Source organism: Hyaena hyaena, unplaced genomic scaffold, assembly GCF_003009895.1.
Source record: "Hyaena hyaena isolate Hyena2069 unplaced genomic scaffold, ASM300989v1 scaffold_184, whole genome shotgun sequence".
Lineage (NCBI taxonomy): Eukaryota > Metazoa > Chordata > Mammalia > Carnivora > Hyaenidae > Hyaena > Hyaena hyaena.
Window position 1 is genome coordinate 1494372 of NW_024080817.1, and position 72089 is coordinate 1566460.

Here is a 72089-nt window from a genome sequence, read left to right on the forward strand (position 1 = left end):
CCAAACTCTTTTGTAATAAGACTTTCTCAAAGAAGAGAACAATGTGTTGATTACATCATTCTGAGCACAAACTCCTTGAGTAGAGCTGTCTCAGAAGACTTCGAGTCTGTCAAAGCTCAGTGGAAGCTTTATGTTTTCTGTGGATCCTGTCCTGTCTCAGGCTGAATGAAGGCCCCTGAGTGCACATCTATCACAGCACTCATCTGACAGTATTGTAATGGTCTTTCCAGGACATCACAGAGTATTTATGTAGTATCGATTTGGTATCTATTTTTTAGTTATAAAAAATAGCACATCTAAGCTGTAAAAAGGAATGAAATTCTGATACATGTTAACTCATGGATGCAACTTGAACCTTATGCTAAGTGAAAGAATCAGTTACAAAAGGACAAATGTTGTTGATTCTACTGGTACCAGGTCTAGAGTAGTCAGAATCACAGAGACCAGAAGCAGAGAAGAGGTGCCCAGGGGTGGGGGAGGGGAAATTGGGAGATTATTGCTTAATTGTTTCTATTTGGGATGATGAACTAGTTTTGGAAATAGTAGTGATGGGTGTACCACATTAATAGTGTACTTGATGCTACTGAATTGTACAGGTTAAAAAAAACCTAAAGTTGGGGCATCTGGGTGGTTCAGTGGGTTGAGCGTCCAACTCTTGATTTTGGCTCAGGTCATAATCTCAAGGATTCAAACCCCGCATCAGGCTCTGTGTTGACTGTGTGGAGCTTGCTTGGGATTCTCCCTCTGACCCTCTCTTCCTCACTCTCTCTCTCTCTCTCTCAAAATAAACAAATAAACTTTTTAAAAAGACGAAAATAGTACATTTTATGTTACTACATTTTATCAAGTGCTTTGCAAGAAATTCAAATAATGTGCACATATATAAGGCAGTCAATGAGAGGCTGGAGAGAGGTAATTCTGCCTCCAGTCTCCCAGACTACAGGGGAATATCCTAGGAGATTTTGGAACTACTTGAAAGGGCAGGTGATTCATTGAGAATGGTCCAATTAGAAGGGCCCTGTGATCTGGGCTTGGAAGAGAGGACAGGAATAGGGATGTAGGGTGTTTCATGTGGAGGCTGCCTGTTGCCTGAGTCTGTACCTTTTGGTGAAACCCAGGGAGAAAGGGGCCCACATCTAGGCTTAGATGCCTCTTCTCCTTATCAGGACACACTGAGGGAAAGGGAAAGGCAAGAGACATTTCTAACTGTCTCCATTTTTAAATAGTATTGGTTGAATTGTCTTGATAGCAAAATGAAGTTTTCTGCCACTCCGTGGAAATGAAGCAATTAAACAGACAATGAATCTGAAGTGAGTAATAAAAAATCATCATCATAAATGGTGGAAAGTGTCTCATACCGTCCTGCATGGCATCTTCCCTCAGCACTCATTCCCTGCTCCTAACTTGATAAGGCTAAGAGTTGGGACAACAATTATCCCAAGATGCTTTGGGACTACTCAAAGTAGAGTGGGGTACTGGGCACCCCCCAAAATCAACAACATGGCATGTCTGTCTACCAACACCACAAGCTTTGTTTCTCAAGTTAAACTGATTTGAAACTATGATATTATCAGAAGCCTTTACTATAAAGCTTGGTGGTGACTATGGAGAATCTTACTGTCCTGACTTTATTATGAGTGGGAAGCCTAGTCACGGGATTGTGTTTGTTGTAGAGAGCTGTGAGGACCCACTCTGCCCGGTTCAGGTGAGTATGGTAGGGATTCACATGAAGTGAAAGGGCATAGTCACACAGAAATCTAAGAACAAGAGCCTTAGGGAGGCCACCCTTCACTGAGACCAGAACCGTGAGGTGTTTTGGGATAAAAGGTGGCTTGGGTACTAACTCTTGGGAGCTGTGTGCCTGCCCTCCAGACATCACCTTTCACTGCCTCAGCTCCTCGACACTGTTTCTTCTTCTCACCCTTTACCTGAAAACTGCCGCTAAATTCCTTTATTCTGTCCTGGACATATTTTTAAACCTCTTGTCTATGTTCCCCCTAAACTAAGCATAAACTGTGGGAAGCCATTGTTTAGTCAGCTCAAGCTGCTATAAAAAAAATACCACAGACTGAGTGACTTAAACAATAAACATATATTTCTCACAGTTCTGGAGACTGAGAAGTCCAAGATCAAGGAGCTAGTAGGTTTGGTGTCTGGTGGGGACCTGCGTCCTGGTTCAAAGGCAGCCATGCTCTGTTCTCACACGGTGGAGACAGCTAACTAGCTCTGTGGTCTCTTCTCCTAAGAGCACTAATCTCATGATGAGAGCTCTAACCTCATGACCTCATTACTTCCTAAAGGTCCCATCTCCAAATACCATCACATTGGAATCAGGATTTCAGCATATGAATTTGAGGGGAACGCAAACATTCAGTTCACAAAATCCCACTGTCCCTTCCCCAGTCAAACCTGTTTGACTCCAGTACATTTTGAGTTAATGGTCCTAGCTTGCTATGGAAAAGGCAATGACATGGAGAGGTTTTAAGCTAACACACAGGGGTTATTTCTGGCGCATTTATATAACACTGACCTTACTTAGGCATATTACTTGACCTCCTCATGCTTCATTTTCTTTGTATAATGGGATCTATTGTACAGGTTGTGGTGAAGCATATGTGAGTTAATACATATAAAGGGCTAAGAGGACCTGATAAGCACTCAGTAGTGTCAGCTGTTACTGACTTGTCACCCCCTTTCCCATTCCATTTAGGGTAAAGAAAATAGTCTGTTTAAATGACTCAAGGAACCCAGCATCATCTAGTACCTACTTCTTGATATCAGCTGGCTCCCTGCATCCCCTGTGTCCACCGCCATTTCAATCTCCAGAGGTGCTGGCTCCTTCCAAAACATGGGCCTTGCCTAGACCTGCCCCTCTGTCTACAAGCTTCTTTGCTCCTCTTGCTACTTAATCGATTCCCAGTCATGGTTCCAACCTCAACTCAATTGTTCCTTCCTCTGGGAAACCTCCAACCTCACTGACTTAGCCAAACCACACTTTATTCTTTTCCCTGATAGTTCTTATGGAAGTTGAAATGTGACATTAGTTTGTGACATTTGAACCTGCCTATCTTTCCCTTAGCCATTGCTCCACCCATGGCATGTACTATCTGTTCTGCCCACCATTTTACGGCTAGCACATAATGCAATATCTTTCATGTTGATCCTCAAAAATATGTTGAATGAATGAGTGAGTGGATGACTAAGGGAACAAATTATCACCCTACTTTTCTTCTCTGCCTTTAGCCAAACCATCCAGTGGGTAAGGGTCTTCTTTTCCCACTGAGGGTTGCCAAACATGGCTGTCCTTACATTTTTTTTTTTTATCCTTTAGGTTATTGATGGTTTCATATTTCTCCTAAAGACTTGTTTTCCTGGGCACATGGCCTGAAACCAAAGAGGTTTAAGCAACACCTTAATGAGCCAAGCGGCCTCTGTACCTCATTTGCTATTGGTGTTCCATCCTGAGATGGGGGTGGGGTGAGGACTGCCCCTGACTTGTGCCTACCAGCGTGCTATAATAAATTCTCACCACCCCTTCATTTCCTTGGCTTCATCTTGGCCTGGCACTGAAATGAGTTGGGCTCTGTGGTTACTGAAAAAGCGGATCACTCCTATCCTTTAAAGATAAGAAGCCATGCGGCCTGAACCAAAGCTAGACTTGGGACCTGCCAGGGACTGAGGCATTCACCACTAGTGGCCCCTCCCCGTGTCTTTCCACTTGACCTGGATGGTGCGTCTTACTTCCAGGTTTTGCCTCTCTCTGCATGTTTGATCTTCTCCTCTCTTGCTACTGAGTGGCTTATTTATTCTATACTTTTGGTGGGATGAAAAGATGTGCTGGCCACAGCATGGCTGCCATGCATCACATGGACCAGCTGCCTTGGGTCAGGTGTGGAGTTGAATCAAACTGGACTACACATGGCCACCCCTGATGTCCTTTCAGAGGAGCTCGGGAGGGGACTTCCCTTAAAAGAGCCGTGGGCATGGCAGGCAGGACCACCCCCGCTACAATGTCTCCTATGGAGTCCAGTTTTTCCATCGGAAATGGTGTCCACAATCTTACACAGTTCTCTGGAGTTAGAACTGGTATAACATACATCAAAAGAATAGTTATCTACTGCAAAAAGAAATATTAAACTATATGATAAAATTAAACAAAACATAAAAAGACTACTAAAATAACATTTATTAAAATTTTTTGAATAGGAAAAAAAAATTTTTTTTGAATAGGTAATATAATCACAATGGTTAAAAATTCAAAAATTATGGAGTAGTGTACAATAACAATTCTCTCTCCCATGCTTGTACCCCATCCGTCCACTACCACCCCCCATCCACAAGAAGTAGCCACAGTTGTTTCTTATCCTTTTTAAAAAAAAATAAATATAGACTCCAAAGAAATTGCAAAATGAGTACAGAGAACTCCCAATATAACCACTGTTTTAAATTTATAGTATAAGCCTTTGTAAAATGTTATGAATATACAAGCACATATACATATGTAGTATTTTCTGCTGTTTTTATTCCAATGGTTCATATCATACGTAATTGCGTATCTTGCTGCTATAGACTGGAGAATGGGATGGTGTGAGGAGGAGGGGCCTTTGGGGGTTACTTAGGTCTCTGTGAGGTCACGAGGGTGGTACCCTTATAAAAAAAAAGACATGAGAGAGAAGGTCTCCCTTTTCTGCCATGTGAGGGCACAGTAAGAAAGCACCCACCTTCAAATCAGGGAAGTACACTCACCAGGAATCAAACGGGCCCCTACCTTGATCTTGGACTTCCCAGCCTCAAGAATGGTGAGAGAGAGAAAAAAAATTCTGTTTAAGCCACCTCGCCTATGGTATTTTTGTTACAGCGATCCAAACCCACATTTGCTAAACAAATGCTAAGACATTTGCTTAAAAACAAAAACAAACAAACAAACCCTACAGTAAGTTACACAGTTAACCAAGCTGTCATTGTAGGGTTTTTTTTAGATCACTTTTCCTGGATTAAAGTTTTTCTCCAATGCAAAATACAATCATTTCCCTGCTCTATCTGTTGTCTTAGGCTTTGTAAAAGAAATAAATATCAAAACCCCAGGGCAGTGTTTCACAAATATGCTGTTTTTAAAATGCAGACTATCAGGACTTTTTCTTGGAAAATTTCTTTTGCTAGACCTGAGTTGATGCCTGGAAATTTCACCTTTTAAAATCAAGCTCCCCAGGGAATTCCTAGCTTCAGGGAAGTTGAAGACCCATTGCTCTCAGAGAAAAGTTACGCAGGAGGAAGATTAAACACCTCCTACCACTGTTGGCAAGATCTAGTGCATTCAAGTGTTTACTCACATTCTGGAACGTGTGGTCTATGCTTATACTGGTTGGGCACGCAAGTTTAAAAAGCAAATGCACCTTGGCATTACCAAAGCCACGACACAAACCCCCGCGCACACGCCGTGATCTTTGCTCCTTTGCAAAGTCCTCAGAGACTCACAGAGTTCACCCTGTCCCTCCCACACCTCTCCCTTCCTTCATTCCTCATTCCTGTCTGTTTGTTTAAATACAGTGTGGGAAGTGTGTGCCCTGTTCAGAGTCCGAGTCAGTCTCATGACCATGTTTTTCCTGACTCCAGTCCTGGTAGCTGTGGTCTGCATTTTGGTCGTGTGGATCTTTAAGAATGCCGATGGAAGCATCGAGAGACGGAAGGGGGAGACTAGAGCCAGGGCCGATGCTCGTCCCTGGGTGGACGAGGACCTAAAAGACAACACTGACCTCCACCAAGGAGAAGAAGGTAAGGACGCTGGCAAGACTACTGAGCTTGCGCCGTTTGCGTTTTTATGCTGAGCGCCAAGTGATAGCAGGGCTTGTGGGGAGGAGGAAACACGTGCAGGTCAGGTTCAGCATCAGCCTCTACTCTGTAAATTAGCGTGTGACAGAGACAGATCATCTCTCTCGGGTGGTCAGCTTGGCACCTGTGGCACCATCCCACCCTTGATTTCTGGGTCAAGAGTCAGTAAAGAGCTATTGAGAGCTGACATTTTCCCTGGTTCCACTCCTGTTCTTTGTGAAGGGGCACATCACAGGCTGGTGGTGGCCTTGGGGAAAGTTCTCACTTTAAAAAAAAAAAGTTTGGGGCGCCTGGGTGGCTTAGTCGGTTAAGCGTCCGACTTTCGCTTAGGCCATGATCTCGCGGTTCGTGGGTTCGAGCCCCACATCGGGCTCTGTGCTGACTGCCAGCTCAGAGCCTGGAGCCTGTTTCGGTCTGTGACTCCCTCTCTCTCTGACCCTCCCCTGCTCACACTGTCTCTCTCTCTCTCTCCTAGAAATAAAATAAAACATTTTAAAAAAAGTTTATTTATTTATTTTGAGAGGAGGGGGATGCAGAGAGAGGGAGACAGAGAATCCCAAGTAGGTTCTACGCTATCAGCACAGAGCCCAATGCAGAGCTCGGTCTCACAAACCATGAGATCATGACCTGAGCTGAAATCAAGAGTCAGATGATTAACTGACTAAGCCACCCAGGTACCCCCCAATGTGGCCAGGTTTTAATTAAGGACTTGGAAATGTAAAAAGTGGCATCGATCTAGGAGCTCACTACCCTTCCTTATGCCAGGCCCTGTGGGTTGGAGACAAGTCACCCTGTGTCCTCAAAGCTGGGTGTTCAATTTAGTGGACAAGGCAAGAAACAGGTAACAATTAGGGAGTAATGAGGGGCCAAAATGATCATCGGGGCGTCAAGGAGGTGTGGGGAGTGTGGGGGTGCAATGGGGAAAGGACGAATCAGGCCTGGCCAATTAATAGGACATGAAGAGCAATGGTTAGGAGCATCTCAGATAAGAGGAGCAGAAAGAGCATGAAAGCAGGGATGGACCCCCTGAGAAAGATGTGGAGGAGATGGGAAGACCTCACTGGTAAAGGCAGTAGGGGAAGACGGTCAAGTGAAATGGGGTGGTGACCACGGGCGCAGCCATGGTTGACCTGAGGATGGAGAGGTGGTAAGGGAGCAGGCAGCGAGAGGTTCTTGGGGAGCCTAGAGTGACGATCAGTGTTTGATGTTCATCTGAGGTGGGTTCATGGGATGGACTTGACCTGGAAGAGGCTCAGTGATCCTCAGCTGGACTAGTGATACCCCTGCCTCAGAAGAGGCACCTGGACATGTGTGTGTGTGTGTGTTCCTGTATGAGCATGTACGTGTGCACATGTTCTGAGTTGCCCGAATCTCAGGATTGGGGGGTGGGGCAGACAGCTGGCCCTCAGTGCTGGGAGCCAGCAATGCTGAATGTGCTGCACAAAATTCAAGCCCAGGCAGCCTCTCAGCAGGGCTGTCTCTCACTCTTTCCCTGAAGGACATCCCACCCGGATTCCAATCCTGCCCAGTTGAGAAGCACTTTTCTTGAACAAGGGGACATCCGTTACGAAGCCATGTGGTGGTTTGCCCTAGTAAGGATGGCCTGGATGGTGGTGGCAGTGGGAACGCAGGGGAAGGAGTGAGTCAGGGCGAAGTTCAAGGAAGAACGACAGGGTTTGGTAATAAATTAAATATGGGGAGAAGGAGAGGGTAAGAGCTAGAGGCTGGCGGAAGCAGGACACTATCATAAATGGGGGCGGGAAGAAGATCTATACTAGAGATGTTGAACATAGGCAAAGACGTGTTGGATTTGAGAAGATGACACATCTAAGCAGAAAGGGAGAGGGGGCCCAGGCGAGGAATCCAGGCTGCAGACACTGATTGGAGAGTCACAGCGCAGGGTGATACTTGGAACTTCTAAAACTGATGAATTCCCTGGTGGGGTATTTGCTGGTGATAAGAATAGAACTGGGGGCACGTGCAGGTAAGAGGGTCTGTGGTGGGAGAAGGGGGTCCCAGAGGAGACCACCTGGGGAAGGAGCTTCAAGATAATGACAACAACAGGCTCTTACAGTACACTGGCTGTGTCCACTTAGCATCGCCTTTTATGTACAGTAAACCACCCAGTCATCATGCCAATACAGCAAGGTAGGCACATTATTATCCCCCTTTTAAAGATAAGGAAACTGAGGCTCAAATCCGCTAAGCCACCTGCCCGAGCAGGTGGTGGTAGAGCCAGGACCCAGGCAGTCTGGCTCTGGAGTCCAGGCACATAGCCAGCTGTTAGGCTGTGTTTCTCATAGGAGAAAAGCCTAGAATAGAGAGCGCAGGAGATGACCAACAGGCTTAAAAATTCCCTGAGAGACCAGAGGTAGTGTGCCTTGAGGAAAGGCCACTCAGTTTGAAGAGTTTGGGGGTACAAGCGGGATTGATAAGGCTGGTGGGGAACCAGGGACCTGGCCCTGGGCCTGAATGTTGGGAACACAGAGCAAAGCTGTATGGCCCTGTCTCACTCTGCTTGCTCATTTTTGCAAAATCCTCTGCCTCTTTCTTCTTTGCTCCTCACGTGGAAGAATAAATTGAACATTTAGTGGCCTCTTCAGCAGCCATGGGCACCTCTGCCCTGAATGTAGAGTTCAGTCTCTCGCTGGAATTTTTGTTGTTCACTTAAATGATACCTGCTGAGGTCTCACAGGTGGTCAGTGAGAAACGACATTTTAACCCAGGTTTCTCGGCCACCTGAGTCCCTGCTCCTAACCCCTGGAGGGGTAGACATGGGCTAGGAGAGGATTCAGTGCTGGTACTGCATGTTCAGACAAGACTGAGTAGGGGTGTAACTGGAGAATAAAAAGGATTCCATTATTGAAGAAAGACGGAGATGCTTTTGATGACAGCAAATGGATACCAGATTCAGACCATGTTGAAAATTGATTACAAGAGACAAAACAATAAAATAAGCATTATAGGCCATTGTAGTGTGAGTTTGGGAAAATGTGGGTACCAATCCAACCTCCTCCAGCTTTGGCTCACAAAGAATTCTGACTCCACAGAATCAGCAAGTGTGTGGGCGGCTTTGAGAATGGGGAGGGGTGTGGGGTGGTGGCCATACAGACTAGACATTTGGCACAGACCTTTGGGGAACAGTCAAACATGTGACTTGTCAATATTTTCAGTTTGCTGTTTAACTGTAGCAGAGGTCTAAGGAAGAGAAATGACAAAGAGGAAACCTCAGACTGTCTCCTAAAAGTGAGCCAAAAATCCTGCACAAACATACTCTAGTCAGGCCCAGATTCTTGGAAGTTCATGGAAATGGAGCAAGGAGGAAAAGATATAGGGAACACTTCTCAATAGGATGTGTTTGTTTTAATGTTGGTGAGGATTTGTCTTCACTTAGCTTTACTGCCCATCCAAAAACTACTGTCCCAGTTGAAACTTGGTCTCAGATTTTCTAGTCACTACTAAGAAAAGCTAGTGTTAGGGGTCCCTGGGTGGCTCAGTTGGTTAAACGCCGGACTTCGGCTCAGGTCATGATCTCACAGCTTGTGAGTTCAAGCCCCACAATGGATTCTGCTGACAACTCAGAGTTTGGATCCTGTTTCAGATTCTGTGTCTCCCTCTCTTTCTGCCCCTCTCCTGCTCTCTCTCTCTCTTTTAAAAATAAACATTAAATTTTTTTTAAAAAAAGAAAGTCTTGTTTTAGCAATTTTATATGGTTCGACTAATATGGTTTCCCCTAATGGGGAAAACTCAGTCATACCAGTGGAAAGCAAGAAAGGTAGTGGAGGACAGAAGCAAGTAAAAACCGTGTGTTAGAGAAGTGAGCTCAGTGGTGAGGGTAGATATGTGTACATAGATGTGCATGTATAAGTATGCATGTGATTTTATAAATTTCACACTCAAATTGATACATCTCTACATGCATATGTACAGGATATATTTGTATGTAGAGAATGGTAATAAACAACTTCAGGGTTTGTGGCCATTAAAAAAATGCTTATGTTAAAATTATCTAGTGTGGGTAACACGTGAGAATTAAAATGTTCCCACAGACTTGGGGAAGGATAGTTTGTTTGTTTTTTTAATGTACCCATGATAATAGGCAGCTGTTGGAACAGGTTTTGAACCTGTTCAATGGATGGATGACAACTCCCCTCAGTAAAAGCTTAGCAAAGCCACCAATCAGTGGCAGCCTCTTGCTCCTGAAAGCCAGTCAGTCAGGGATGGGTTCACTTCCATACCAGCCCGTCTGAGCGCCAACCAATCAACAACAGTTTCAAACAAGTAACACTATTCCTACAGATGATATCAATCCTTTCACATTCCTGGGAATCCACTAGTCCCTGAACTTCAAGCTTCCCAACCAAGTGGTGTGCTAGAGGTAGGCAACGGGATGAGCAAGAAGAAACTGTTAAATGTTCAGGAACATTGTGAGCCATTTTCCCTCATCAGCTTGAAGTCGGGCCGTGATGGGAGTATTTACACAATGAAAATTGGCAAGTGCGATGAATCAGGCCCCCTCACCCCTCTCCTAGGGCTGGTTTACCAGCACACCACTGCCAAAAATACTATACAAGGTCAGTACACTACTGTGTTCACAGAGATTCTCCTTTGATATAGGAAGCAATAAATCTGGCTTTGTCTTTTCATTTCATCATCCTTTGACACATACACCCACTAATACTTTTACATGGCTCATTTTAAAAGCTTAGTTTACTAAGACTCCTGTAAGACTTTAAGGTTTAAGGGCAAAAGACAGGTAAATTCAGATGAGAGATTAGCAAAGGGAAAGGACTTGAATGGAGTCATTGTCTTTCAGATGAATTCTGTGGGAGTATCAAAGGGGGAGGGCAGACAAACATGGGGGCGGGGGCTGCACTGGGATGAGATGATGGGGCTCAGAAGGAAGTTCTGTCAAATTCACTCAGGATAGCTCTGGGGAGGAAAAATTTCTCTCTACCTGTCAAGATTCTTACATCTGGTCTACGAATGAAATTGACATGAGACAGATTAACAGGAGGAAGCAAACAAGTACATGTGCATAGAGTTTCAGTAATCAAACTGAGACCCAAAGAAATGATCAAGGCAGGCAGATTTTACATATTTTAGAGAGAGACAATAAATGTGTGAGGAATCGCCAGGACAAAGAAAACAAATATTTGAGAGCTTCAACATTTGTTGAATTTGGGCTGAGATAGTAGATTTTGGGCTCAGAATTTGGGCTGAGGTAGTAGATTGGTAAAAAGTAACGAGCTTTGCTTCTAAAGCTTTCTTGGCTCTAAAGTTCATGTCTCTGGTGATAAGGATATCTCTCTACTTCCTAGTACAGGAAGAGTGCCTTTCATATGAGAGGTTTATCCCTGCTTTCAGCGGGATAGAGGAGGGTCAGAGTGTCCTTCCTCCACTGGCTATTTCCCAAGTAGCTTCAGTTCAAAATAATCAATATGTCATTGCGGCACATCTCGGGGCAGCCAGCCCTGAGTTCCTAAATAGCATGGCTCTATTCAAGGACCTTCCATCTAAACACCCCCTGGACTCCCCAGGCCCCACACACCTCGGGAGCTGCTAGTAAACATACTTCAGGGAGCTGAGCAACTGACAGGCCCACGTGGAAACAGAGTGATGGCTGAGGCAGCCGGGAAGGAGGTGTTCTCAGGGCAGGTGTGGGGCTCTAACCTTGCTCCATCCTCACCTTCAGAATTTGTCTTCTGCAAGAGCTGCCTCACCTTCAGCCTTATTAATAACGCTTTTCAACGTTCCCCAAAATTCTGAGGAGGGACAAACTGGCCTTCTAGCTTCATAGTTAGAAAAGTTGGTTCATTGGCAAAGATTTTGAAGTAGAACTCCAAAAACACAAAAGAAGTTTGTGTAGAGATGCAGCCAAAAACAAACAAACAAGAAAAACCACCCCACCTCTGTGTTAAGCATTAGAGAATACACACGACCTAGAGCTTCTTGGCTGTTGAATCTAGTTATGGTGCAGTCTGGTGATCTTTGGCATTAGAGCAATGATAAAAAGTGAATTGTCCTTGGTGTTGATAGCAAACCCCAAGTGTGACAGCACAGGTTTAGGTCAAAAAGGAGACCATAATGGCATGCATTTGTTTTGAAATATGTGGGCTTCATGCTCGAATGAACCCTCCACAGCCGCTTGGCCGATCTAACATGCAGGCAGAAAGACTAGAGTTTACACAGGCTGTTCTCTTTCCTCGTGCAGCAAGGAGGTTGGGGGAAGGGAAAAGGTGGTACCATTGCTATTGGCTGACTGCCTGCGGTTCCCGGGGTGCTTTCCCTCCAAGGCTGCCCCCTTCCCCCGGGCAAGATGTAGACCATCTGCCCTGGGACAGGATCCAGGAACAGCAAGCCTTTCAGGGCAACCTAACCTGGCATTGACTTGTCTGCCCTGCTCACTGATAACATCCAGGCAGCCACTGCTTCATTCGGTTACAGCGGGAACACTTACCTTCAACTTTAGAAGCTGTGGAAACTGCAAAGTCATAAACCTGGGCTGCCTTTAGTTTATACAAATGCTGAATGGATATTAAGAGTTGGCAACTTACCTCTCACACGTTAATGAGGCACTTCCATGCATTTACTCACTAACCACTTACTAAGGACAGAAGTTGTCAGACTTCATAACATATGACACGAAAGGTATCATGGGTGTTAAAAGCCTTTATTGACACATTTGATAAGTTCAGGGTTGGTACTGATGACACCTGGGTTTGGTTCAGAATCAATTGCTAGAAAGCGGATAGGTGTTTGCTGCCCCTCCCCCATCATACCCACTTCATTTTAACTGAGCAATTCGTCCTTCTCATTAAATGTGTAAACTGCCCTGGCTACTAAACGGATAAAGAAGTTTCTCAGTGATGAGGAAACACAGTACTTGCTGTTTTGTCATTGTTGTTTTCAGTGTCTTTGAAGTCATTTCTTCTTGCCTTCCCCTCCCGGGTCAGTCTTCAGAGTCCTAAGAGTGAAGTACAGTATATGTATGTGAGTGCAGGAGAAAAATAATCATCAACCTGAACTCCCCCTGAAACATCCCAGACCCTCAGGGCCAGGGGCTGGATTCTCTTGCTCTCTTTTCTTCTGTTCCTGTTGTCATTCTCATCTTTATGTGAAGGTTCCCAAAGTGACACCCTGCCTTCTGGACTCAGACTTTTATTTTCACACTTGACATCTTTGCTTGAAAAACTCACAGGCATCTCTAATGTGACAGACTGATGATTCATGTCCCCCTAATTCCCCCAGATGGCTCATTACTCATTCTCTGTCTCAGTAGATGGTCCCACTGTCTCCTCAGGCTCTAAAGCCCGCCACCTGGGACTCATCTCTAGGCCCTCTCTCCCTCTACTCCTGACCACACACCTGGACAGGTCTTCCCATTTGTATCTCCAAGATTTTCTAAGAATTTGTCATTCCTTTGTTGCCCAACTAGTCCTGGCCAGGATTCTCCTGCCCTGGCTATTCAGTGGTCTCTCGATGGTTCTTCCTCTTTCACTTTTGTCTTCCTCCAATATATGCTTCACTCCGCTTTGTTTGTTCTCACTTATGTCTCTTGGTTTCTCCTTGCTCCATTCGAGATATTTTCTTCTGAGTTATCTTCCAGTTCATTAATTTTTTCCTTTAGGTATGTATATTCTGCTTTAAATCCATCCATTAAGTTCTTAATTCTGTTACTTTATTTTTCAGTTCTAGAAGTTTAAGTTTTCATATTTTCTTTGTCACTTTTTATCTTTTCATGTACCCTATAGGTTTATATAAGTTTGTGTGCTTTCCCCTCTAAGTGTAGTAATCGTAGTTGCTTTATCTTTTGAGTCTGATATAGTTGCTTTATCTTTTGAGTCTGATAATTCCAATATTTGGAGAGGTTGGAAGTCTGATTCTGTTTTTAAATATCAATTCTGTTGTTTCTTGCTCAAAATGTTTTGTTTCTTTTTATGCTTGATTGCATTTGGTGCATCGCTGGTAATTGTACTTAAAATTACTTGTGTATTGACATTTGCTTTTGCGAGGCAATGGAGGTATTTTCAGACAAGACCACCTAATTCCAAGTTAAAGTTTGAGACAGGATGTACCAAATGGCAATAGCCCTTGTGGGCTGATTTACTGATGATTCATGCTTTCTTTAAGGATGTAATCTTGGGGTCCCAGCCTATTAGTCTTCCCATTGTGTGTAGGCCTGGGCTTTGATTCCTGCTCCTTCAGTTCCTGAAAGTATAAAAATAAAAATTTAAATATGTAGAGATTGGCAAGTACTATCAGAAGAAATGTGGCTTCTGTGCTTACCCACCTCTGCAGATTCATGTTTCCCTTCAGTTTTGGCTTGGGAATTTCTTGCTATATTGTCAGCAATTTACTGATTTTTTAAAAGACTTTAAAAGTTTTTATTTCATGGTCGTAGTGGTTTTCAGCTAATTGGAGATTGTTTCAAATAAACTAGTTCACCATTAATAGAAATTTTCATTTCTCATCTTTGTGTAGGTAAAACTTTCTTTTTCTTGATTTATAACCAGTGGAATTTGGATAGTCAAAGTCAGGATCAGAGTTCAGAATTCTGTAGACCAATTCTTTTCATTTTTTATTGACTCTTTTGAGCTGATAATCTTGCAAACATTTTTAAGAACTGTATTTCTTTCTTTCCATTGGCCACCTTATGACTGTAGGAGAGGAGAAATTATTTTCCTTCTATCTTTCTAGCCTCTTGCTTGAGACTCCTCCCCCCATAATAAAAGACAGATTAAGAATAGAAAAAGAAATAGGAGCTTAATAACATGTATACCTCCTGTATACATGGGACAGACCCAGGAAAATTGAGTAAGTCCCTGAAATGGGCCAAGTCACTACTTAAATCCCATTTTCAACTAAAGACAAAAGAAGGATGTTAGGGGAGGGGGATCTAGTTATGGGAGGTTATCAAGAAAATCACAGTGTTTTGGGTGCCTGGGTGGCTTAGTCAGTTGAGCGTCCGACTTTCGCTTAGGTCATGATCTCGCGTTCGTGGGTTCGAGCCCCGCATCGGGCTCTGTGCTGACTGCCAGCTCAGAGCCTGGAGCCTGCTTCGGATTCTGTGTCCCCCCCTCTCTCTGGCCTTCCCCTGCTCACGCTGTCTCTCTCTCTCTCTCCTAGAAATAAATAAAACATTAAAAAAAAATCACAGTGTTTGAAACTAGGGGAAGGTTGTTGTGCAGATTTAAGTCCACCTTCTCCATTGATAAGAATTTCTTATGAGAGTCATCCTTTTCTTCTCAGTACAGAGAAGGCTTGTGGATGGAGATACCCTTTACAAAAGCACATACCCCTTACAAAAAGGTAACTTTTACTCTGGTTTTCAGAACTTCTCATGTGTCTTTTGTTTCTTAAAACTAATCAGCCCCAAATAATTCTTATGCCAAAGAAGCATACTATGGGGTGGCATATTCTGCTCCCTTTTATGACCAAGAAATAGAATTTAATGTGTTGCCTTTTTTGTTCTTATTTGTAGATGCCAACGACTGGCAAGAGTCAGAGGAAGATGTTGAACATATTCCATTCTCCCACACCCGGTATCCTGAGGAGGAAATGGTGAAGAGATCTCAGGAATTTTATGAACTTCTCAATAAAAGACGGTCTGTCAGATTCATAAGTAATGAGCAAATCCCCATGGAAGTCATTGATAATGTCATCAAAACAGCAGGTCTGTAACTGCACATTGTGTCTTTGAGGATGTCAGCTGCAAGTGACAATATTGAAGCATTGCTGAAGTTCAAATACAGTGAATAAAGCTTAGAGTGATAAGTTTATTTATAAAATCTTACCCCAGTGTTGACTGAGTGCCAGAAACATAATAATTTCCACTTTCTACAAACCTTTGACTATTACAAACTTCCTGGGACTAGATGTGATAACAGTTTAAAACTTCTGAAATTATTGAATACTATGATCTTTCATTAAAAATAAAAATTCTGAACATACTATTATGCTCTGTAAGAGAAACACCCCCTTACTTTCTCTTCCTCTTAATATACATGCACTCACACACACACACACACACACACAGACTCACTTACATTTGTGCATTTCTCTTTTTGGAACAAAATTTTTTTTTGGAACTAATTTTTGTAGATTACACACCACAATGCTCTAGCACTGTTTTCTAATAAACTAGCAAAGTTTACCTATATGAATTTGCCATGTAAACCACAGCAAGGCCAACCCATTTTCAACATATATTGATATTTCCACAGAGGAAGATAAAAGAATTACAGAAAAAGGTGGGGAGGAGATGTCAGAGCAAGTCCCCTATTTGAAAGTCTCTGATTGGAGTGTTACTCCTATGTAAATCACATTTAACTTCATTTCCAAAGATTATTACATGGCCATTGTGAATCCATTGATCAAATTAAAAGGAAGCAAGAATAGAGCATTTCATTTCAGTTAAGAATCCAAATGCAACAGCTAGCTGTTTGTCTAACAACTGTAGTCACTAAGTTCCTTCTGTATATCTATCTGTACTCTATGTGTGTACACATATGATGTTCAGATACATTTGGCACAATTGAAAAATTAGAGAACAAAGTATTTTTTATGTGTAGTGACACAAATATTTAGGGAACAAACAACATGGGTACAAAGGGAACCTGACTCACTCTGTTCAGAAATTTGGGCTTTATGTTTACCTCTTGACTTACATTTCACAATCAATCATACCCTCTTGACCATAGCGAGTGGTGGGTGGCAAACAAGAGCCCCATCAAGCAGGCGGTCCTGACCCTCCTGGTGTAGAGTTTATACCAATAAATTACTCACTAAGAAGAATGGAATAGTTGCTTCTGAAATAACCTATTCGGGGGTCGCTGTGGACTCTCTGGGAACAGCGGGCCATCTCTAGGACAGCAGAATGATACCGAGATCAGAATCTGGCCCTGGTTGGAGTCTGAAAGGGAATTCAGGCTCCTTGGGTGCTGAGATACACTACAAAGCTCTCCCAGGATCCAGGGGATGATCCAAGTATGGGCTGAGGCTTCCCATAGCCCATGAGAGCTAGGAGACAGACACTTGCGTACTGAGTGCCCAGGGCCAAGTGTTCTCACGTGTTGCCAGTGGGACCACAAAACCCACAAAGTCTCATTCAGCATTCTGATACAGGTACCAAACAATTTGTAGTTGAGTTGCCTCTTGTAAATGTTGTTTTTTTCTTTTTACTTAAGGTTTATTTATTTTGAGAGAGAGAGAGAGTGAACACTAGCAGGGGAGGGGCAGAGAGAAAGAGAGAGAGAGAACCCCAAGCAGGTTCCATCAGTGCAGAGCTCACCTCCATGCAACCATGCAATTCAGGAACCCCTGAACCTCCAGATCATGACCCCAGGCGAAGTCAAGAGTCAGACACCCAACCGACTGACCTACCCAGGTGCCCCTCTCATGAGTGTTTTAAAAGCCATTTTAGCATTTCAATTTTACCATTTTCAATAAGGCTTCATAACTTTATCCTTTTCCAATAATATCACGGAGCACTTGGGTGGCTCAGTTGGTTAAGCACTTGACTCTTGGTATCGGTGCAGATTCGTGAGTTCAAGCCCCACGTCGGTTCTCTCTCCCTACCCCTGTCTCTGCCCCTCTCCCTGTCATGCTTTCTCTCAAAATAAATCAGCTTAAAAAAAAGAATATTAAAAAAAAAACACAAAATTTTGGAGAATTTGGGCTGTCAGAATTTCCTTTCTGGATACCCTTAGTGGTCGTGGTACAGTTACATAGGAATGTTTTCCCCCGCATAATTAGAGAAGCAATAATAAATTCCCAGTTGACCTCAGTTAGTTGGTTTGTGGCCCCTAAAGTGATGCAGAATGAAACATAGAGGACAGCCACATGCCAGAGTCTGTGGCCAAGCACTTCATTCACCAGGGGATTGAACTTCATTTTCAGCAAGTGTGAGTTATTACATTTATTCTTAATGAATATTCTCACACTTTCCTGTGTTTGCACGGCTGATTTTAATTTTATGGATGATAGGAACAGCCCCAAGTGGGGCCCACACTGAGCCCTGGACCTTTGTGGTTGTGAAGGACCTGGACGTGAAACACAAGATTCGGGAGATCATTGAGGAAGAGGAGGAAATAAACTACTTGAAAAGGATGGGACACCAATGGGTTACAGACCTGAAGAAACTGAGGTACGAAAGTTGATGGAATGATTAAACTCTCTGTGCCTTACTTTCCTCATCTGGAAAATGAGGCTGCCTGGGATTTACTTCATTATGAAAATTAAATGTGTAAGCATGTTTGTAAGCACGTAGAATGGTGACAGGTAGTAAGCACCATGCGCATCATTGGTAAGTAAATAGGCTTCGACTCACGTAGTGGTAAATATACCTTTGAGGACCTCACTTTTCTTCCATCTGGAATGTAAGACTGTGAAAGAAATATTTCTCAGGACCTTGACTGAAGTAAATTACATTTGCTAAAGTGATAACATCTTCCAAGTAATCTTAGCGCATGGTTAGTAAGAGTAAAGATTTAGTACAAGTATAATATCTATCAGGCATCGGTAACTGTGTGGGCTTCCTTATCTCTAGGAAAGAAGTGTGGTGGAACTGATTGTGACTAGATTTAAGGCAGAGCCTCCGTGCGCTAGGGGAGGCCCTGTAAGTGTTCATTTTCTCTTGTAGCTGCCACGACCAGTGACTTGTGGAGTCCTTGTTTGCCCGTTGAGAGGCAGTCAGCCTTCATAATGTCTCAGATGCGTTCCATAACTCCTCTGTCACTTTTGTCATTACAGCAGTCACTTTCCATTGTTTAGACTCAGCTTTGTCACTCAGAGAGTCCTCTTTATGAACACTGCCTTCCGCACAAGGGCCACTTCCTTTCCCCTCCAGTGTGCTCTGAGGCCGAGTGTGAGAAGGGACAGTGGGCAGAGTGGCTCTTCCTTCCAAGAAGGGAAGCTTGCTCTAGGCTTTGGCATTTAGAATGCGAGGGCGCTCACGCCGCTGGCTCCCAGCTGTGGGCCTTCAGTGGCCAGTCCTGGGGTGTTATCCAACACTCCAGAGTGACACAAGCTTGTGATATAAGAAAAGCAAGAAAAGGTGATGAGATGGCATCCCTGGAGGCAAAGGGGGGACCTGTCATCCAGTAGTCAGGGCTGGGTGATCGAAGAGGGTCTCCTGGCTCTGCTCCCACTTTACTTATTTGGCCCCAGAGGTCATTTTGTAACTGGAAGACATTTAAACCCTATTAAACTGATGCCTTTTGGAATTGTAACTTGTTACCGTGCTCTGGAACCAGTGCAGAATATTAATAATACATACAAAAATCATATTGCATATTTATGGGAAAAATGTGATGGGTCAAAGTTAAGTTGAGTTCCTACCCTTAGAGAGATGCCCTGCTCTGTGCATGCACAGCGTCTGCAAGATGCTGCTAGCCCCTGACCTTTTCCCCAGTGAAGGCAGATTAGTCGCTTTCTCGTCTCTGTGCTCAGAGCACCTAATCTATAACTTCTGTGCATCTAAAAATGGCCATTTTATCACATAGCGTTTTACTTATTGGCTTACTATTCTTCTCATTTCATAGGCCATATTTTAGAAACCTTATAGACTTTCTTTGCAGGCAATATATACACACACATATATACATAAAACTCTAGGGGTCCAGGTTTCAAAATGTCTCACAGCATCTAGCATAGTGCTGTTGCATAGTAGGTAATTGAATAAAAGTTAAATTGAATCGCAAATGAACATATGTCCTGACATCCTGTTTGAGTGAACTCTGAAGCCCGTAGCTGACATTAAGGACTCAATATACAATCTGGGTCCAACCTGCCTGTCAAACCTTATGTTTTTCTGTTTGCTGGTGTCAGCCCTCCACCCCAGGCAGAAGGTGCTTGTTGTCCTTCTATCAATAAGTCTTGTTGCTGTGTTTTTATTAGTTGCAATGTGATGTCACAATAAATTCTTGTAAAGCTGAACACGTCAGAAATATTAGATACCAAGGTACCTCTAGACAAAACCAAATAAGTACAAAAATCATTAAAACTTACTAATCTGCCTTTGAACCAAGGCAAACTGCTTCATCTTCATCTTGCATTAAAATTTTTTGAATTATTCACTGTAAAATAATATTAGTAGTTATGATAAGACTAACACACACATAGTTTGACTGTATATATGTGGTTGATATCTCCCTCACAATAGCTGAATGAGGTGAGTGTGTAATAGTGCCTTGTTACAGGGGCTCCTGGGTGGCCCAGCGGTTTAAGCGTCACGATCTTGCAGTTTGTGAGTTCGAGTCCCACATCAGGCTCTGTGCTGACAGCTCAGAGCCTGGAGCCTCCTTCAGATTCTGTGTCTCCCTCTCTCTCTGCCCCTCCCTCACTCACGCTCTGTCTCTCTCTCAAAAATAAATAAATATTTTTAAAATGAAAAAAAAAATAGTGTCTTTTACATAAGAGGGAACTGAGCCATGGGAAGTCAAGTAGGTTACCCAACATGACAAAACCCATCAACTCCAGAATTTATCTTCTTCCTGAAATACAAACATTCTTCCTCTTTGTAAGGAGAAAAAAAATAATAATAGCCCAAAGTGACTAAACTGGTTCAAGCATGACAAGGTAGCTTTGAAAACATGACCTGTAGAAATTAATAGCATAAGAGGAACCGTAGACAGCTGCCCAAGTGAGATTAGTATGTTTGAAAACAGTGAAGCACAACTAGGCTTAAAATGAAATCATCTCTTGTTATTTAATGACATAATGTACCCTAAGAAAAATTCTAATGTATGTCATTGCACGAGTAGCACTTTGAGTATCTGTGCTAGAAGAAAGCTTTTGCCAAATATATGGATTAAGGGAATGGAATATAGAAAGATATGCTCCTTAGCTGGAAAGCAAAAATTTTAATTTCATATTTATATCTCACACGAATTATCTCCCACTCTCACAAAGTTCCCTTCCTTTTCTCCACAACTGGGCTGACAGCATTACCGCCTTTACACCTGTAATTTTGGTTAAACTTGACTATCATCTTTTTTCTTCTCCTTTGCTCCTGTACCAGACCTGTCAGCTCCAGCTTCTATACCTTCCCAAATTCTCTTGGCCCATTGCCATTGTCTCCTGTCTGGTCCCCCTTGACCTTGCGCCTTGGCCACCCCAATCTGTCTCTTTCTAAAAAAACAGATCTGATCACGTGATGCTTCTGCTCAGAAGCTCATGGTCCCGTCTCATTACCCACCAAACGAAGTCCAGGACTCTGCAAAATCTGTATGTAACCTGCCAGACCACCCGTGCTCCACCGTGCAGCCCCTCCTCCAGCCTATCAGGCTTCTGGAAACTTCTTGACCTGCCAAGCAGCCTCTGTCCTGATCTGCATTTACTCATTGCCTCACTAAGATGTCCTTCCCAGTGACTCCTCTCCATCCAGTCTTCAGCACTCCATCTCAAGGGAAATTTTGGAAATGTTCTCCTAACATTCATATCCAAAATTATCAACCTTCATTTGGAGGGCTCCTAATGCAATCAACTTATATTTCTTTGATATCACTTACCAGGTTTTAGTTTGCTAAATTTTACATGTTGCCCTCTGGGTTATAGGACCCTCATTTGTGTCTTTCTGCATTTCATGTCCCCTGCCACGCTAGGCCCTCATTATCACGTGTTTATTGAATTGAATAACCTTGGACAGAAAAATATGAATAAGACACAAGTAAACAAACAAAAATTCTTTTTTCAATGTAAATGTAAATAAGGTGTAAATAAGGTAAGGTTGTAGAATGAAAACAAAGGACAAAAATCAGTAAGAGCAAAGAGTCTCTGGAATATCTTTTTTTTTCCCCCCTCCAGGACCAACTGGATTAAGGAGTATTTGGACACAGCGCCCGTTTTGATTCTGATTTTCAAACAAGTACATGGTCTCGCAGCAAGTGGCAAAAGGAAGGTCCACTACTACAATGAGATCAGTGTTTCCATTGCCTGCGGCATCCTGCTGGCTGCTCTTCAGGTGTGTTACCCGCCCATCCCGCCCTGAAGAGAGGAGTGACACTTGAAAGCCAAACAGCGGCCTTATTCACAAATTTCAGCCGAGTTTCGAGTTGAGAGACATTTGGAAGTTGTTTATCTAACGTTGAATTCCTAGGAAAGGTAGCTTGACGTGAGAAACGACCCTGGTAAGTATCCTGGTGCCGCACACCGGGATCCTTCTGGAAAAGGACTTAGAATGTCACTTGAGGCTCAGAAAAAAAGGGTCATTGTGTTTGCCTTCATCTATAACGACACGAAGCTTCAAGAGTTTCGGCAGACACTCTGTGCTCACTGTGGTCTGAGCCAACGGAATGGCTGAAAAGCTAGAAAGAGAACTCTCTCATAGAACTCCTTTCCTGTAAAGTTGAGCTTCCTTTGCATGGTCCTGGAAAGATGTCCATGTGCTTTAAAAAAGTCCATCTGTGAGGTAGCTAGAGCAATGCTAAGCATGCAATAGAGCAGGATTGAGGCACACGTTTTACATGATTCAGTTCACTCACTCAACTTCTGCGTGGCAGGTCCCAGCCGGTGGGGAGGCAGGGGGTAGGGGGTGGGGGGGCGCCAGGGATCGCTGTGTGTGCATTCTGGTGGGGACTGGGATCCTGGGGTAGAGAGAGACAGCAAGCACATAAAATAAATGAAGCAAACAAGATGATAAGTGTGAATGGTCATACTTGCATGAGCCAATCAATTCCAAAAAACTACAGTCAGTTCCAAAAAACTAAATGCTTCTTCACTAACTCAGCAAAATTGGGTGAGAACCCATTGCAAAATACAATCATTATTACACAAAAGAGAAATGTGCTTTTAGATTCCTTGAAAAGTTTGCTTAGGGGAAGTGGCATCTTACTTCCTTTTTAATTCTGTGAGCACATAAATAAAAGAAGTGATGGGCAACTATGGGCCACACCATTCATCTGTGGTTAGGAGCAAATAGTTGACAAAAAGATTTTTGAGCTCTGAGTCAGCGGCCTCGCCACGTTAGTGTTGAGTTTGCTGCCCTCTAGCGTCACCTCAGGCATAATTCTAAGGTTGGATTTGTGAGGGAGGAAAGAGGAATCTTCCTGAAGCTCCCCATCTACACAGATGGCATAGTGACCAGACCAAACAGCCTGTCCTGTAGGACTCTCAAAGGCAGTTCTAGAACTTCTGTCTGGCTCAGGCTTAGCGGTGACCCTCTGACTGGGAAATCAGAGGGGATAGAGATGGATTGGGAAGTACCTTCAAGCTGCATGTGATTTTTATTAGGTGTTTATTATCTGAAGGGGTTTGTAGAGAGGTCAATGGAGTAATTCTTCTACTTCCAACGGATCCCTAGGCAACTGGGCCTCTGTCATTGGACGTAGGTATTCTCAGCTGGGAATGATGTTCTGCCTGCATTGCTCGTTATAAAGGCATAGGAACTCCCTGTCGTCTGGGCCATTCCTTGGGTGTATTTGAACCCCCCAAATTTCCTTCCAAGAAATAACCATTCCTATTTCTTAACCATCAGTGACAAATAAGACGAGTATTTTTCTTCTTCAAGAAGCTTCTCACTGTTTGGTTCAAGGAATGTGGACACTGGGGAGGTTGAGGAAAACAGGTGAGGTTTAAAGTACACTTGCTCGAGTTGGCGGACTCTTGGCTGGGCAGCTTCGGGGAAACGATGGGACAAGCAGAGTGTCCCCAGGTGACAAGCAAAGCCGTGCCTTCGCTCACTGACTTGACAACGTATTGTCTCCCTGTCTGTTGTAGAACGCAGGACTGGTGACTGTCACTACCACCCCGCTCAACTGTGGTCCCCGTCTGAGGGTGCTCCTGGGCCGCCCCACGAATGAAAAGCTGCTGATGCTGCTCCCCGTGGGGTACCCCAGCAAGGAAGCCACGGTGCCCGACCTAACTCGGAAACCTCTGGATCAGATCATGGTGACCGTGTAGGCAGGAGCCCGTCTGGGATGCTGGCAGACGATGACTTGGTCCTCTCTTGTTCCTCTTGGCTCCGCAGGCTGCTCTTTCCATGGGTGTTAGGTCTTCCTGGCCCTTCGCTCCACTCAAGAAACCTTTCCACAGGAGTCTGAGGAGCTCCTGTGTGATTAGGGGAACATATATAGTAAGAGAACAATGGGCACTTCTCTCCTATTTCCCGTCCGCTTTGGACATACATAAAAATTTTACTAAGAACAATTTTAAAATTTAGAAATTTTAAGATTTTTAAATTGTTCCAGAAAAAACCCTGATTTTTTTTCTCTTACACTTTAAAAGCTCGTATACAGAAAAGATTCATCATAAAGTTTGATGTAGCCCCAAGAACTCAGCTACATGATCATTCTTGAATTTACATTTAGACTAACCAAATAGCCTCTGCCGTCAGATTTCTGGTGGCTCTTAGGCCATGGATGTGCTTTTGAGATAAACTCTCTTACTGACCTGCATGGATACCCTGCCTGCCATTAATAAGTAACTAGCAAACTAATGAAAGTGTCACAGTCTGAGAACAGACAGTGCATGCTGAGCGGGTCATTGGCAACCGGGTGACCATGTAAAGGGTCAGTTGTATCATCCGGTGGTGCATTGGAGCTGGCTCACACCAGCCTGTGGAAGCAGATTGTTAAATATTCAGCAATTTGGTGAGCCAGTTACTAAACTATCTGCTGCTTGAAATCACCGATTGTGGGAGTATTTGCAACACCGCGATTGGCTGTTCTTGAAGAGAACTCTTTTCACGCCCAACACTAAACCGTGTCTCTCTTATTTTCTACTCCAGTCCACAGAAGATGCATCCCTTTTGTCCAGATGGAACTCAAGAGGTTTGGGACTGATGGGGTGCGAGGTGTTAGCTGGGGTCGCCAGACGCTATCTGTCACTGCTCACTCTGGCTCCCCTTACCAGGACACCGCACACACAGGCACACTCGTAGCTCAGACCAGCGTTCGTCAAGCAACTGCACACAGCTCTTTCTCCTTTCTACTACCCTCTTCCTCTTCTTTATACTCAGCTTCCTCAAGAAAAATCTCTTCTGCCTCTTTTCATTCCACTTGTGAGTCACACAATTTAGTAAAAGCCCTTAGTATTTTTTTATGAGTCAAAGCTGGTGGCAAATCTGTATCAGAGAAAAAAGGACTTTTTTTTTTTCCTTTAAAATATCATTAGATGGGGCGTCTGGGTGGCTCAGTTGGTTAACTGTCTGACTTCGGCAAAGGTCATGATCTCACAGTCTGTGGGTTCGAGTCCCACATCGGGCTCTGTGCTGATAGATCAGAGCCTGGAGCCTGCTTCGATTCTGTGTCTCCCTCTCTCTCTGCCCCTCCTCTGCTCACTCTCTGTCTCTCTCTGTCTCAAAATAAAATAAAGACATAAAAAAATAAAATAAAATAAAATAAAATAAAATAAAATAAAATAAAATAAAATATCATTAGATATTACAAGAACCTATGCCCTCAACCTCCCAAGTCCTTTGAAGGATCTAGCAGTCTCCTTTATAAAGAATCTACAAAATCTTTCATCTGTATTTTCATTTTTCTCTAAACATGCTTTACCTCAAGGCTACACATTTTAATAAATGAAAACTTTCTTACAGCTTGTTTCTATTATTTTAAATTAGTGTTGTGACAGGTGTTTGTCCTGTACTCTTTATTGTAAGTGAGCATTGTTTTAACTAATTATGGCCTCACTAGTCTTATGTGGGCTGGGAGCCTATGGGAACCTAACCACTGTATTTCAGATTGTCTTAAATAGGAAAAAGATACTCTGAATTCCAAGTTTCAGAATAATAAACACACTGTGGTGTTTCAATGCAAAGAAATTGGGGTCGCCTAGGTGGCTCAGTCAGTTAAGCAGCTGACTTCAGCTCAGCTCATGATCTCACTGTTTGTGAGTTCAAGCCCCGCATCGGGCTCTGTGCTGACAGCTCAGAGCCTCGAGCCTGCTTCTGATTCTGTATCTCCCCCTCTCTTTGCCTCCAAGCCCCTCCTTGAGCTCTTTTCTCTTCCTCTCTCTCAAAAAATAAACAAACATTAAAAATTTTTAAAACAATAATATTTAAAAAACAACATCAACAAAAAGAAGAGTGCAAAGAAATTTTAACTTAAGTTATATTTGTAAACTTCTGCTTCTCATGTTTTGAAACTGTTTGAGCCCAGAGAGCCGTGCGCTAGCTTTAGCTCACCCTCCTGATGAGGGCTGAGATGTACAAGGGATTCAGGTCAGTGGTGGGAGTCTGAGTACAAGTTCAAGTACAGAGCCACTTGAGGGGGAAGAGAAAGCCCAGCCACACCAATTAGGAAGCCCTTTGGCTACAGACTGCAAAGGCGTGGTCACCTTCCAGATCATTGTGCACAGAAACCCAGCCCTGGTGTTCATAGACGCTGAACTAATGTGCAAAGCCACACATTTGGGAAGCGCTACAGCCAGCTTTCCCTTTGGGGTGGGGTAGGGATGGAATTACAGTCAACGTTTGAACAACACAGATTTTTTTAGATAAATACACTGTACTATAAATATATTTTTTCCTCCTTATAATTTTGTTTAGATGATTAAGAAAAAAATTTGTAATGTTATTTTTAAGAGAGAGACAGAGCGTAAGTGGGGAGGGGCAGAGAGAGAGGGAGACACAGAATCCGAAGCAGGCTCCAGGCTCTGAGCTGTCAGCACAGAACCCAGTTCGGGGCTCGAACCCACAAACCACGAGATCATGACCTAAGCCGATATCAGGAGTCGGACACTTAACTGACTGAGCCACCCAGGTGTCCCCTCTATGATCTTCTGAATAACATGTGCTTTTCTCTAGCTTGCTTTACTGTAAGAATACAGGATATAAAACATATAACATACAAAATACGTGTTAATTGACTATGCTATCGGTAAGGCTTCCCGTAAACAGGCTATCTGCAGTAAAGATTTGGGGGAGTCCAAAGTTATATGTGGACTTTGGGCTGTGCAGTGGCAGGGAGCAGCACGTGGTCAGTGTCCCTAACCCCTGTGCTATTTGAGAGTCAACTGTAACAGTAATTCTTAGTCTAGACAGCATAGCATCGATGACCCGGTTTCTCTTCTGGTACTCAGCAGCTGGGTGGCCATGAAAAACTGGATCTTTCCAAGCCTCATTCTCTTCATTTGTAAAATGATAGTAAATGTGGCATTGACCTTGAGATATGGTGGTGACTGCGTGTGATAACTCACACGAAGTTCTAGCACATGGGAGGGAACACTGAGTGCTAGCTTTTATTGGTGGCTCCTGATGGCATTAGAAGCAGCAGTACTAGTAGTCTTACAATTATTCATCCTAGGTGCTGTGAGGGTTTAGCAAGAAAATAAAAGGACACCCTTTAAGAATCTTGTCTTTGATGCACTAACTAGTCTGTAGAAGGAACGTATCTGCTGTCTTAGCTTGAGTTGGGCTGTTTTAAGAATTTAATCTTGGAGCGCCGGGGTGGTTCAGTCGGTTAAGTGCCCGACTTCAGCTCAGGTCATGATCTCGTGGTTCGTGGGTTTGAGCCCTGAGCCGGGCTCTGTGCTGACAGCTCAGAAACTGGAGCCTGCTTCAGATTCTGTGTTTCCCTCTCTCTCTGCCCTTCTCCAGCACACGAGCTGTCTCTGTGTCTCTCAAAAGTAAATAAAACATTTTTAAAACTCTTAAAAAAATTTAGTCTTGACTTTAGCTATATCTGACTGGGTTCTGGGAAACTCTACAGGGGTCCATTTAATGAGTAATAAAAAGACTTCATTTTCAGGGAAGAGGGTCTGGGATGTATAGTAAGATCCCATGACAACAGTCAATGTCAGAAAAAAGAGGCAAATCTCCATGTGGTCTGGAGTCTGCCCTCCAGATCCCAGTCCACAGACTCTCACTAATGTTGCCAGTGAGCTCCCAGTGCCGCTGCTGAAGGTGCCTGAGTGATGCACACACATTCCAGCCACTTAATCCAGTCACGTGCACGGCTGCGTTCAAAGAAACATCAGATGCTTCTTGCTTATCCAGTAATACCTGACAAGCAATTAATATCTTTCTTGCCTTCACTTGAGAACACAGTGAAGGAAGTTCCAAAGCTTAAAACCTTCTTTCCCAACTTCCTCTAAATATGTATCTAACCTACAAAGTACGGCAGCTGCTCCCAAAGTATGTATCTTCCCCATTTGTTAGTTGTCTCAAACTCTTGCACACATTCTCTCTTATCGCCCTTGCTCCTTCCCACTTCCTGTGTCTGTTCTTTACCTTTCAACATTGTACACCCAGCCAGCCCTTCTAGCGCTTTTGGGCTTTGCCCCACCTCCAGCCTACATTATTCTGATCCTGGTAATAAAGGCCTAAAAATAGCAGGTGAGGAGAGACTTTTCTTAGCCGGTCAGGGAGAGGAGAGGAGATGGTGTAGCCTTGTTTGGCAGTATCACCTTCATGGTCATGTCTGACGCAAGGGTGGTGGTGGGTGTAAAAGTTAAGCACGTGAGCTTAGGAGTTACCTGGCCTGGGTTTATATCCCCGCCCTACCATAGACCTAAAGAAAAAATTCTTATTTCTTTGCTGACCTGGATCCAATGGCCTAATGGAGGCTCATATCTGCTGTGCAAAATGGTGGCAATCATATTTACCTTGCAGAGTTCAGCACAGTCTCTGGTGCACAGCATTCCTCCACAGGAAGAGTCTTTATTGTGGTGGTGGCCGTTGACACCACTGTCATTGTAAGGCAGCCCTGCTTTGGGATCTGGGTAAATGAAGATAAGAAGAAGGGGCAAGAAACCCCCTCCTCCTCAGTGGACAAGTCCAGCTGTGGCTCAGGCGGCAGGTGCAGGGCCATCTGGCCCTGAGGGCATCAGCCTCACCGTGTCCCAGAGCTCTTCAGCAGAGACCACTGCTGGGAATTTATTTTTTCCTCTGTGTGGCTAATGTTACCAATATAATACGCCACGAAGTTGTCTGTTTGCATGCATTTTTAACCTTTTTACTTAAAAATTACAATGGGAAGATATGCCTGTCACCTTGACCCAGTGACATCTCTTAGCACCAACAGAAGGGTAACTGACATTAAGTGCCTCCCTCTGGGATACAACATGAAGGATTCAGCATCACATTTTGGACCAAAATGTCCAAAAGGAAACTTATCAGGTCTGTTTAGCTAACTCCTAGTTTACAGTATGGGATACCTCAGACATACTGAGAGTTCAGTCCCAGACTGCTGCAATTAAGCAAATATTGCAGTAAGCAAGTCTAATGAATTTTTTGGTTTCCCAGTGCACATAAAAGTTGTTTACACTATAGGGAAGTCTATTAAGTGTGCAATAATATTATGTCTAAAAAAACAATGTACATGCCTTAATCTAAAATACTTTAGGAGTGCCTGGGTGGCTCAGTCAGTGAAACATCAGACCTTGGCTCAGGTCATGATCTCATGGTTCATGAGTTTGAGCCCTGCATCCGGTTCCTTGCACTCATAGTGCAGGGCCTGGTTGGGATTCTCTCTCTTCCTCTCTCTGCCTCTCTCTCTCAAAATAAAGAAATAAGCATTATAAAATAATAAAAAATGAAAATAAAAAATAATACTTTCTTGCGAAAAAACGCTAGCCATTATTTGAGCTTTCAGCGAGTGAGTCATAACAAGTGACATATATATCAATATGACAGCTGCAATAATAATGAAGATGTTTGAAATATTATGAGAATGACCAAAGCGTAACACAGAGATACGAAGTGAACAAATGTGTTGGAAAAAAATGGTGCTGATGGACTTTCTTGAGGTAGGGTTGCCACAAAACTTCAATCTGTGAACCATGAAATATCTGCAAAGCACAGAGAAGTGACGTGTGATAAAACAAGGTGTGCGTGTAAATAGAGGCTAGAGAAACAGGTGGAGGTGGATATGGTGAACAATCAGAAAAACCAAGAATGTGGATCCTTCTACCAGAAATAGGCCTAGACTCTTCCAAGTCAATGTCTCCAAGGGAAAAAACAGGAGTGTCACTGTTCTATCCCTCAAAGCCTGGCCCCATACTTCCCATAGTGGTACCATGATGCAGGTTGCCATTTGAGGACCTCTGCTTTGGCCCATCTCGGCTAACGTGGCTCCAGTTACAAATCTCCTCCTGGCAAAGTGGGCGTCTTTTAAGTGGGTCTTATGAAAAGGTGCCCATGGATGGGTGCCAGGTTGCTTTTGTTGAGGGGACGGATGCAATGAGGGACACCTTATTTGGCCGCTTTGCTGATGTCACTCCCTCATTATACTTTTATTTTAATCTTTCTTTGTGTTTGCAGTTTTCCAAAGCGAGAAGATAAGGCACAAAAACACTTAGAATTATTAGATTTGAATGGAAATGCTACATGTAAATTGCTACATGTAAGCAATGTTTTCAGGAACAGAAAGAATTTGTCTAAAATGGCCAAGTTCATTCTTAGGTTTAGAGATTTACTGAAGGCACCAGAGATCAAGTTTATTTCATTGGATTATCTTGGAGTGTCCCCCAAGGAGATGCATTTAAGGTGGGAAGACGGGAATCATACAAGAAAATGAGGCCAGATGTTTAACTTGCTTGCAGGGAGCCTACTGGATAGTGAAGGACAGGGAGAGGAACGTGGGGAAAAATGTAAAGCACATTTGATCCTGCCGGCTCCTGGCCTGGGGAGGCTTTCAGGGAAACCAGTTCTACTTGGCATTCCTGCTACCCCAAGCACACCCCACACTAATTTCTGCTGGTGCATCATAGTCTGAGCAGATCAGCCCAGCCCCCAGCCAGTGGCCATGCCTGGAAAAATAAAGATAATATTCTTTCTTCTCTCTGCAGCCTCAAGCTTTGTTTCTACTTTCTTTTGTGTTCATTAACCGCAGTCCCGTAATGACGTTGTTCAAAGCAGAAAGAGTGATCTGGCTGGCTTATAGACCTTCTTGTGGTTTTCAGACCTGGAAACAGTGGGGAATAATTGGATTATTTCATCACGGTGAGAAAGAATAATTAATGAAGAAACTCAGAAAATGATTCGTGTTCTTTTGCTAGGACTCACTTAAAGGACCCGCACTTTGCCAGGAGGGAGTTTGTAATTGAGAGCCACATTCACCACGATGGGCCAGAGCAGGGGTCCTCAAGTGTCAGCCCGCCTCACAGCCAGGCTCGGGCCCCGGCTCCCTGCTCCAGGGTGTCTGATCTAGTAGGGCTGGGTGGGGCCCAAGGCTGCTTTTCCAGCAAGTTCCAAGGTGACGTTTCTGCTGCTGCAATTAACAGCTCCAACACTTGAGTGACTGAGTATGATAAAATTGTATTTCTTGGGCAGGCAAAATCTGCTGCAGGCTCTGGCACCCCTCCAAGACCATCATTATCCATAAATGACTCAGCTGTCCTGCGGCCACTCCACCTACAGCACCTTGCCTCCAACACTCATATGCTGGGGCTCAGGGGTGACTGCCTCACTCTCACAGCCCATCGGCCAGGGCTAGTCACATGGCTTCACCAGCCAGTGGGAAAATGTCATCCTGTGTCCCAGAAGGGGAGGACACCCAGATGTGGATTGGCAGTAGAAGTCTCTTCCCCAAGAACAAGGAACTTTGAACCTAGGGAATAAAATTGGATATTCAAAAGAAGGGTGGGAATGGAAAGTTGAAGAAACTGGTGAAAGGCATAACGAGTCGAGTCTCCTGAAAGATTAACATTAAATTGGTTGCTATTCATCTGCTACTTTAAAATATAGTATCCATTTAGGCCAAGAAAATCAATACAAATATGTAAGAAAGGAATTACAATTCTCTTCTTCCTAAATATTCCTGCATCTGCCCACAAAATGGAAACTTCTATCTCAGAAGTACTGAGAGAAAGTCCTTATTTTCACTTCTAATTTGCTTATCTGGGCAAAAGGAAAAGGTTCATGCAATTGGAGTTGGGAGGGGGGGAGTGGAATGGGTGATTGTGTGTGTTCAGGGCCCAGTGAAGAACATTCCACTTTAAGTTAAATGTACAAATTAAGGGTGATTGTTCACTTTAGAAGGATGCCTCACCAATGGATTTCTGCTAATATTGCAGTTTTCAAAGATGTATTCAAACTGATGCGGTATTTTTTTTTTAAATTTTGTAAATATCTTTTAGGAATATTTATAACCTGGAAAAAAAAAAAAACCTAGTTTCAACAAACATTTTGCTCGAGAGTCTTGAGAACCATAACTTACCTGCAGAGCGCTCCAGGATAATTTGATGAAAGGGGAACAGTTGTAATGCTTCAATCCACACGCATCTACAAGCAAGAAAAGGTCTAATGTTGTTCCAGCTTTGGTGCTGTGGGACCCACAGTTTCACACACAAAAAAGTCTGGGCCTTCACAAAGGAAGGACTTATCTACCTTTCACAGAGAGGTAAGTGAAGAGGATGGGAGGCAGGGATGGTAAGTGGAGAGGATGTGCCAGTACATCTGAGGCTGAGATCAGAGCAGTGTCCCCTTTGGGTGGCCTAGGCTAACTTACAGGATAGTAAGTGTGCTCCAGGGAGAACAGCCCTTGAAGCAGAGATCCCGTCCGGTTAAATTCAGTAGTTCTGATGAAATGCGAGATGCTATCATCTCATTTTGGGAATTCCTTAAAAGGCACAAGGAAAGGGAATGGTTTGTGTAATTATCATGACTTTAAAGTCATGGCACAGAGCCAGTGTTCAGGATTAAACTCAACAGCATTAAAATGCCCTTAGAACACGAAAATATGCTAGCAATGTCTACAGAAGGTCAAGTAAATGGAAAAGCCAGTGAAGTAATAAAGGAAGTTCGCTAATTTGGGTGGAGGTGAAGTTGCAGACTTCTTTCTTCTCTAATAATTAAAACTAAAGAATAACTGAGAGTAACTGGAATGAAGGTTCTAAATTCAAACCCCTCTAAAGGGGGTCCACTGTTGTCATGGTGATGACCAAAAGGGTCAAGGTGTTCATTTTCCTTCTGACTCTGGCTCCTTAAAAACCTTAGCTTATCTGAAATGTCCACCATATTGCTGTCGTGAGTTTTTGAGCATCAGAACTTTGACTCCCTTGAGGTAGAAAATCTGTTCTCTTGTTGAGTAAGTGACTTTTGATGTCTGGGACATGGAAATGATGAAATAAATCAAACCCATAATATTGATACTTTCATGTTAAGTTTAGGAATGATCTTATGTATGTTTCTTATTTAAGTGATTTAAATGTTTTACAAAATTTACGAAGCCAATTTAAAATGTGAAATTGATTTTAGGGGTGTGCTGTTCAGTTCAAGGGTGTAAGAAAATTTGGCTTTACTCATTAACAGTATTAGGACAGATTCACTATAAAACAGCAGGGGGTTCCCTCAAAAAATTAAAAATAGAATTACCATATGATTCAATAATTTCACTCCTGGGGATTTATCCAAGGAAAACAAAAACACTAATTCAAAAAGATGCCCTTTGTTGATTGCAGTGTTATTTATAATAGCCAAAATATGGAAGAAGGCTAAGTGTTCATCAATAGATGAATGCATAAAGAAGATGTAGCATATAGATATAGATATACATTTAGATTTAGATTTAGATATAGATAGTGGAATATTACTCAGCCACAAAAAGAATGAAATCTTGCCATTTGCAGCAACAGGGATGGACTGTGAGGATATAATGCTAAGTGAAATAAATCAGCAAAAGACAAATGCCACATGATTTCACTCATATGTGGAATTTAAGAAACAAAACAAATAAGCAAAGAAAGAGACAAACAAACAAACAAAACCCAGGCTCTTGACTATAGAGAATAAACTGATGGTTGCCAGAGGGGAGGCGGGTGGGGGATGGGTGAAATAGGCAAAGGGGATTAAGAGCACACATATCCTGATGAGCACTGAGAAATGTGCAGAATTGTTGAATCATTATATTGTACACCTGAAACTAATATAACACTGTATGTCAATTATACTTTAATAAAAATATTTTTTAAGGGGCTCCTGTGTGGCTCAGTTGGTTAAGTGTCCGACTTTGGCTCAGGTCATGATCTCACAGTTCGTGGGTTCGAGCCCCATATCAGGCTCTGTGCTGACAGCTAGCTCAGAGCCTGGAGTCTGTCTTCAGATTCTGTATCTCCCTCTCTCTCTGACCCTCCCCTACTCACACTGTCTCTATCTCTCTCAGAAATAAAATTTTAAAAAAAATTAAAAAATTAAAAAAAATTTAAATTATCTATACATTTAAAAAAGAACAGATCACTCTATTTAAAAGTGTACCACATTTAGAAAAGACGCTTAAAGATACGAAAACATTTGGCTTAATTGCTTGTCAACTTGCCAGGTCAACTATTTCAAGTGCTAAAACAGAAAATCAAGTATGATCAGTTTATCCAAGGAATTTAAAATGTCTAAGAGACTTTAACAAACAGTCTTCATAAATGAGACTGATGGTTTAAGGGGGTTTAGCTTATTCAACTTGAACTAATCAAACGCTAATCAAAGCCTCTCTTTCCCAAAGTGATTAGTTTTATTTTATTTAAATTTGCTACATGTAGAAATATAATAATGAAATGTGTGTATTAACTTAGAGTGTTCTGAGCAGAAAGTAAGAAACAAGTCCCCCAACTCTAGCGGCTTAAATAAGTAGGGGTTATCTTCCCCTCATAATGACAAGTTTGGATTGAAGTTCATCAGTTCAGTGAAATCTCAGTGGTTCTCCAGGCCTTTCTCCCTGACCACAGAAGAAGACCATTTAATTGGTAAAATGGAATTTATGCAATAATATTGTGAATGTTTATCATTTAATATGATAGAAAATATGTATCATAAAATTTTAGAATGAAAGATCTGAACAGGACCTGGGAATCTGTGTTTTTAATAAGTGTGCCAGGTGATTCTGCCGACCAGGTGAGTCCGGTAAACATGGACAGTGTTCTCTCATGGGCTCATCTATCTCAGGGCTGTATGTACTTGCCATCTAGCAGTGCCTCTTAACCTCCACCTCCAGCCGTGACCTTTCCTCTAAATGCTTACACCCACTGGTTTCTATGTCTTTCTATGCAGGTGTCTATTAGGCATCTCAACATTTACATGCTCCAAATAGTACTTATGAATCCTTGTCACCCCTTGCCTGGGCCCTCAATTTATCTCCTTTGGGTGGAGTCCCAAATCTAGAAAGCATCTTAAATTCCCATCAGTCACTTATCCCCTACATCTAAATCCATCACCAACACTTACAGACTCTACCTCTGAACAGTGCCCACGGGAAGGGAGTAGGGACACGTGCACACGGAGCTCACACTGCCTACTGCTGTGAATACTAAAATCTGTGGTCTGACCCAGATGTCTCATGTCTTCCATGAGCACGCACCAGACTGGCAGGCTACCTTGTTAGTAAGGACAGCACTAACCCTGATTTGGTGTTATTCATTCCCATATATTTAAAAATATACTTTGCCACTTAAAGATACATGATACTATTTTGTGTATTTTAACTTTGCACAGAAGGCATCATACTTGGTATATTTTTCTGCAACATGCTTCTTCCAATGCTGTTTGTGAGATATCCACATTGTCTGTTTTCACTGCTTTGCACGACTGTGTCTACATCATAGGTTATTCTTCTCCAGTGAGTCAGTACTTAAATTCTTTCAAGTTCATCCTTTCTCTTTGTGCAAGTGTTTAAGAATGTCCCTAAGGTATACACCTGGGTATAGAATTGCTGAGTCAAAGGGCATTCATATTTCAACTAGATATTATAAATTGTTCTCCTAAGGGTTTCCACTTCTCCTCTGGTGTTTTCAGCTCATTTAGTGGCTATCTCCGTGATCAGACTGTACATTCTAAGTCATCTGATAAATCATTTCCACCTCCATAGCCTCAGTGCCTAGAACAGAGGCTGCTACATGAACATTGCTGAGTGGCTAAACAATTGGTGGCCCAGAGATGTACAGCGACTTGCCCAGGGTTACAAAACTATCTTAGTGACAAAACTGGGATGTGAGCCCAGGCTGCTGACTCAGTAAAGCCTGATTAAGAAGAAGCAGTTATTGTTAATACAGTCCCCTGAGCAATGGTCCAAAGGTTCTGCTCCTAGGAAGACAGGAAGAAAGGCTGGAATGATCTCACTCTTGTTAACCCATGGGACTTCCCTTGGTGTCTGAGCTGATGTGGGCCAGACACAGGCTCCCAGTGCAGGTGGAAGTTAAGAGTTTCTGAAGAGGCTTCAAAAGGTGAGGCTCTGGGCCCACATGTATAGGAACAGAGCCACTAGGGAGTGGGGTGCTGGAGTGAGAGGGGGACCCCTGCAGAGGAGAGGCAGCAGGGGCGAGGGGGCCATTCCTGTGGCGGAGGGAATGTTGACCCAGCAGAGGCTCCTTGGTCAAGCCCTGAGATCACATCAACCTTTAAACGGCAAAGAGGGAATGCAAGGAGACCTTCTCCCCAAGTCCCTGCACATCTTTGGTGAGGACAGTTCATGGGAGCACAGCGGGCAGTTCAGATGGATATCCAGCCTTGGAAGCTGTTAGTTTGAGGTCATTAACTTTGTGTTTATTCTGGCCTTTCTTTCTAGTTGATTTTCATTTGGTTTTCAGCCCACACTGCCTTGGATTCAGCCTGGAATGTATCAATCACGCAGTAAGCAAGCAAACAGTGGGGCCACGAAAGGGATGGAAAAGAAAACCCTCAAAGTGGGGTTGAGAAAGGGCAATTGGGAAAAGGGGAGAGGAAGAAGAGTAGCCGGGTGCGGGGTTGGTGCAGGGGCGGGGGGAAGGGGGAGCAGAAAGGAGTTGGGGGTGTGAGTCACTGAGGCAGTGAGTGTCTCTGAGTTCCGGAAGACCAGCTGTGCCAGACTCGATACCTGGAGGGGGAGAGAGAGACAGAGTGGGCTAGACTAAGCATGTGTACAGAGCACATGTGAAAGAGAGCGAGCCCAAGAATCCAGCATCAGGGTGTCTGACCCTCACTCAGGTGGTCTTGCTTGTGGGGTCCCCTTTAGTCAGCCCCTCATGGTTGTCCTTCCTGTCCAGACACAGAATACCTTTCCATACTTCCCCAGCTTTATCTTCTCAACTTCCTGCCATTTTGATGAGGAAGGCTCAGATTCCCTTCACTCAGGAAGACCAAGGCTGGGCACCTCTCTCTCCTTTGAGCATCAGAAGTGTCCCTTCCTGTGGCCCTTGCCATCCTCTTGCTTGGGTCAAACCCTCTACTAGGCTCTCAGCTTTCGGAGTCCCCTCCACATCCAGCCCCCAGCCTGGCCCATGGTAGTGCCTGGTAAAGACTGGCTGATAGGATTCACACTACAGAGAATCCCTGCAATTTGCTGCTATCACTGGATGGTTGGGTGACTGCCCCAAAGTCTTTCCTGCATTTTTGGTGGGAAATCTAGGAAAAAAAAGAAGAGCCTGAGTCTGTCCGATTTGGTGGCTAGATAAATGAGCTATAACAAAACCTACACAATTACGGGCAGAGTGGGAGCGTGAGTTTGGAGGGTGGGATGGGGAGATGGGATTAAACGAAGCACAATCTCTTCACTCCTTGATACTGTGAGTTCATAGTTTAATTTCTGGTCACAAACCAGGAGCATTGGGCTGACTAAACAGCATGTTTGTGTAAACTTTTGGACTAAAATAGAATTGATAACCTCTTTCTAAGCCCACTGTCCGCCCTTGGAAGGGATGCATGGCGCCCATGTTGCCGCATGAGACAAATATTTTTTCTAAGAAAGGTATTATGGGAGGCTGGGAACAGGACGGCAGGCCAGGGAGCAGCTGGTGCCATGGCAACGGGGCCACAAAGAAGTTCTCTGACTACAGTTCCTCCCACACTCCGACCCCCACTAATGCTTCCAATTGGCGGAGGCTTTCTTTCTCCCTCCCTCCCTCCCTCCCTCCCTTCTTCCCCTCTTCCTTCCTTCCTTCCTTGTTTTTGAGACCAAAAAACAAAAAATTTAAGAATAGGGAAAACTGTGCTGGGGCTCTCTAGATACATCTAAAAAAAAGAAAGTAGCACATTTAAAATGAAAAAGTAGGGGCACCTGCCAGGCTCAGTCGATTGAGTGTCCGACTTCAGCTCAGGTCAGGATCTTGCCATTTGTGAGTTCGAGCCTCACATTGCGGGCTCTGCACTGGCAGTGTGGAGCCTGCTTGGGATCCTCTCTCCTCCCCACCTCTCTGCCCCACCCTCCCTCCCTCTCTCTTTCTCTCTCTCTCTCTCTCTCTCAAAATAAATAAACTCAAAAAAATGAAAAAGTGAAAGCTATAGGGCCCCCGTAGCCCTGATTACAGTGGAGAACTGACTCCCTATTCTTCCTGACCTCAAAGCACCCACATACACGGCAGGAGGAACATTCCCTCTCACTTGAGAGCCAGCAGGCCTGGGGGCAGGAGCATGGGCCCTGGAGGCAGGCAGCGTCGTCCAAGTTCACGCTCCACTTCCTAATCAGGGGCCCCTGCGGAGGAGTCGACCTGGTCATCGAGCGCTCCTGCCTGTGACCCCACAGAAGTCCTTACCTCACAGGGTTATTGTACGGACTACGGAGTCACCACACTTAAGGGACAGTGACTGGCCACCAATACAAGAGCCCTTATCCGCAAGAAGATTCCTCAGTCCCCTGGTCCTCCACTGCCTCCTGGCAAGCCTGCCGATAGAAAGCCTGCCAATCCTCTTCCTGTGGAAATATCTGGATTTGGAGATCAGATATCAGCCTTTAATTTTTCAGCCTTTAATCAAACATACACTATTTCCACCAGTGGGAGGTGAGTGCTGCCTTGGCATCCCGCCACGTGTCAACTGGTGAGGACCCAATTAAACCAGCAGCAGGAAGGAGGAGAGACAAAATAAGCCCCTCTTTTGTCTCACGATGGCATTTCAAAGCCTGCCAGGCTCAGCTGCTGCCCCAGCACAAATCAGGGTTAATGTGCTGCACCTGTGGAATTAGGGCCCTGGGCATCGGCATGCGATGTGCCCCCACCCCGACCCCCAGCCCCAGGCCAGAGGGCTGGGAGTCCGGAAGCAGCCTGCAGGGGCCAGAGCACTATTACCGCAGGCACCCTCTCCCCGTGCTTGGCAGGTGGGGCCTATTCCCCCAAAGCCTATTTCTGTACCATCTTGCCTCTTCACCTTTTAAAGTTACAGTATAAATTCTTGAAAAAATAAGAAGTGGGCTAGAGATCCCAGTGGCTTATACGCTTAAATACTCAACATACTAATCACTGAAAAATAATAAAAAAGGACTTTGTCAAATACATGAGACGTCCCAAGTATCAACGGTCCGGTTCACTGGAATGGAGACTTGTGAGACTTCCATCACAAGCTCTTTGAGTACCTACAACCTAGTGGGCTTCTGGTTTTCAATTAGGTGTTTAAATGTAATTAAATTAACACTTCTGCAATTCCCTTAATTGAGGTCTAAGGAAATGAAGTGATTTAACCTAGGCCAGTTTCCATCCAAGCATGAATTTTTTTTCACGCTCAATGGACAATGCAGAGTTTCCTAGCTGAGGGGCGGAAACTAAACCAGAGCTAGGATGAACTCTTGTCAGTGGCTTATAAGGGGAAAATGGTGGGGGAGAAGCTGGAGAGAAAACAAAGCTTAAAAGAGGCAGATGTTCACTAATTAAGACTAACACGGGACATGAAAATCAAAGCTAATACACAGTTGCTTTGACTCTTTAAGACTTCATAGCCAAAGCCTGGTTTTCGTGGCCAAGTCCGCGCTCAATAACAATAGGAATATTTGCTAAATTAGCAAATCCCTCTTACCTACTGTTTCACTCTGTCTACTTTCAATAAAGATTTAAGGCAACTGCTGACACTACGGAAACTGATTTTTCAAATGAAAACACACAGGAAAAAATAGAAGAGCTAAAGACAATAAGGAAGACACCTTCTAATGAGATATTTTCCTTTTTCTAACATTCTTAGGGGCAAATATATAGAATTGAAGTTGATGACCTTGCATTGTTTTTGCAACGTAAGAACCCCTGAAAATAGTCTGAATGTGGAAAGGCTCTTCTAAAGAATACTTCAGTGTTTGCTCTCCATCACAAAAAGCTGTAGTCTTAGTCAATTTCAATGTGCCACGTGATGTATCAGTTATAGAAGAAGCTATAGATCAGAGGCATTGAGATAAATGGCCCACTTCAAAATGATGAATTATGTTGAAGTATTAAAACAACTCCAAGCCTTACATACAAATAGGTATGATTTAAAATGCCATTTTCCTTTTTATAAGCCATATTTCTATGATCGATCATAAAAAGCAAAGTGAATTATGTGCCAGCCAATTACCAGAAGATCTAACCTTTTCAAAACCCAGGTTAGAAAGGAGAGATGCTGACAACTCACTGCTGGTCTTCTATATAATAAATCATGTGCGGGGTTCACTATTTCTTATTTGTAACTATTAATTTATAAAATGAAGCCTCACAGCAAGGGTTCTTTCTCATAACTGACAATTAATAAGCCCAAATATATATAAACCGTAGAGCCTACATGGGTCAGCAGGATCATTTGATTACAGAAAATCTGCCCTCTCAAGGATGATGCTGTCAGCTACTCTGAGGGGTCAAAAGCCTCCTATATCGAGAGACAGGAAACAACCACTGAGTTCTTCCTCTTTGGGTGAATAACGCGAGCCACGTCTTCTCCTACTGTTCATTCTAAGACTCAAATGCAATCGTTTATATTTTGACACTATAAAGCACCATTTATATATTAGATGTGGTAGTCACAGTAGGGACAGAAATATTGGAGATTCAATGCAAACTATTCTTACTCCAAAAAATGACCCGAAATGTGCTCCTCTGAAATGGAATCAATGCAGCATTGCTCTCTGTTGTCAAGGACAGCAAGTGAATGACAGCCACTTCAAAGCAGAATCAAAATAATCCCATCAAGTCTGAAAATCAAAAGACAGCTTTTTCTCATAATCTGCAGCTTCAAAACACGATAGAGCCACCCATTGGCATCTTGGGGGAAAATATAAACAATCATACAAAATACATCCTAAACGCTCAACAACTGCATAGTTAGATATTAATAACATATTAATTCCATTGTTAATTAATATATTAAAAGAGCACTTTTCAGAAATCAATTTATAATGTCCTAGTCCAAATTGACCTGATCACAGGACACCAAATTGCTAAGTGAATTTGCTCCAAATAAAAATTGCTGAATTAATAAATCATCCAATAAAGTCTGGAAATAAAAAAAAAAAATTAATGTCTTCCCAACTGGTTTTGATTTTCAAGGAGCTACTTTTCAGCAGCAAGCAGATAATTTCTTCACATACTGTCAAAAGGTAAAAAGGAGAAGTGTGTAACATTTATATGAAATATAGAAATGACTTATGTGACAAATCTTGGATTTACAAAAGCCTCAACCCTCTGGTTCATAAGCTCTAACCTAGGAGTGAACAATTCCCCCCCAATGGTCCTAAACAGCTGTCACAAAACCCATTCTAAAGATACAGGACAATCCACAGCAAAGGTCTTTGGATCTTCATTCAAAGTCTATTTATCTTCCAGACGTGTCATAAAAGCAGAGTTATTTAATTTCCCAGCATACAGTGAATTAAGTAGCAACTTGGGAGGTGAGAGAAGGTGATAAAAACAGGAAGAAGCAATGTCAAGAAAGACACAGTGGTCTACTAGACAACAGACAGAAAGCGGTCGGCCTCAATGCACTTATTGACAGCTGCCTGGGGACAGTTAATTATCTAGAGTACTTGTAACCTTAATCGTGTTTCAGGGTAACACTGAGTTAAAGCACTTAACTTCTAGATCGGTCTTACAACATTGGGAGACAATGGAGGATATAGTAAAAGAAATTTTTATTTTTTCTTTGGAAAATTTGGAACATAAAGAGTATGAAAAAAATCCCTTATGATATTATAACTTAGAAATACTCATTGCCAACCATTTGTTGTATTTCTGTCTAGTTGTCAGCATGGGCAATAAATTTGCATACCGCTAAGATTTTTTATTAGCTCATTTCCTAATGCTTGGCCTCGCTTTTTACATAGAAGCTTAGTGTTGGAGCCTCTGAGAGGAATCCATAGAGCCAAAGGACTTCTGGATAGTCTCTCCCCTCCTGTTGTGAGCTGACTTGGTCTTCTAGAAGAAACTACAGAGAACACTGCAGCCATTTTGAAGTGATTTTTAAATTACTTTTTTTATCTGCGTGTGTTAAATTTGTTATAATACGATGTAAAATCTGCAGACGGTTTTGTTGGCCTTTGACCGATTCATTGTTAGGACCCCATACAGAAAGCGTCCGCTGTCGCATAGCATCTATTGACTCACGCGGCACCATGGTGCACTTGAAATACCTGCTCCCTTGTGTGTCTCCTGTTAGACTGCACTCTCATTGTTCGAAAAGAATGGTGGCTCCGGCAGTTTATTGTGTATCAAAATGTCCACACGGCTGTGGATTTGCTATTTGAAATGCTAGTTTCATAACTTGAAAAATGCCAGCTAGTATAGAGAACATAAAAACACACATGAACCCAGCATTTGAATTAGTGAATATTTACCTTTTGTAACCTTACTGCCCCTTCCCCCCACTTTTTTGATGTAAAAGAAGCAAAGCATTAGCAATGAATACATAAGACCTTACCAGTCTCTTCTTGGTCTCAAACCATTTCCTCCTTTCTCCCAGAAAACCACTCCCTATGATTCATTTTTGAAAGACAGGTATACATCGTTGGTGTACATCGTTGGTTTGTTGTGAGAACGGGACGAGATCATATACATAAAATGTTAGCATGCATCCTGGCACACAGAAAAGACTGAAAAATATAAGCTACTATTATGAGAGCTGGGAATCTAAAGGAGGGAATGTTAGAAAGCTGACTGAGTCAATGCACAGCTTTTTGTTCTTTCCTTGACCGTGGCTTAACATAGCTGAACAGTGGGATTTTAGCAAGAGGCAGGAGGTGCCTGCATGTTTGGCAAATGGTCCTATCAGCTAAGCTCTAAGCTGGCAATTGAGAGAATCAGTTCATTTCCATTCAATAAACACATACTGAGTGACTAATACTTACAGGAACAATGAGGGTCGCAGCAGAGACCGAGACAAGTGAACAGGTATTTTAACTGCATCATGGTGCCGCATGAGAGGGTAAATACTATGTGGGAGGGGACACTTTTGGTCAAAGACTAAGAAAAATGGCTTTCTAATATATGAATGACATAAAGCTGAGAGTGGTTGTGTAGTGGAAACAGATTCATGAGTCCAAAAGATTCTAATAAGCTGGAATTATAGATTAAAATGTAAAAGATGAGATTTAATAGAGATAGATACAAAGTTCCCCAAACTGTCAAAACCAACTACCCAAGTGGTGCCCAGGTGGCTCAGTTGGTTAAGCATCTGACTCTTGATTTTGGCTCAGGTCACAGTCTCATGGTTCATGGGTTCAAGCCCCACATCAGCCTCTGCACTGACAGTGTGGAGCCTTCTTGGGATTCTCTCTTCTCTCCTCTCTCCCTCTCTCTCTCTCTCTCCCTGTCTCTCCCTTGCTTGTGCTCTCTTTCTCTCCATCTCAAAAATAAATAAATAAACATTAAAAAAAAAACTGCCCAAGAACATTGGGACAAAAGCAGGTCATTGAAAATAGGAATTTTAGCTGATCAGTGCAAACACAGCTTGAGCCAATATATTACATAGTTGAAAAAAATCGATATAGTCTCAGACTACATTATTAGAGGAAGCCCAGTATTGCAGCCAAATAATGCTCTCATTCCATTCCCCACTGCCCAGAGTACATTTTGCTCACATTTGAGTGATACATGTTTAGAAGGATATTGACATGCTTTACTATCTAGAGGAAGGAAGATGGTAAAGAAATGGAATCCATGAATCTACCGAAAAGGTAAAGGTCTAAAGATCATTAGCTTAGTGGGGATATGTACTGAGGGCAGGGACATGGTACTTGGCTTGACATAGTTTAAGAATTTTCACGTGGTCTCACACTTCACAAGAAGTTAGAAGACCGCCGATTTTAAATGTAAGGAAGACCACTGTAGAAATTATAAATAAAATGGTAAGCCTTGTGAAGAAAACAGTTCCCTGTCATTGGATGGATTGAATGAAATAAATTCTCAGGTAAATTGTGGAGAACTTTCTTGCATCCGGCGCCAAAGTCTCCTTGTGGCAGCTGTAACTCAGACTCTCTGCTTCTGTAAGCGACCCGTAAGCAGAATATACATGTGCAGGGGTGCCTGGGTGGTTCAGTCAGTTAAGCGTCCGACTTCGGCTCAGGTCATGATCTCACGGTTTGTGGGTTCGAGCCCTGTGTCGGGCTCTGTGCTGACAGCTCAGAGCCTGGAGCCTATTTCAGATTCTATATCTCCCTCTCTCTCTGACCCTCCCCTGTTCATGCTGTCTCTCTCTCTCAGAAATAAATAAAACATAAAAAAAAATTTTAAAAAAACCAAGCCATTTGATTATTCTCCTCTGGATTAGGCACGGTCAAAGCACATACTTGGCCTTAATATATTGAGATCCTTTCTATGCCCAAACATCATCCAGGATTTTCCAGTCTATATTTGCCTTGATACTTGCTCTTAAAAATCAGGGACATTCACTCAAATGGCTACAATAATATAATAATAACAACCAAAATAATAAGATTTTCAAAAAAGCAAATAACAGGTATTGGTGAGAATATAGAGAAATTAGAACCATCACCTATTACTGGTGGGAATATAAATGGTACAGCCACGGTGGAAAACAACTTGGTATTTCTTCAAAGAGTCAAGCATATAAGTACCGTGTGCCCCTTCAGTTCCGCTCCTAGATATATACCCAAGAACATTGAAGACATACATTCATACAAAAGCTTGCACATTATGTTCATAGCAGGACTGTTTATTATAGTCAAAAAGTAGAAACAAACCAAGGTCCCATCAACTACTGAATGTGTAAGTAAAGAGCAATATATCTGTACACTGGAATATCATAGCCATAAAAAGGAATAAAGTAGCGTAAATGCTACAAGATAGATGAACTTGGAAAACAAGCTCCGTGAGAGAAAACTACATGCTGCGTGACACCACTTATCTCAAATAGCTGGGACAGGCAAATCCATAGAGAAATAAAGTAGCTTATTGCTTACCAGAGGCTGGAGTGGAGAGAGGGCATAAGAAGTGACTGCCATGGAAAATGGGGTGATGAAAATGTTCTAAAATTAGTTTCAGGCAATGAGTGCACAATGTTGTGAATGACCTGTAAAACACTGAACTGTACACCTTAAAATGGTGAATTGTGTTATGCAAATTCTATCTCAATAAAAAAAAATACCGATAAGGAATAAGACCCAAAATTTGGAATGTTCTAGTTTCCAACGTAAAATATGTTTTTACGATTCTGACACTCTTCGATTTTTCCGACTTTTCCAAAGGCTCCAAAGGCTCTTGCCCCCACCTGGCTTCCTGCCTGGCTCAGCTAGTTTATGGCCATCCTATACCTTTATATGTTTTTATAGATCAACATGAAACGCACAGTCATTTCAAAGCAACGTCGAAAATAAACCATGAAGATGGTTTTCTAATTTTTCCTCCCCAGGTCTCTTCGGACTTTCTCACTGGGGTGGGCACTGACCTCCCCCCATGCTGAAAGCATAGATGGCTGAGCAGAGAACTACACACGTGTGGGGAAATTTGAAGGCTGAGGACCACTGTAGGCAAGTACCGATGGCTTTCAGAACAGGACAGGGAGGAGGGATTCCAGGTAAAGTAAGAGGGCCGAAGGCTGGTGCAGCTAGGCTTCGCCTTTAGAACTAAAATTAGCAAAGATCATCAAATCTCAGAGCAGAAACTCTGGGAGGTCAACGTCGCTGCTTCGTGAAGAACATCAGCCTTCGGTTATTTGAAGGCTGTCTATGGAGTTTGGGAATTTCTCATCTGTATCTTTATTGGTTGCTGCGGATCCTACTGCTACCTCTCAGCACCTTATAAACAGAAGAAAGACAAGTCTGCAACTCCTCTCCTCGACACTTACGCTTCTGGAGGGCAGGGACTGCATCTGCAGAGCCGGTTGGTGGCTTTAAGACACAGCCAGGATACACATTTCGGCATTGAGTGGATGCTTTTACCCGATGGAATCAGTGGCATGAAATCAGGCATTTGTGTGAGTTTCATGAGCTTTCACTCCATTGCCTTAGGTGGTTTGGCAATAGCCAGATGTGGATGCCATGGAAATACTCCTTGAACCCCATTTTCTTGTAGCTAATGGGAAATTCAAAGCACATTTCTGAACTGGACAGGAATTCCCTCTGGAGGAGGTTGCTGCACAGCCGCTAGATGGCACTGTGTTGCCCAGATGGCACAGGTCTCCCCAGAGATGAGAATGAATCTCTCCAGACTTCTTCAAATAGTTAAGGAGCTGTAGTTTACTTCCTTTTTTTCCTCTAGAATTTTCCTATGTGTTCCAGATCGTGTAAATACAGATGTGCTAGAGTTAGTCATTCAAATCAACTGTTCAGTGACTAAAGCTGGGCTGTATAACTGATCATTTCGCTTTGTTTTCAGTTCAAGTATTTTGACTATTCCTTTGCCACACATTCCTTTATTTTCCATATGGTTACATCAGCGCATGGATTGCTTTTCTTTTGCACACAAACTGATGGAGAGGGAAACCGCGGTCTTGAATGTACTGAAAATTCTTTTCCAGGACATCACTTTCCTACGCCTCTTAGAGATGCCACTCATCTGATTTCGCACTGTATTAGGGACTTCCAGCTTTTGGAAAGATGTTAGAGAAAAGAAATGGCCCAAGACACAAAGTAAACAAATGCTTTCTTTACCCAGCTTTATTTGTCCTTGTCTTTTGAGAAACAAAGCAAAATTAGAGGAAACGTTTTATTCACAGTCAGAGGCCAAACCAGCAAGAACAGGCATGTTAGTGGGACTGTGTCCTGTGATCACTTGAAATGTGCCACCTCCCAGTCTACCTCTGGCCCCAGCCTGCACCCCCTCTAAAGCCAGACACACTATGCCCCCAGAGGAAAAGCTAAGTAGGACACCATTTAGAGCAAGTCCTGCACCAACAATGGAAACTAATGCAAGAGGCTCAGGGGGAAGAAGAGAGAAATGAGGCTTATTTACCCCGAGGTCACAGTGTCACAAATGTGGCCAGCATGAGGCTCCTTGCGTGGGAGGCTGGGAGTTTCACCTCTTGGCTGGGACTCTGTTGCTGTCCCAAGACGTGCTGGAGTGTGGGATCTCATGGAATCTGGAGTAGGCAGTGTTAAGGAAAGGGCAGCAGACCCGACCCAGGAAGGTGGAAGGTGGATGGGGTAAGAATGGAACGTTAGCATGCTTTCCCTCAGTTTCCTTTCGGTGCTCATTTTCCACAAGAGGGAAAGCAAAAAATAATAAGGTCTAAATTACAAAACAAGGGTGTGATCTAGCAAAGGACTAAGAAACATCCCTCAATTGTGTCGACAAGGTTTTAGGATCTATTTATAAGTATGTTACTGCGCTCCCCAGAGATGACCTTTGATTCTAGAAGTGTATGGTTAAAGATTTTTTTAGCTGGCTTTGAACTTGAGATATAAAAAGAACCTCGGGGCACTTTGACATTCATTAAGAAGTAGAGTCTTTTCAGTTTTTGAATACACTGGATCAATTTTTATACAGCATTGCATTTTTTATAATCCTTATTTCCTTTTTATTTTAAACCCCCGCCTTTCTGTTCTTTTGATCTCGATGTCATGTAAAAAGTTGTGGCATTGTACATTTGTGCCTTGCAACAAAGTTCTACAGCCTCGGTGCTCTTGTTATTTAGAAAATGGTGTGTCCCAGGAGACAACACAAATATTAAAGAAAGTAGAAGTGGATTCAGCTTCGGAAAAAGTAAATTGCATTCAGGGATGGCAAACATTGACATACGATTTCTATTTGGCATCAGTCATCGCTAGAAATGCTGGATGCAGTAACGAAACCCTGAACAGTTCAATGGCTTAATGCAATAAATGTGTAGCTCTCACTCTCGTCCCAGTTGGACGTGCGTCTCTCGGGACATTCACACCTTCATTCAGGGTTCCAGACTCTTCTCTGCTGGTGGTTCCTCATACTCGGGTGCTTTTATTTCCTCCACCAATGCTTTTCATCCTATCAGCAAGTGAGAAAAGAATGGGAAAATCACACTCCATTGAAGTCTGGAGGTGACAGACATCGGTTCTTCTGCCATGCCACTGTGGAGAACCGTTCCCAGTAACCCACGCCAGGAAGAAGAGAAGCTGGACGTTTGGTGTACAATGTTTTTAGCACACATACATACCGGCACAATAGAGTTTGAGGAGATACAAAACTATTGGCTTCAGGGTCATGTTCCACTTCTTAGTGTACTCCTCGACAGAGCCAGACCCTCATGCTGCACGCGGGCAGGCATGGGCAAAGTCTGGGCTTGGGAAAGAGACCCCCAGCGGGGGACAAGGTCAGCTTTGGAGCATGGGCAGTGAGAGACACCCCTTTCCGTTTGAAGTCAGTTCAGGGCAGCTCAATAACTGTTGACTAAGTTCCAACTTGGTAAATTGTGTCCTTAGGTTTTACTGTCCTATGGATTCTTTTTTTTTTTTTTAACGTTTATTTATTTTTGAGAGAGAGACAGAACTCAGGGGAGGGGCAGAAAGAGGGAGACAGAGGATCTGATTCTGTGCTGCGAGCACAGAGCCCGATGTGGGGCTTGAACTCACAAACCATGAGATCATGCCTGAGCTGAAATCAAGAGTGGGACACTTAACTGACTGAGCCACCCGGGTGTCCCTGGCCTGTGGGTTCTTAATGGTCATGGTCATGGTGCTAATGAGAGAATGGTGTTCACCATATGTCAGCTACTATCCTAACTCACTCCCATGTATTCACTCACCACATTCTCACAGCAAACCCATGGTAGGAACTATTATTCATGCTGTTTGACTGATGAGACACCAGAGCAAAGAAAGGTGAAGTAACCCCCTCAAGGTCACCCAGCTAGGAAGTGGTAGAGCTGGGACTCCAAGCCTGAGAAGCTGATGACATTTATGATTTAGCTGATTACAATCTATGCATTTAACTTGACTGCGCACCTTTCCAGGCTGCTTCAGTGACAAAGTTGGGCTTGCCCTCTATCTGCTGCCTTACCCCTTCCCCCTGCTTATGGGCTGAACTGTGTCTCTCCAAAATTCATATGCTGAAGCACTAACCCCCAGTATCTCAGAATAAGGCAGTATTTGGAGATGGGATCTTTAAAGAGGCGATTACATCACCATGAGGCCATGAGAGGCGGACCTAATTGAATATGACTGATACCCTTATAAGAGAAACATTGGGTACACAAAGAGGCATCAGAGGCACATGCACACAGAGGAAAAACCATGTAAGGACACAAGGAGGTGGCCATCTGCAAGCCGAGAAGAGAGGCCTCAAAAGGAACCAAACCAAACCAGACTAAACCACACCAGTCTCCAAAACTGTGAGAAAGTAAATGTCTATTGTTGAAGTCACTGAGTCTGTGGTATTTTGTTATGTCAGCCGTAGGAAACTAAAACACCCCTCCCCCTTCTCTCCCTCCGCCGTCCTTTCCCGTTGCCACACCTTCTTGTGTCTTGCCCTCCACGTCAACGCCCACTCCATCCCTGCCCTCTGTGGCTCAGCTCACTTGTGTTGATGCCCTGTGGTCTGCCAGCTCTTTATACCCGCATGGTCGCCATGTTCTTTGCCAGAGCTGTATGGGTTCTAGACTGTTTTTCTTCCCAATGTTTCTGTTATGGACTGAATGTATCTCCCCCATTCCCAAATTCGTATCTTGACATCTCACCTCCACAATGTGATACTATTAGGATGTGGGCCTTTGGGAAGTAATTTGGTTTAGATGAGGTCCTGGGGACGGAGACCTTTTAAGAATCTCAAGAGTGCTTGCCTCGCCTCTCTGCCCTCTGCCACGTGAGGATACCACGAGAAACTGGCAATCTGCGACCCGAGAGAGGGATCTCACCAGAACTTGCCTACAGTGGGTCCCTGACGGTGGCCTTCCAGCCTCCAGACTGTGGGAAATAAAGTTCTAGGCTTTATAAAGCCATCCAGTTTGTGGTATCTCATTATAGCAGCCCAAACTGACTAAGACACCCCCCAGCTTTGACGGAGCCAGACTCAGTCTTCGGGGACAGCCAAGAGTCTGTGTCCGAGCAGTACAACAGGGCCGTCTAGCGGCACCTGTTGGAAATGCAGCTCCCCGGCTCCGCAAGCGATTCTGAGCTTTAGGCTTGAGGAGAGGCTGGAGATGCTGAGGTGGAAGGACATCCCAGCGTCGGAAGGACCCTGTAGCAGAGAAGCGCCCTCCCTCTCACATGCCCCACGTTCAGAGGGTCTGCTCTCCTTCCCAGATGGGTCACGTGTTCCAAGTGCCTCTCATGCTTCCATAATGATGGCTTCCTTCTCTCCAGATCAGGTGGCCGCCTGGCCCACAGTGTATTCTCACACCCTTTCTCCCTTCCGGGGGTCTGTTTTCCTCAGGGCCTCGACAAATCAGGGGAGAATCCTGAGACAACACTCGGCTCCACTCGGTGTCACCCCAAGCCTGGAGCCTGGGAACAGGGAGACACCAGTCCGGCCCCGGAGGACTTAGTTGTTCATAGGAAGTCAATACCCAGAAGCAGATCATTCCGATATCCTATGGAAGGAGCTTAAAAATCATGGATGAACTGGGTCCCGTGGGAGTGCAGGTGGAGGGCCTTTTGCCCGACATGTCCGACGTTCAGAGAAGTTTCCTGACGAAGGCCACGTCTGGCCTGGCTGTGAAGAGCTATGATCAGTCTAGGTTGGGAACCCCATCCCATGGGCCCCATCCAGGTGATTCGAGGTTTTTATACAAGCCGTGGACAAGAATGGTTTTTACATTTTTCAATGACTGGAAAAAATCAAGACAACAATGATATTTCACGACACAAGAAAATGATATGGAATTCTAATTCTCTGTGTCTATAAATCAAAGTTCATTGGAACCCAGCCGTTTTCATTTGTTTCTGTATTGTCTGTGATTTCTTTCATAACTTGAGTAGTTGCCCCAGAAATTGTATGGCCTACAAAGGCTCAAATATTTACTATCTGGCCCTTGACGGATAGCACAAGTGTGGCAACTTTTCACGCAGGTGGAAACTTCTCTGATCCACCTGTTGTAAGCAGTGATACCAGAGCAAGGAGGGTGAGGTGGGGAAAGGTGGGAGACGGGCAGAGGGAACAGCATCAGGCTGGCCATGGGCCTTGCTTGGACATTGCCCTGGGATAATGGTGAGCTCTGGGAAACGTAGCAGTAAGAGTCTAATGTTAAGGTCAAGTTGGGAACAGGTAGACCGATCAGTCTGAGCGGCTGGAGGCCCAAAGGTAGAAGAACAGTACCAAAAAACACATAAAAGGAGCAAAAAGTGATGGAAGAAACCCTGCTCACTAGACAATTTTGCAAGAGCAACTGCGCAGGTGTTAGAGACCAACAATCGCTGCTCTTACAGATGCTTCATGTGTATAAATAGAAGTCTTAGCTTCATTATTTCTTTTTCAGGTCCCTGGAATGAGTGTCTCCAATGGGAAGTTGCTCCTCTGCACTTTCTCACAGCAGGGACTGGAAGATGCAATCATGTACCTCAAGGCACGTAAGAACCAGGAGAATGCCACGTAAACCTCAGGGGCTCTTGATCAACTGAACCAGAATCAGGGCCGGGGCACTGCGGGACGGCCTAGATGGTTAAATATTGTCTTTTCTTTGGCTTTTGCCACCTTTAGCAATTTATCCTAGAGGCACGTACTCTCAATTCACTTCATGTCGCTCTTTGAGTGACTTTTAGCAGGTGGACGTGCTAGCGAGTTGCTGGCTTTGGTGAACAGGTTATCCTTTCCAACCCTCTCTGTTCAGGAAGGATGGCATCGCGGCCCGTGCACTTGCTGAGCTCTCCAGACCCCATGTTTTAGGGGCAGGGGAGACTAGAGACCCATGACGAATCCAGCTCGTACGTGGTAATCAATCATGGAGTCGTTCTTCCAGTAAAAGAGGTGAAGGTCAGGAAGTGCGGGAGGAGAGCGAGGAAGGATGAGGCACTTCACAGCAGCTTTAACCTCAAGTATAAGCAAGGAGCACTGCGTCCGGGCAGGCAGACAAACACAATGATTTGGAAGCCGAATGAAATGCTTTTTCAGCGCTATTTTGTCTTCGTTTACGGTTTGGCGGGGGGGAGGGGGGAGGAGGGGGGGAAGGAATGAAGTCAGAATTATTTTTAAATAACATGATAAAAATAACTCAACGCATTAAAAGGTACCAATTAAATATTCATAAACACAGTCTCCCATCCTTAATGGGCCATCTTCCACAAGGAGGTGGCTGTCTCCCTCCGCCACTGAGGAACATCAATCTCACTAGTGGTGGCCGACCCTGAGCCGGCCCCACACCCATGTCGCAGGCCAACAGCTCTTTGAGCCACAGTGGTGCCTACTGTGTTCCTAGGTCTTCACTTTTCCGATTTCCTTTTCGAACTATTATCGCAAAGGCAAACTTGAGTTGGCTGAACTGGTCATTTCTCCCAAATTCTTACCATATTATTTCTGGGAGGAGGCAGGCCACAGAAAAGCAGGCTTTGGGACGTGTACAAAATCCTAAGGGTGTGTTTCGAATTGATTAGGGAATATGATACCTCCACTGACCATGAAAACCAGTGACATCACACCAACCTCCATGATCCTTCCCACCACAATTAAAAAGGGTGGGGGAAGAAAGCTCAGTCTACTGTCCCGGAGGGTTTCAGTGACCCAAGTAGATGCCCACGGTGCATGTGAATTAACAAACAATTGGACAGAGAACAAAAGACACTGAAGTAGTATTTGGAACCTCTCTCTTCCGTCATGATCTGGAAGCAAGACCAGCCACATCATTTGTGGGGTCCAGCACAAAATGAAAAATGCAGGGCCCCCAGTTCCAAACTATTAAGAATTTGGAGAGCAGAGCCTTAAAGCAGAAGGCTTTTCAGAGTGCCGGCCCTGGGCAACTGTACAGGTGACACGCCCATGAAAGTGTGAGGCAGCTTTCAAGATGTGTCTAATTTACTCAAAAAGAGTTAATTTACCCACTAAGAGTTTATCGTATAGAGCAAGAATAAAATGTCCTGAAATAATTGTTCTTTAAGCTTGCAGAGAAATGAATCTGCCTATGACATCCATAGCAAGCTGGTTGAGACAGGCTCTTGTCAGTGAGATTCTCATGCTGGGGAAAGGACTTAACACACTTCGGAATTGTAGTACTTTTCCATAAAAAAACAAACAGAAAACCCTACTGATATATGGGGTCTGGAACATGCACTCAGATATTTAGGAATCCTATCTCCTTGGCTGCTTTTTCCTTTAATAAATTCTTTTTTCTCTACTGTCTGCTTTTGCACTCAAAAGTTTTGTCTATTTGCGTGCGTTATTGGAAGTTACTTGACAAGTCAGTATGAGGAGCAACTAGTGTGATTTTTGCTACCAAACGGAGGGCCGACAGGTGACACAAATCTTTCAGGCCTTGAAAGCGAACATGGAGGTGGGATCAGGTTAAAGCAGGTGGGGGCGGCCCTGGACGTGGGCGAGCAGCCCACAGAGGAGGCATTCCCCGAGACAGAGCCAGGGAAACTCCAGGGAGTCCTGCCCTTGGAGGGGGTACATACAAAGCAGGGAGCGCCCAGGACAGCTACCCAGGGAGTAAACTCGGGTAGCACCTGGCCAGCAGGCGAGTCATGCCCTGTATTCCCACACCTCCCTGCGCCAGAGGCAGGTAACTGAGGCAGGCAGCGTGCGTGGGACCGAAGGAAGGGGCAGACTCGACGCCAGCAAGATGATGCGCCAAACCCCACAGTTAGGGTAGGCCTCCGGTCAGGCTGTGCCTGCTAACATTTCACCGGCCAAAACAATTCTCGTGGCCACACCCGATGTCACCAGCTAGTACGCTACGCGGTCACGTGGCAAGAGGAACAAAGAATCTAGAATAATCCAGATTGACGACAGTGCAGCCAGGGTGAGAGGGCTTCCCACCAGAGGCTCTGCTTCCCTCCCTAACTCATTTTCATAAACCCTGACCCGTGGAGAAAGCTCAGGAAGGCCTTGGGCCTCGGCGCCCATCGGTCCCCAGGGACTGCTGTAAATTAGCTGCCAGGGCGGTTCTGAGGGACGCTCACCCCCAGACATGGCTGTTCTGGTTTCAGTTACTCCCTCAGTGCCTAAAAGACCCATTCTTCTGCTGGGAATGCCCGGCCCTGGCATGCCGACTGCTGGGGCATCACGAGGATAAGCGGGAGCAGCCGGTGGGCCAACGTGGAGCCAGGAGGCCATGCTGAGGGAGGGTGCTGGGCACCCCAGGGAGCTTCCCTGAGGCTGGGGTGTGAGGCATCATCGTTCATCCATCCCCAGGCCCGTGAGGCAGGAACTAGCGGGGAATCGGGCCTGTGGAGAAAGGCGGGTTTTGCTCACCAGGGCCGAGGTGGCAGGCGGATTCTAGAGGGAGTTTGGCCACAGAAGACACACGTGAGATGGAGCGATGGGGCCTGGAAATGTCTTGGTCAGAAGGCCCTTCCGGAAGTTCTGTGCCGGGCCCAGGGGTGCACAAGCAGCCGTGGAGGGCACCCAGCCCCCGGGACAATTACCCCCGTTTACCAGTGGGGTTCACAGTGCATGTTAAGAGTCAGAGAAAGGGCAACTTCCATAATGCCGTTAGGATTACACAATCCACTCATTTGGATTCTTTTTTTAATTGGGTGACCAGGTGAGCCCTTAATCAATAATGTTTGGGGCTCTTAATCAATACTGTGTGGATAAACGGGCTTCTGCCGTGTGAGCTGGGAATCAGGATCTAGGGCTCTAAAATTTCTTTCCAGTGAGAATTCCAAATAACCGATTTATATGCGTGGGGTACCTTTAAATTTTTGCCTGAGGCTGTGCAGAGGTAGCGGGGATTCCTGCAGGCGTGACCTCCCCTCTTGCAGGAAGCGGCTGGAGCTCTAACAATGACAAGAAGAACCTCGCTCTGCTGCTGGGCCTTGCCCTGCTGGCCCCCTGCAGAGCCAGCTGCCAGGGGAGCAGTGGTGGGGGGGGGGCTGGGGGAGGGCTGCTGAGGGTGAGGAGCCAGTGTGAGCCCAAGGTGGTTAGGGCACCAGGGCCCTGTGGCCCTGGGGTCGGTAGTGACATGCATAGCATGGGCAGCTGCCTCTCCTCCTCTTGACCACACTCCCTTCTGAGCACTGAGCACTAAGCACTGAGCACTGAGCACTGGAGGGCAAAAGGCTCCTTCTTTGCAACCTGGGTTTTTGTGTGTTTTTTTTTTTTTTCCATAAGAAAGATGGAGAAGGAGAAGCAGGAGGGAACTGTACATACATACCATGAGCGTTCCTTGCCATATATGACATAGTTCACAATTTAAAAAATACTTGCAAAACAGGAGCACCTGGGTGAATCAGTTGGTTAAGCATCTGACTCTTGATTTTGGCTCAGGTCATGATCTCACGGTGGTGAGTTCGAGCCCCGCCCTGTCAGCACAGAGCCCTCTTTGGATCTTCTGTCCCCCCCCCCCCCACTTTGCCCCTCCACCGCTCTCTATCTCTCTCTCAAAAATAAACATTGAAAAAATAATAAACATTTAAAAAACAATGCTTACAAAGGGAAAGATGTAAGTCATGGTGTTTTTACATGGGATTCCTCTGGGCAGGTGTCTCATTTTCCTCCCCGAGGTGCGGCCTTCTGGGGAGGGCTGGGCTGGGCTCAGAGCTTCCTGCTCCAGACTCAGTTTCTCACTGTGGAATGTGGGGGGTCAGCTGAATGATAGCTGAGGGAGCTCACCTCCCTAGGTCTAGCCTTCTATGGTTCTGCATTCGTCGCCCCCTTTCCCTAATGGATACTTCTTTTATTTCCCAGTCTATTCCTGAATTATGCTTAGGTTCCTTCTACTAGGGCCAAAGGCTCAAAAATGAGAAGAGTGTCTCATTTTTCTTTATTTCCCTCTTTTCATCTTTAAACAGTGTGAGGCGCGTGAATTTGGGGGGCATGGACCCCCTATGGCAGTCGTTCCTGTCACGTGTCCAATAGCCTGTCCCTTTTACCTGTTCCTCTTAGCAGGGATTGTTGCCTTATCCACGGGATAAACAACACTTCCCAAGCCCCCGACTTGCCTGGGAAAATTCACAGGGGTTTTAAGACTCTGCTTTCCTCCTCCGAAGTTTAATGCACAACCAGCCTTTTCCCTCTAGAAGAGGATAACATCTATGGACTCACTTTATGTGTAGGCATCGCATTGAACTCCTGTTTCTACTTCAAACTGAATTGAGGACAGACAGCGTTTAAATTCACTTGAGATGAAATCTGGTTTGTTTACAACATTTGTTTGAAAGAATCCAGCCCCATTTTACCCTGGGCCCTGTGACAGTGAACATGATGCAGCCAGGAAGGGTGAGGGACAAGGAGCTTCATGCAGAGAGGGCTGCAGCATTCAGACTGCTATCTCGGGAGGCGTTTGTTGTTTAATCTGGACTCGGTCTGGAAGAAACTCACCCAAAAGAGAAGAGCTGCAGAGTGTCTTATTCTGTGCTGCAGGATAGACAGAAAAAAGAGGGGCCTGGTTCAAGAAAAGAGTTGCTCGCATCAGAGATCATGAGAGGACTGTTCCCTAGGAAGAGATACCTCCCGGCAGTAGCTTCTGCTGGCTTTCCAGGAACATTTCTTTCTTTCTTTTTTTTTTTTTTAATATTTTATTTACTTTTGAGAGAGAGATAGAGACACATGAGCAGGGGAGGGTCAGAGAGAGAGGGAGAGACAGAATCTGAAGCAGGCTCCAGGCTCCGAGCTGTCAGCACAGAGCCCAATGCGGGGCTCGAACCCACGAACCGTGAGATCACGACCCGAGCTGAAGTCGGACGCTTAACCGACTGAGCCACCCAGGCGTGCCTCCAGAAACATTTCTTGAAAGAATCATCCCTACTTGATGTTTCCAGTGCTTCCTATCTCATTCTCTTCTCAACCTATTCTGACCAGGTTTGCACCTGCCCCTCTCCATCAACACCACCCTTGACCCCATGTCCTGCACCATTTTTATGGAACCAGTCCAGTGGACAATTCTCAAATCCGTGCACTTGACCTCCTAGCAGCACCGAAGCAACTGATCACTTCTCCTTGAACGCTTGACTGCCAGGTCTCCACGCTTCCATGATTTTCCTTTTATCTCCTCGTTTCTCCTTCCTGGTCTTTGTTGGAATGCTCCAGACTCAGTCCTCAGCCTTCCCGAGGACACTCAGTCACAGCCATGGGATTAAACATCATCTATACATTGATGGCTCCCAAACTTTTCCTCTAGTCCTGACCTCTGCTTTGAGTTTCCATCACCGCCAACTCGACTTCACTTTTTCAATGTCTGACGGGCATCTCAAATTAAACATGGCAAAAACAGAACTCTTGAGTCCTTCCCTCATATCACCCCTTATTCCAGCTCCTCTGCATCCCCCACAGCACAGGCAATACTCTTGGAAGGAAATAAAAAGATCCAGAAGGGCCCCTGAGGGGCTCAGTCAGCCAAGCGGCCATCTTCAGCTCAGGTTATGATCTTTCAGTTCGTGGGTTCGAGCCCTGCATCAGGCCCTGGGCTGACAGCTCAGAGCCCGGAACCTGCTTCAGATTCTATGTCTCCCTCTCTCTCTGCCCCTCCCCTGCTCACTCTCTGTCTCTCTCTGTCTGTCAAAAAATGAATAAATGTTAAAGAAAATTTAAAAAGGTTGGGAAAATGTTTCATGGATCTTTACATGAAAACATTCTAAAATTTCTATTTCATTGCAGGTGAAAGAATCAAAATATGGTCTAGCCCAGAGAAAGGAGTTAGTTTTAATTTTAGGAGATTCTCAAAATATAGATGCTCAATTAATATATACCGAATGAATGAATGAATGAATGAGAAGTAGAGAACTTAAGTAACCACAACCACCATAGGGCTTTGGGGCCTTGTTTATCTGGATGGATAATTATCAAAATATTGGTTTTCAGAGACTTAAGAACATCTGTCTTTGGGTGTGGCTAGACCTCTCAGCGGTTGTCTCTGGATACTTCTCGGCCTGAACTCTCAGCCCAAACATACACATCAACAATTGGGATATAAAACCTCGAAACTGAACAGCAGCTTAAATGTAACACTGTAGGTCGAATATGCTAGGCTCAGCACACACCAGTTTACCCTCTATCATTTCACAATACTTGAAATTGATCCCTTGGCTCTGTTGTTCTTCACATGGTTTGAAAATGACCTCTGGTAAACATTTGGAAAAGAGCAGAAATTGCATATAGTCAGTTTCCCCTTCTCCATAAAATTGCACGAGGGGCGCCTGGGTGGTTCAGTCGGTTAAGCGTCGGACTTCGGCTCAAGTCATGATCTTGCGGTTCATGGGTTCGAGCCCTGCGTTAGGCTCTGTGCTGACAGCTCAGAGCCTGGAACCTGCTTCGGATTCTGTGTGTGTGTCTCTCTCTCTGCCCCTCCCCTGCTCACTGTCTCTCTCTGTCTCAAAAATAAATAAACATTAAAAAATTTTTTTAATATTGGTGATGCTAGGTCAGGAATGGGGCAGGAAAACCAATAACGAAGTGGTCTGAAGTCATTAAGGCATGAAATCATTTACTTGCCTCTAAATAAAAATCTCATTGCATGCGAAGGAGCTACAGGTTTCTCTGTGAGATGCCAGGAAGAGCTGGTGGACCGTGAGTCAGGCTCTGCTGACAGCATGCAGGGGAGAAAGTCAACTGCTGCCTTTGCTCGGCCGACCAGAGATTAATGAGAAGCAGAGCAGGATCAGATATGAGGAGGGAGAGCCAGGGACAAAGCACAGGCAGAAGTTTTCACGAGGCCGCTTCACGTAGGCGACATGTCTGGCCTCTACTTCTATACTTACGTACATAAGTGTGTATACATGTATGTATACATACTTGCACACTTGTGTAGCTAGTATGAATACACACACATACACACATATATACACATACACACACAGTTTCATACTTCAGAAGCATTACAGACTAGGGTTTTTGAGGATACTCTGGGACCAAATCATCATTTACATCCAGGAGGGCCACACACACAGGAGGTCACTCTATATGTTGTGAACTACCCGCGTATTTAATCACTGGCACTTAATCATAAACATAAGTACGTTGCATAGGCTTCCTCTGCTCCTGTTTTGTTCCTTCCCTGAGAATCCACATTGAGCCTGGGGAACTACGCGTGCGTGTGCTTCCTGCTTTTAGGGAAAGAGCATCGCAAGGCAGGACAGCTGGGGGTGGGGGAGGGGGCAGCTGGCTCAAGGACAGCAGGTGCTGACTGGAAGGTCCAGCCGAATTTTGAAGATTTCACTTTTGAGAACAGCTTGCAAAGCTCGATTGCATCATCCTATGTTGGAGATTCCCTCTGCAGAGCGTCTCAGCCACAGGGTGCCGCAGTCCGGTCAATGCTGTTCCCTCTGACGCCTTGGGTATTACCTCATTCTGGTCAGGAGACATCAAGGCAACGGCCATTTCTATCTTTAGGCACCAGGTGGAAGCTCTAAGGTTGTGTGGTCTTGTTTACGAGTTTTATCTCAAAACTTGAATTCTATCATAGTTGTGTCTCAGGGGTCACGGGGACGAGAAGAAGCAAAGGGGAAAGTAGATGGTTTGGAGGGCGGGGGCAGGTTGCAGAGATGACTAAGGCATAACTGCGGCCTTTCCCTCCCCTCTTCCGCCCTGAGTGTAGATGTTTAGGAGGGAAGGAAAAGGAAGAGGGAGCCCATTTCCAGGAAAAGAAAGCACTGGTAAGTCCTACGATAATCCGACACATCTCAGCATGGTGTCAGAGAAAGAGCAGGCACCGAGCTGTCATAACAGGTTATGTGACTTTGAACGTGCCACTTCACTTCCCTGGGCCTCCACTGTCCCGTGAGGAAACCGAATGGGTGCACACGGTAGACACCGTCCACTCCCCACCCGACGGCTATGCCCCTTTCCCTCTGGTCTATAAAAAATAATTGTTCCCGGGGCCCCTGGGGGGCTCAGTCGGTTAAGCGTCCGACTTCGGCTCCGGTCATGATCTCACGGTTCATGGGTTCGAGCTCCGCATCGAGTTCTGTGCTGATGGCTAGCTCGGAGCCTGGAGCCTGTTTCACATTCTGTGTCTCCCTCTCTCTCTGACCCTCCCCCACTCGTGCTCTGTCTCTCTCTGTCTCAAAAATAAATAAAAAAATTTAAAAACTAAATAAATGTTCTACTAAAAAAATTAGTTTGTTCCGGTGGCCACATAGTCGGGGAAGGTGGGTCCTGCTGTTAAGCCTAGGGCACGAATCTTGCTGGTTGGACCCAAGCAGGGCAATTCCCCTTTTCTAGTATTTGATTTAGGGGTAGGCATGCGTTGAAACATTCCCCACCCCCAACACACACACACACACACACACACACACGCTAGAGTCTTAAGCCCCAGCACCTCAGATCTGACCTCATTGGAGGGAGGGCCTTCACAGCAGTAATCAAGTTAAAACGAGGTCAAGAGGGCGACCTCTAGTCCAGAGTGATTAGTAAAATCTGGGAAATCTGGACTGAGACAGGTATGCACAGAGGGAAGACCACATGAAGAGATGTGGGCAGAAGACAGCTATGGACAAGCCAAAGAGAGAGGTCTGGGCAGATTGTCCTTCACAAGCTTCAAAAAGAACCAATTTGCCGGCAGCTTGATTCCTGGCTGCCAGCCCCCAGCGCCATGAGATGCCACATCACCATTGTAGAAGCCACTCACTCCAGGCTACTGTGTTATGGCTGCTGTATACCAGCTCCCTCTTGCTGTCTTATGAGGCAAGAAGCCTGGGGGCTCAGAGCTCTGGCTCTGTTCTGTGATGCCCCCAGGACACGCTTCCTAGCTGGGGATAGCAGGAAGGTGCTGAAAGGCTGAGCTCTCCTGGGGCCATCTCCTTCCAGGCTCAGCATTTTATGATCAAATGATACATTTGTATTGCATAAGCCCATGTTAGATATTGGGGAAAAGTTATTTCAGCCCCAAGCAAATAGGATTCTAACTGTTTACCCTTGTATGCTCCCAAAGCTGATCTTCGCAGCTCTCTTAGTGATCGATGACTGTCAGGTTGTGATGAGATGTAGAGACTGCATGTAAAAGGCATTAAAGCTGGAGTGGCATCTAACTCATTTCTATTCAAATTTTTTAAATGAATCGCTCAAGGTATTCAAGTGTAAGAAATTGAAACTCACACTTTCCAGTAGCTTCTAAAATGTCACTGACCCTGGAAATGAATCACTTGGCTGTGAAAGCAGGTTCTGGAGATGGAAATTATTTAACTTTCATATATGAATTTTGATAGAAAATTCTTGCGCAAGGGGCTATGGGACCCGCCCGGAGAGTCTGGGTCCTGCCCACAGCTCTGATGAAGGTAAAAGCGGCCATCTCTAAAGAGTCACACCCAGGGAGGCAGACTCAGGAAGCAGGAGCCCAGACCTGGGGAGAGGAGCCAAAGCCACATGGAAGAAAGGGGCAAGTACCAAGTATGACAAGGCAAAGGATGCTGGCGATGGGAGAAAGGGAGACCGAGTCTGAAGTAGCAGGACAAGACCAGTGCAGTGGCCGAGCTGGAGTAAGCGGACTGAGGTCACCAGCAGACAGGGCATCAAGGTCCCATTTTCCCACAGTCCTGCCTACAGAAACTGGGAGACGTGGTGGCGAATTAAAGGAAATTACGGCATCAGGCTCATTACACATGGTAGATTATTCTGATGCTGTTCCCTAAAGGATACACCTTCTGCATGGCAATCTCTCTTGCCAGCACTCTGAGGACATAGTCTTCTGTGATGACATATGAGTAGCACAGGCAGAGCATCCCTTTTCCCTAAAGGGGAAAGAGTCTCCTGACTCTCTGTCCAGTTTCCTGAAATCCACACACACCAAGTCTTTTCTCTGACTGTTATTAAAAACAATTACTCGACCTCTGTTTCTGGTAATATGGTAGCCTATGTTATCTGGATCAGCTCTTCCGCTGAAAATGAAACATTCTCAATAAAAAGATTTTGGGATATTTTCTTGAAAGCATCAAAGCAATGAGAAGATAGTAAAGAATGATCAGGCCAAAAATATAAGTGAAATTTGAAACCTGTAGTGTTAAGGAGAAACACCAAAGAGCTTTTGCTCTGAGAGCAGTTGCCAATCCAGGTGAACTTGAGCTTCTGGCTTGATAGCTTCCTGGGGCATAGGGGACAGAAGAGATTCCTCTTTGTTACTGCATGTATCAGTTCTTGGTTCCTTTTTAGTGCTGAGTAGAATTTTTATGTATGGGTGTGCTACAGATTGATTATATATTCACCAATTCATGGACATTTGGCTTGTTTCCAGTCTCTGGCAGTTACCAATCAAGCCATCATAGACAATCATATACAGATTTTTGTGTGAACATAAGATTTCATTTTCACTTGAATAAATATGAAAGAGTGGGATTGTTGAGTTGTATGGAAAGCGCATGTTTGATTATACAAGAAATTGTCAAGTATCTGTGCCATTTTGCAGCAATAATGTATGAAAGTTCCAGTGGCTTCACACCCCCATCAGCACTAATGATGTCAGTTCTGTTTTGGTTTGATCTGGTTTGGTTTTTCTGTCATTCTAATATAGTTGTATCTCATTGTGGTTTAAATTTTTTTAATGTTTATTTATTTTTGAAAGAGAGAGACAGAGCATGAGCAGGGGCAGAGAGAGAGAGAGGGAGACACAGAATCCGAAGCAGGCTCCACGCTCTGAGCTGTCAGCACAGAGCCCGATGCGGGTCTTGAACTCATGAACCGTGAGATCACGACCCGATCTGAAGTCTGATGCTTCACCAACTGAGCCACCCAGAAGCCCTGTATGTCATTGTGGTTTAAATTTGCATTTTCCCAATGATTAATGATGCTAAGCATCTTTTCATATACTTACTGGCAACTGTGTATTTTCCTTGAAGCAGCGTCTACTCCATGCTTTTGCTCATTTTTAAATTGACTGTTAGTCAATTAACAGTTGTTTTAAAACTGTTAGTTTTAACAGTTCTTTATGTATTCTGGATACAAGGGTTTTTTTTTAAATTTTTAATCAGATCTGTGATTTTGCAACAGTAGATTCCCCATCTGTGTCTTCTCTTTTTATTTTTAACAGTATCTTTTTTAAAGATCAGAGCCTTTTAATTTTGATGAAGTTCAATTTATCAATTTATGGGACATGCTTTTTGTAATAGAACCAGTTTTGTGTTTCAGTGGCTGGCAGCTCCCTGGCTCTCATGTGGTTTCAGTACTTCCTTTCCACTTATAGCACTTTCTCAGGTAAATGGAAAGTCAGCCTTCCAATAAATCACACAGAGCAACTCAAAATCTACTGTACAGATAGCATCTCCATCTGTCAAAGTCTTGAAGACTTGGGATTAAGCAGAATAAGAAGCAGCAGGACCACTATTAATTCTTCATAACAAATAAAATAATCGTTTTCTATTATTTCACTGCCTCACCCATTGTAATGTCCATAACAAAAGTGAGGCGATATATACAGTCTAGGCGAAAAGTGACCTGAAATCTAAAATGAAGAGGGTTAGGGACGCCTGGGTGGCTTAGTCGGTTAAGCGTCCGACTTTCGCTTAGGTCATGATCTCGCGGTTCGTGGGTTCGAGCCCCGCGTCGGGCTCTGTGCTGACTGCCAGCTCAGAGCCTGGAGCCTGTTTCAGTCTGTGACTCCCTCTCTCTCTGACCCTCCCCTGCTCATGCTGTCTCTCTCTCTCTCTCCTAGAAATAAATAAAAAAATAAAATAAAATAAAATGAAGAGGTTTAGGAACGCAAGTGCTGGAGAGCTGCTAATGTTGCTCACAGAGAGGAAATCACGAGGCAATGTTGGCCTTCACAGCTTTGCATTACCACCGCCACCTCCCTGGGTGGCAGTGAGGATGTGGGTTTTTAAAGACATGACACTGATGCGGAGGAAAACTTACAGTAAATTGCTTAACTGAATATTTGCTCACCTGGTTGGTTTTCTACCTTTCAAGTGTAACCATTGTTTTTTGAAGGAAGGCTGCTTAGTAAAAAAAGATGTTGCTTGTTCAATGATTTTTATCACCGAGGATGGTATCATTAGGCTTAAATTCTAAAGTGAGTTTTCAATAATAAAAAAATCCCTAATAATTCATACTGAGCTATTGTTGTTTTCTGATTAGCTGTGATCATTGCAATGTGGTCTCGGGCGCCTGGGTGGCTCAGTCAGTTGAGTGTCCGATCAGCTCAGGTCATGATCTCGTAGCTAGTGAGCACTGCATCGGGCTCCGTGCTGACAGCTCAGAGGCTGGAGCCTGCTTCAGATTCTTTGTCTCCCTCTCTCTCTGCCCCTCTCCCCCCAAATAAATAGATAAACATTAAAAAAAAGAAATGTGGTCTTGATTGTTTCACATATATAAGGTAAAATTCTTGTTATCCTCTTAAATGTTCTTCCCAGTATTTTGGTTAAAAATTTCTAAAGTTTAGTAATATCTTTTATCTCCTTTTCAAATCTACTAATGACCTACTTGTAACATATCAAAATGACACTAGATCTAGAGCCTAATAAAAAACTCCATCTCACTTACAGTCTAGTAAAATACAAATTAATACCTAATAGGTATATAATAAGCAGGGTTTATTTCATTAATTAGTCATTCCAGAAAAATTCCCTAAGCACTTACAGAGGTCAAATTCTGTTCTAGTTACTGGAGATGTAATAGTGAACAATAACTGATGTTTTCCTTACAAAATGGCACTTCCAGTCTAGTGTGGGTACAACTTTTAACCAATAATCTCACACATAAAGGTATAATTTAAATATGTGATAAGTGCTGTGAATGACAGTTAAGTCATGAAGTGAGAGATCTTCTGGGAGTAGGAAAGGTTCTTATAAGAAAATTACGTTTTGGATGGGATCTCACTAAGAGTAAAGATTAACAGGGAAGGGGTGATAAGGCAAGTGAATGTTCTAGGCAAAAGTAACGGTATATGCAAAGGCCCTGTGACACGTTCAAAGAAGGCTTCAGAAACTGGGGCAAGGAAACCATAGGAGAGATAAGGTAAAGCACAGGAAAGAATAAAGCAGGACCTTTTGTGTCATATGAAAGATTTTGCTTTAAGAGCAATGGGAAGCCATGTTTTAAGCCAAGAAGGAGATGTTAGTGCATGGGTGGGGTAAGATTTTTCCACTTTGCTTGCAGCGTGAAGAGAGTTACTGAAGATGGTGGGTAAGATTAGGGAGGACCAGACAGAAGGTTATTGAAATAATTCAAGCGAGAGGAGATAGTGGCTTGGATTGAAGTGGTGGCTATGGAGACAGGTATAGAGGGATTTGTGAGATATGTATAGGTAGATAGGAACTGGGGATTGAGGGGCAGGGACCCCCTAGGCATCCAGCTTGCAGAACTAGATGGAAAAGACTATCAGTTGGGTAAGAAATCCTATAAGAGGAACAGGCTGGTGCAGAATATCATGAGGTCATCATACATGCTGTTTTGGTCATGCTGGGTCTGAAGTCACCCTAATGGAGACGGTAAATAAGCAGTGAGACCCCATACGTCAGGAGGTAGCAGAGAGGTCTGGGCTGGGGATGCAAACCCGAGAGACCCTGGGGTATTATAGCTGAAAACAGAGGCAAGCGCAGAGTCCATCAGGGGACCTGTGCAAGGCGAAGAGAAGGCCTGGCCAGTGTCTTGAGGGATTCTCAGTGTTCATGGTCAGTGAGAGGAAGATAAACTCACAGAGAAAGGGGGTTGGCCAGAGTCAGAGAGAGCTACGGCAGCATGCTGACTTGTACTGAATGCTGCCGAGGAGTCAAAGCCTGAAAAAAAAAATCATACAGAGTGGCCTGGGGGTCACTGCAGCTGGTTTTAATAGGACAATGAGGGAAACAAATGGCCGATGGAATGGTCTGAGGGTCAGGCTGGGGGTGAGCGAATGGAGGCAGTGAGTGAAGACAGCTCTTGAGAAGCCGGGCTCTCAGGGAAAGAAAAAAGGTGGGGTTGCTGAAGGTCCAGGTTCAAATAATTAATAAATCATGTAAATAATGACAGCTGAAGAAATTGAGAGGCTATTATGTGACACTAAATACTTGAAATTTGTTACGAAAAATAGTTCAAGTTCATGTATTAAAATCCAACTGCGCTTCTATTTCAGAGGTTTTTCAGCCTGGTTTTTTTTTTTTTGTTTGTTTGTTTTTGTTTTTTTGAAGAAGCAGAATCCTTTTAGGAATGAAAATTCCACTTATAATTCCAGCCCATGGAACAGATAAAAGCAGAGGTGGCCTTTCTCACACCTACATGAAGCACTAGGCTTCTCTCATTACAAACCAGTGTCTTTACAAAGGCGTGGAAAAGTGGCATCCTTATTACTAAATGAGCATTCAACAATGACTTCCTTCTGCAATGCATTTATTTGAAGCACCTTGCAACGATACATTATAGGCAAAAGAATGAAAGAGAGGAACGAATCAGAGCAAAGTCAGCTATCAGAAGAGCGTACCCAGATCCCCATCAGCAGATTCCATACAGCTGCCAGACAGGATAGAATTTTGTCTCTGAGCTTCCCAGGTGCCAAAGCAAAGAGCTATACAAGTTTACTCACAAGAATCACAGCATCCTTAAGGAAAGATGCCCAGCTGTTCAGGAAGATAGCTTTCCATGATAACAAGGGCCAAGATAGATGTTTCCTGTGAATTCTCCTACGGGAGGAACCAGGATGCTTTGAGACAACACCCCCACATCCACATCTTCTTCAGTAGAGATAGCGGCAAATTTTGTGCACCTGTTTCTTATGTTCCTCAAGAGGACGAAGGGATAACATCAAAGTCGAGAATAATACCAGCAGTGTTTGTGGGTTAAGGGAGTGCATCGGAGACACAATTTCTCAGTGTTCAAAACAGAGCCCTTTGACGATGTTGCAAATCTCCTTCTTTCCCCCTCCTTAGCACACATACTTACCTTCTCTAGGAAAAAAAAATCATTTCTTTATGATTATAAAAGTCATGCACATTCATTACAAAAATGCAAATAATTCTGGAATACAATGCGCAAGAAGTCTCACTTCCAGCCATCCCACCCCTGAAAGGGAAAAGGCCTTTCAGTCTGAGTATGTTCTCCTGAGATTTTTGCAGTCACCTCCAACGCTTATTTGCATACACAGTTACTAAATGGGTTCACACTCTGCCTCGAGTATAAAACCTCATCTTTTAATGATGAGGATTAGCTCATCCTATGAATGTAAAATAATCCATCTCCCATGGACAGATGTTTGGGTGTTTCAACTTTTCTCATGATTTAAATGGAAGCTTCCATCAGTTTTTCACAGGTATAATTTTTACCAAGTTCTTTTCAGAATTCCCTGTCTGACCCTCCTCCTGCTGGCAGAGTCTGGTGTGAGCTCATTTGTTTGCTCTCTTTACCTCCAAAGTTATCTTGTGCTTCACTTCTTCAAGCCCTGGCCTCTGTCTGATGACTCATATAGCCGAGACGAAAACAATTCCCTGCTGAATGTCACTAAATACTAATGGCCTTGGAATTTTCCCTCCCGGTTAATACACGTCCATTGCAGTAATGTCCTTGCAGAAATAACACTTCATCCACAGACACGAACTTTTTGGAAGTTCATCAGATGGGCAGGTGAGGTATCTTAGGCCAGACAGAGCGGGCCAGGTACCCAGAGACGAAGCCAGTAGGTAAGTGTTCACCAGCACACAAGTGGCGAGTCTGGAAGGCTGTGCTCAGCACAGGGGTGGATGGTGAAGAGTGGAACCCAGCCACCTGGGTTTGAATCCTGGCCCCAGCACTGGCTGTGTGTGATCTCGGGCAAGTTAGCTCGCCTGGTTTCCCCATCTCTAAAATAAACAGCGTGTTATGAAGACTGAATGCAGCAATAACTACAAAGCACTTAGAACAGTGCTGGCACCTAGTGAACTAAGTATTTGAAAAATAAATAAAAGCTACTTGTAACCTGCTAGACATTGATGCAGACACGTACAAACCCTTCCTAAGTTCCTGCTGCTATTCAGCTGGGCCAGGATGAGAATTTGCAGCCATCAAGGCCCAAGAGTTCTGTGGACAACTCACAGGTTGTCCAAGGAGCCTTTAGCCACTTACATACTTGCTGCTACTCCTAGAAGTTAATTTTGGTCAAGCACAGCTACGTAAGTGCCATTGAAAGCACTTTTATTCCATGACAACAAAAATTACTGTGTCCTTGGATGGATTCATTACAGATCAGACTTTAGATTAAGAAATGGTTACTACTGTTAAGTCTGTAATAGATCAGATACTTTGGATACTCGAGAACATGGACGTTAATTGAGCTCTATCTTATGAAGTTTAATTAAAATATAGAATTTTTTAAATTCTCGATTTCATTCCAAGAGAGTCTTCAAGTAGAGGAACAAATATCCCTTAAGGAAAGAAAATGCTCCATCAGTGTGCCCCTAAAAACAGACACATTTTTTTCATAGTAAATCCTAACTCTGCAAAGATTTTACCAGGCTTTTATCCAAATCTGCCTACAAAAAATCAGTGCTATTCGTTTTTGGTGAAGAAAGGCTCAAGAATAACCAGCTTTATTCATTTGCAGAAGCATATTCTAGAAACATCCTTTTGAGTACTTACAAACAATGACCTGTTTATGCTCTGTGTGTCTCCAGCTGAGGCCCCTACCAGGTGCTTTGAGAGACTAAAAACACCAAAAATGCTCATAAACATACACATGTAACTTACTGATTCCTTCTGGGAATTCTGGGCCACGGTATCTGCCTCCTCTGTAATCTGAATTGCTGGAATTCCTGTCCAGCAATTGCCATTTTGCATAGGAAATCATGATTTTTAGAAACCACACTCCAACTCTGTTACATAAAACATTGTGGACTAATGCTTAGCTTTGCTTCTTTTTTATGGTCTGATATATGGCAATAATACCTCGTGGTAATTTAAAGCTAATATAACTTTGTATTCAGACCAACCACGTTTACTTGTTTTAATGGTATGACAGGAAAAGACACTTCCAGGCCTTCTGTTGGAGACATCATACAAAAGTTTTCCATTAATTAGAGGCTTAAGTGCAGCACCAAACACATAATGCTTAATTTTGTGGAATTGTCACTGTTAAATTGGCTAGTTAAAAAAATGGATGAAAGAGTCAAGTTACTATCTCAAGCCAAATTAAGGAAATTTTCTAAAAGTGTCTGTTCTGAAAGTTTCCCTAAAGAAGGTATTTTTGCTCAGTGGAAGGCAGGAGCTGTACCTTTGTTATTTCTGTACTCTCTGTCACAACCAAGATGTGATAGGTGCTCAGTAACTGTTGATCTAAACTGACTGTTAAGAACTGGTGACATTTTTGTCTTGGATACTTGGGATCAAAGCAAGAGCGTGGACTTTGGAGTCATGCATGCCTCCATTGAAAATAGATCTCTCCTGAGGCGCCTGGGTGGCTCAGTCGGTTAAGTGTCCGACTTCAGCTCAGGTCATGATCTCACGGTTCGTGGGTTCGAGCCCCACATCGGGCTCTGTGCTGACAGCTAGTTCAGAGCCTGGAGCCTGCTTCAGATTCTCTGTCTCCCTCTCTCTCTGAACCTCCCCTGCTCATGCTGCCTCTATCTCTCTCTCAAAAATAAATAAAATTTAAAAAATAGAAAATAGATCTCTCCTGTTTACTTGTCATAAAACCAGGCAGCTTAATTATCAGATGAGTCTCGGTCTTCCCATCAATGAAAGGAGACTAAGGAGACACAGGTTTCTGGGCTTCTGGGAGGAACGGTAATAATTGATGTCAGGTACCCAGTGCAATGACAAGTAGGCTATGATTATGAAGATTATGAGAATAAGATCTGGATCATGCCACCAGAAAACGAGTTTTTCCCTAGGGTGCTGGTCATTCCCTCTCTCTCTTTGCTATTCATTCTGTGAGTTGATATTCATATCCAAAACTCGAGCTGACTTCCTGATTTAGGGTAAATTATTGGAACTAATAGGTCTCTCTCTGATGCCGAATAGGAGCCCCCAGAGTAGTTGTTCAGTCTAAACACCAAGCAAGATTACTGAGTATGTGTTAATGCAGGAAGTGTAAGAAATTAGACCCAACACATTCCGGAAGATATTTTGTTGTTGGTTTATTTCTTTGAAAGTCATAATATCCATTTATTCCCTTTAGGTCACCTAGCTTCTCTCCCCTAAAAGTAGAGTGCAGAAAACATTTCAAAGGGTCACTTGATTGGTCAGTTTCGGTGAGTATTTTAGCCAGCAGAACAGACATACCAGCTTGACACACAGAAGAACTCAGGGGCGAACTGCGGCTTTAAGGGCAGGGGAGGGGGCGGGGAGTGAAAGACTTCAACCTGCCCAGGTGTCTAAGAGGCAGACTCTCAGATGAGGGCGGACCGTGCGAACAGGTGCTACATGCTCAAATCCCAGGATAGGCTCAGGATGTGACCCTCGAAAAGAACTGCTCACCACCCATAAGTGGCTTCATAAGTGACAGCTGTGCACGCTCACACACAGGGCTCTCGGTGGGCCACCTATGGGGACACCTTTGGATGACCAAGGCCACTAGCAGAGGGGAGCTGCTAACAGCTTCTGCGTCCAAGGAGCTGGGCTTGGAGGATGGGGGGTGGGGTGCAGAGGCAGTTGGGGTGGGGCAGGTATCCTGCTGCAGAGAAGTCAGAGAAGTTTCATCACCTTCCTACTTGCACAGCCAGTTCTTGCCCAGCTGCTTAGACTGGACGAGAGCAACATGCAAAGGTTGGCCTTCGGAGCCCATTTTCCCCATTGAGCCCTTTGAAGTATTTCTTGCACAGTACAACATTAGCAGTGCTATGGAATCAAAGAAGATGGTTCTCCAGCTCGGGGCCCAGTACTGGTTTTAAGGGTGTTTCCTGTGATCCTTCATGAGCAGGCGTGTTGACCTCTGAGACTTACCTCCTGGCTTCATTAACATCTCCTGGAAATGACGTTGCCGTGGGGGGCTGGTTGTCTTCCAACTGAAAGTGTGACCCTCAGACCGGCAGCTGCAACATCAAGAAGCATCTCTGCAAGTAATGGAACTAGAGGAGAAGATTCTGAAACCCACAGGACATTTTTCTGTCTTCACCCAGACAGGCCATTGAGAAAGGCTGGCAGCCCAGTCACACACTGGCCTGGTTCCTTCCTTTGGGCCACACTGTGTCCACACCCATGACCTGATGCTAAAAACCAGGGCCGTATGTTATCATGGGGGCTATGGAAAGTAAGGAGCCAGCCAGCTTTCTGGACTGTTTCCCAATGTTCATGGTTCCTGGCAACTGACTATTGCTTCCAGGGACAGGACTATGGTGGTGCGGAAGAGGGAGGAGAGGGAAGTGAGGTGAAATGCTGACACGGTGGAAAAGCTGCCCCGGTGGGGTGGGGGGGGACCCTGAATCAGCGGGAGTTCACCTTCCTTCCCGTCCTGCTCTCCAGGCTCCGGGGCCGGGGTCAGTAGTTCATGCATAAGAAATTAGGATTCTTTGGAGCAATTCAGGCTGCCAAATCCACACTGACAGTGCAGGCCAACCCTCCACCCACTTTGAAGGTCAGTTGCACACTTGACAATTGCTCAAAGGGAAATAAGGGAATTGTGTACAAATGAGCCAACTTGCCTTCCATTAACGCAACTCGAAACCCGATGATAGTCACACAAGTCTGCATGGTTTTACCTGAATGTCACCATCAAGTAGAACACATAGCATGTACTTCTCAGTTTATGGTTCTACATCAGGTATGGGGAAGAAATGAATGTGAACATAACATAGAGTCCAGGTAATTTCAACAAGACTGGAGGTAACATGTTAAGAACATGTGTTCACATTTTAATTATCTATAATGAGGAAGAAGAAATCATGAAGCTGGTCCAGGGTGATGAGTAACCAGCCCTCACTTCTTCCTTCCCTCAGCATCCCAGCCCTTCATCTCACCCTTTCTGTAGGGATGGCAGGCTTTTTGGGGAGGTGTGTATAAGCAGACACAGTAGATATCCAACCCATGGCACTGTGGGGACTGGGGAAGGCTTTGGGCAGGCCTTGGGCATGGAGAGGTACCCTGCTGAGCGTGGCTAACCTGAACCACAGATCATGGAGAGTTGGCTATGCATATGCCTGGATAAATACTGGGCAACACATTCAGTCTATATAATATTTATAGTCAATATGGGCAAAGGGGTGACTCCACGCAGTAGGTGGTACACAAAGAAGTGTGCCTCCTATAACTTTAGACAAGACAGGAGTGGGGCACATCTTTTCCATTTAAGAGAAAATTGGGCTTTCCGCATCTTTTCCAACATCTTTTCCAACATCTTCTGTGAGATATAACAATGCTGCTGGGAGAAAAATGTC

At 44.2% G+C, this 72089-nt stretch overlaps 1 protein-coding gene across 1 annotated transcript; it reads left to right on the forward strand.

Annotated features, from left to right (window-relative positions):
- Positions 1-5594: 5594 nt before the first annotated feature.
- Positions 5595-23931, forward strand: IYD (iodotyrosine deiodinase). The gene is made up of 5 exons (XM_039240956.1): positions 5595-5772; positions 15314-15505; positions 17818-17977; positions 21637-21793; positions 23548-23931. Exons 1-5 carry the CDS (start codon positions 5595-5597, stop codon positions 23728-23730), a joined length of 870 nt encoding a protein of 289 aa, XP_039096887.1. The 3' UTR covers positions 23731-23931.
- Positions 23932-72089: the final 48158 nt, after the last annotated feature.

What these genes read in the sequence shown, in the direction of transcription:
- IYD (XM_039240956.1), top strand. Translation starts at nt 5,595, where the DNA reads ATGTTTTTCCTGACTCCAGTCCTGGTAGCTGTGGTCTGCATTTTGGTC. An exon ending in CCTCCACCAAGGAGAAGAAG is followed by an intron (nt 5,773 to 15,313) that starts GTAAGGACGCTG and finishes TCTTATTTGTAG; the next exon opens with ATGCCAACGACTGGCAAGAG. An exon ending in ACAGACCTGAAGAAACTGAG is followed by an intron (nt 17,978 to 21,636) that starts GTACGAAAGTTG and finishes TCCCCCCTCCAG; the next exon opens with GACCAACTGGATTAAGGAGT.